Here is a 72,089-nt window from a genome sequence, read left to right as displayed (position 1 = left end):
CAAATAAATTTATCGCATCAAATTAAACTAATTTTTAGCAAAAATTGAATAATATTATTAAAGTGTTTAACAAGACTATATCACCCAAAAAAAAATTCTCATAATACAAAATCAATGATTCAATAGTATATAAATTTGTTTATAATGAAGACAAAAGAAAATGTTAAAATTGGTACCTTATTTCCAACCTTGATAGAGAAAAAAAGAGGCAGAAAGCCTTGTTGGGTAGAATAAAATAAGTTGATGATATGTTTGTTTAAATAGAAGGGTTTTAGGGTATGAAAAATTTACAATTTAACCCTTATCAATGTGGGGCAGGGTGAGTTGGATCTAAAAAGTCTAAACCCATCCCCGCATCGCCCCGTGGTACAGGGCTAAAATCTCACCCTATCCTCGCCCCACCACCTTTGTGAGATGGGAAAAACCCACGTGGGGTGAAACAGGGAGGGGTGGGTCAAGCGAGGCGGGGAAAAATTGTCATTCCTAGTTACACCAACTCCTAGTTGTGCTAGTTGAGCCACTCAACTGCTGCGGTCAGGGTTTGCACCTGTCTCTCCAAGGCATTGGGGGGGGGGGGTTCTCTGTTTCCTGATTGATGGTAGCCATCCATCGCGTCTAGACCATGCAACTCTTTGTCTTAGAAGTGGTGATATGGCTAATCACTTGATTCCCACAGACGGCACCAACTAATGATGCACAAAAATCGTCAGTGAGCTAATTGTTCTCGGATGCTCCAATGGGTACCTGTAGAACAAGAAATTGTGAACAAAATAGAGAGCACCAACGGGGTGCCGGCCCAAGACCCTTCAAAGGTTAAGTTAGTGAATGAGAAATCTCAAAGAACTCTATAGTGAGAGAGTTAGGGATTTTCTGCGTACCTTGGAAAAGAGAAAACTTGCTATTTATATAGTGATGCAGAGTAGACCTAGATCCTGGGAATACATGGGTTTTCCTTATAGGGAAGAGGTAGAGTTAATGTCACCAAGATCTTTGGGACATCTTCACATATTAGGAAGATGAAAATCGCGTAGTATGGTCTTGGTGCATGGCGTGCAAGATATTTTCATATAGGAATATGTGTGGAGATCATGCAAGGACACGTAGGATCCATCGGTACGCCTATCCGTCCTTTGGTGTGACCTATCTGCTTAGCACGAGATATGTATCCGTCGGCTTGGTATGGGCTCGTCTACTTGGTCATCAGGAATGAGCATCGTCCTACTGCTATAACCTGGCCTGTTGCTTCTTTGGGTGTTGGGTACAAGGTTCCAAATGGACCCTTCTAGAGACCGATGGCTACAGGTACCGTTGGCTCATAATTTGTCGTGACATACATTCTCCTAACGGGGTCTAAAGTTAATGATTATTTTCCTATTCCAAAAATATCCTTATCATAGGTGAGAAAAAATAATAATTTTTTTGAGAAAGAATAAACTATCATTTTATTGTAGTGGCGGTGGTAGTTGCGATGGAGTGGTTGTGATTGTTGTTTTTTGGAGTGAATATGTTATTTTATTGTGTTGTTTATATTATTTTATTGTATTGAAAACTAAAATAAAACTATTGATTTTTGGTGTTTTGTAAAGTGGGAAGGTAAAATAGATAAAGTAGTTTTTTACGGTATCAAATTGCTAAATTTATAGCTTTACCCACGTGAATGCTCTAACAAGCAGACATAAGTGGAGCTTAGTACTTCTCTTTTCACATCTAAGGAGACATTAAATAGATCGAACTGAATGTCGTGTAACAGTTACACGTCATGGCCTCATAATAATGCTAGAGACAAATATTTTTACTATTTTTTTTAAGCATTGGTGGTGATGTTGAGTTCATAAAATTATTATTCATTTTTTATTGTTCATTATTATTCTTAATAATTATTGTATTAAACTATTAATAACTTGCCTCCGCAATAATAAATAATTATGGAAATGATCAAATTTAGGTATAGTTGTTTAATTATTGTATCTTAGATGTTTAATTAAATTTAACTATATGATCACATTATTAAATTTAATTTAGTCATATAATTTTACTTTCGTTTTTAGTCTTCGTTATAATTGTGTTGTTACTTACTATAAAACAATCTAGTTATGATTTTTTTTTTTTTTGGGTCTTTTTTAATAAAAAATCTTTTTTTGAAAATAAATTATTTGGGTAAAATTCTATTTTAATCTCTAAATTTTATCAAAACTTTGTTTTTCATCCTTAAATTTCAAGAAGTTCATTTTTCGTTTCTAAACTATTGAAAAGTTCATCTTTTATCCCTAAGCTATTGAAATAATTTTATTTATGTCTTAAACTTTACCAAATGTTTGTTTTTCATCTCTAAACTATTGAAAAAAGTTCTGTGGGTGAAGCTGAAAGACTAGTGTACCATCAGTTATTAAACTTTTTGCAGTCCCACATTGAAAGAATCTCCCCTCACTTTCTGCCTTATAAGCGTGAAACCGAAGGAGTAGTGTACCATCAGTTATTAAATAATTGATGGTACACTACTCCTTCGGCTTCACGCTTATAAGGCAGAAAGTGAGGGGAGATTCTTTCGATGTGGGACTGCAAATAGTTTCTCTGAGAGTACAAAAAATTAGCCCACAAGTTCTTTTTTCATTCTTATTTTTGTCTCTAAACTATTGAAAAAACTTTTTACAAAGTTTAGAGGTGATTTTTTTTTTTTTAAGTTTAGGGACAAAGAGAAAATTTTTGGTAAAGTTCAAGGACCAAAATATTATTTTTCTCAAATTATTTTCTTAAATTTTTGAAAAAAAAATCCAAAACTAGCTTGTCACACTCTCTCAATCAAGCTAGTCTCTCTTTCAGGTCTGGGCCTACTCTATTGGCCATAGGCATAGCATAGGCACAAGAGGAGCTTGTGAAGATTTCGAAAGCCAAGAAGAATTGAGGCTCCGAATTGATGAGGTTGCTCTGTCCACTTACGTGATTTTTTTGTTGAAATGGAACATATTATTGTTCAGTTATGGTATTCTCAGGTCTCAATAACCGAAAAAAATCTTGTACACATCCCGCATATACAACTCATGTGAGACTAATAACTTCTCCTCATCAAATCTGTTAATTTCTAAAAAATGAAAGGATTACTAACAATTTGCGAGACGCTCTCGCTAAAGTGCATATACATGTGGATATCAAAAATATCATGTGGATTTATGTTACAATACGAGTATTCTAAACTAAATAAAATAGAAAGGGTTTGAATGAAATCATAAGAATATGTATGATGTATACTTTATTTGCTTGGGATTGTAGTTCAATTGGTCAAAGCACCGCCCTGTCAAGGTGGAAATTGCGGGTTCAAGCCCCGTCAGTCCCTACGGATCCAAATACAATATAAAAAAAATACATCAATTCATTTCTTCGTTTTCTTTCTTTGAAAGGGAGAACAAATAGCAGAATTTCATTCCCCTTGGGAATGCTCTCTTATTTTATTTATTTATTTATTCCTTTCACATTTCTCATCAAAGAAATATGGGAATTCCCATTTATTCAACTAGTACGGATTGAAAGGCAAAAGGCATATGTAAATGAGTTAAAAAATTGAAACTACGTTGTTTTGAGGCAAAATTTTGATGAAAACTAGCAAGATGACTGAATTAAATAAAACTGAAACTTGGAAAACTGAAGAATTGAACAAACATAAAATTAGAGAACTGAATTGAATTTTAGGCAAACTTAAATGGTGCAATTTGTAATTTAGCCTTAAATTTAATTATCATTGAAAAATTAGCATTGATCAATACAATTATATTGGTTGAATTTAAATTGAAAATTCTAAAAATAAAATCTAAAAAAATGAGTACATAAATTTTGCGCTAACGAAAAAAGTTGTAAAATGAAAAAAAAAAAAAAAAAAAAAAAAAAGGTTGTGACTATTATAGGCTTAATCAAGTGAGGAAGGCTATTGCCAAAACTATTGTTGGCATTATCCGGAACCGTACCTTTTGCTTGGAGACAGTGTGGAACATAGTTGGCATTATTGTGGTTTTTGTATTCCTTATTTAAAAAATGAGATTATTTCTTTGCCATTTGACAAATAGAAAAAATTACCATAGAAAAAATAGTCTTTAAATTTATATTATATTAGTATTAACAATTCTACTTTTGCTTCAAATCTTGTCTTTAAATCTTGCTTCCCTTGAATTGAAATCTAGACTTCACCATTTGACCATAACTCCTAAACCTTACCAAGTACAAACTCCCACCTAAATGCTTTCCATTTGATGAAATTAATGGAAAATAACATTGACCAAAATTGACCGCAGGAACCTTCAGCGTGTATTTAGGGAAGTCAACCAATGTGTTGATGCACTGCCTAAATTGGGCTCTACATATGCAATTCTAATATTATTATTTTGTATGATATGTTGGTGCTGATTCACTAGTTTTTGACAAAGTTGAACTCTTTTATAGTAAAACAACGTATGTTTAATGTTATTCCTCTCGTCACCAAAAACAAAAAACAAAAACATTGATTGAAATGATGAGTCACAATGCAATAAGATATGAGTAATGCTATAGATACAAACTATTTTACAATATTTTTACAAACTATTGATGTGACAAATTCTTACTAGTTTTAATTTGGGTCATCATTATATCACATTTTTATTTACCAATAATTGTTTAGTAAATGTTAAGCCACATTAGTAGTATGTAAAAATATTGTAAAATAGTTTGTGTTGGTAGCATTACTCATAAGATATATAGTAAATGGTAGTAATAGTAAGTGGTAGTAATGTGAGAGATAACATTTAACTGAAATGAGAGGAGTCAATGTGGATAAGATTTTTTTTATTCCAAATAAACATTCATTGATAAAAAAGTTAGTGCAGACAAAGGGCCACTAAGATAAGTTTAGATTAAACCTACAATTAGGGCTGTCCAGATTCATCCGCCAACCCAACCCACCCGAAGATCCGATCGTATTCGACCCGAAACTGGTCGACCTGACTACTCCGGCGGGTCTTCACCAACAAAAACCGATTTCGGCGGGCCGGGTTTCGGTTTTCCTCCCCTAAAACTCGAAAAACCCGAACCGACCAAAATATTTCCAGAATCCGGCCAAAATTTCCAGATTCGGGCCAAAATTTTCCATAATCCAGCGAAAAAAACCCAGAATCCGGTGACTTTTTTCCAGATTCCAGCGTTATTTCCCTTAGATCAGATGAGTTTTTGACCGGATCTGGCAAATCTCATCGAATTCGGTGAGATTTTCACCAGATCCAGTCAAAATCTCGCCGAATCTAAGGGAAATGGCGCCGAAATTTGGAAAACAGTCACCGAATTCTAGGTTTTTATGTCGGATCTATGTTTTTTCCACTGTTTTCTCACCGTCTTAAATCCGACCAACCGCCCTCCACCCATTGATGGTCTCAACTGCTCGACCCGATTACTCAAGCGGGTCGGCGGCAGGTGCCTTTTTTCCCACCCGATTCTGGCAGGTCAGTTTCGGGTTGGGCACAAACTCGACCCGGACCGACCCGTGGACAGCCCTACCTACAATGGTGGACTGGGAAGCAAGTAGTAATATAAGCAAGTTGTAACATGTCTGAAATTACTTCCTTAGGTACAAAAAGATGGTTAATAACTAGCCCCTGCTAATGGAGTTGATTTAAGTCCAAGATGAGAGTTTGTTCAAGCCATATAGGTTTGCCCCTTTGGCAACAAATCTGCACAAGTCTCTTACTGTTGCAAAGAATTAGCATTTTGGTGTAGCTCAATTCCTTGGTCTTGATGATAGCATGTCCCATAGCCTCCTGGATTGATAGATGATGAGATTTCCTTCCATTGCTTTCTCCACCTTTGAATATTACAACTCCTTCCATTGTTTTCACCTCAAAAGCATAGCCACTCCTTCTAGTTGTCCTGTTTTTGTAAGCCAACCTTAAGCATGATTTGCCATCCCTGGTTGGTGAGCAATTGTTGAGGTTGTTGAGTAGCTGTGTGTTGCTGAGTTTGATTTGTTTGGAAAGCTCTCGATACTTGCAAGTGAGAGATTGAGTAGTTAGATTAACTTCAATTGGATTGGGAGATTTCTCTTGATGTAGAACCATATTTCGATGATTCCATATAGACCACAGGATAATGAAAAGGGATTGTAAGAAGAACATTCTATCATTGTCTCTGTTTACATTATGCATAATACAAGATGTCAACCAAAATGCAATTGAGTTATGGACCAAATCCGAGGTTCTAACTTCTAGATTGGAAACATGCCAGATGGCTCTTGCAAAAGGACAATGCAGGATTAAATGATTTATGGATTCTTCCTCCTCATTGCACATAAGGCAGAGGTTAGGGATCCTCATGCCCCTCTTATTAAGAATCTCAAAAACAAGTAAACTCCCATGCAAAATTTTCCAAATAAAGGTCGAAATTTTATAAGGGAGTTTCACTCTCCATATTAATTTCCACACTGGTTGAGGTAACTCATGGTTCCTTCCTTCTTGCAACAGTGAAGGTTGGTGGTTTTGTTAAAGCATTAAGTAAGCTTTGTTAACTCTATTTTCTCCTGAATTTGAGTGTGTCCATAAGAGTTTGTCTTCAATGCTAGTAGATCTGGATAGAGGGATTTGCAGGATTTCCTTGCATGTAAGTGGTTGGTACAATCTCCGAAACAGGTCATGTTTCCAAGTTCTTGAATTTTGATTGATAAGATCTGCCACCATGCCATCAAGGAGGTTATTCCTTATAAGAGCATGGTTTGAGCATTTAAACCAAGTTGGATGAGTAAAATGGATTTGGTGACCATCTCCTATTACCCAACGACCCTCTTTTAAAGAAGCCAGTTGTGGAACAACAACATTTTCCAAACCTAAGAGTGATGTGGTTTATGCTTGTATTCCTTTAGGGTAGTCCTAGAGTAGTATTTGGCTTTGAAAGTTCTAGCTAGTAAGAAGTTAGGGGATTATTGCAACCTCCAATATTGTTTGGCAATCATAGCTTCATTAATCAAACTGAATTTCTTCAAACCAAGTCCCTTCTGTAGACACCGCATTTTGTACCCTTGACAACTCGAGCTCCCGTTTCCCAATAATGCTAAAATTCTAAGACCCAAGGTTAGTTTAAGGCCCAATCAGATTACAAATTGACTTGAGAGATGTTAAAATGGAAACTATAACTTTTTAATGAGCTAAAAATCTATTTTTGAAAAATAAAGGCCAAAAGAAACCCTAAGTCTGCGTACGCAGGCATAAACCTGCGTATGTAGCCTAGAAGCCTGCATACGCAAGCACGATCCTGTGCATGCAGGTTGGGCTTCAAAAACACCAAAAAGGCAAGTTTTTTGCATTAAATACTGAGGTTTGGAACAAATCCCACATTGTCTAGGAGCCGTTCCAAACCCCCATTTTCACAATATAAATAGCCATACATGGTACCTTTTCAAAACACATAGAAACCTCACGGGAAAACACTAAGATTCAATAGAAATAGTGAATCTAAGAGAGGGTTTTTCACAAAACATCCTCAAGTCAATTTTATCTGACTAGGGTATTTTCTGGCCTTGATCCTTGAATTTTAAGATTACTAATCGCATTCTTATTGGTTTGTGATAGATTTGATTGAAGGGAACGGTCAAAAATCAAGCCTAGGAGCTTTTGCTTTGAGGTATCCATTTTTAAACTCTTCTTCCATTTCTGCCTTTTAGTTTATGTTGTAATATGTTTCTTTGCTTTGTTTATGCTTATAATATGTTTGTTTAGACTAGGTTTATGTTTTCCTTATGTTTTAAGCATGTTAGGTTGCTAGAAATCATGTTTTGAACTTTGCTCTGTTTGTTGTGTTTTTAGGGTTTCTGGACAGAAATCCATGTGCGCATAATCAAGGCTGTGTATGCAAGTTTGATTCATGCGCACACAGGGTTGTTCATATGCATGAACTAGCCTAGAAATCCTAATTTTGTTTTCTTATGTTTTTGCTTCTGCTTTCACATGTATACTTCTATTTTAGATCCTTTTTGTGTTTTCATAGTTTTAAGTCTCTATTTCACATGTGGTTTGTGTGTTTGCCTTCACATGCTTAGATTAGGGTTTGTTTTTATTTCTTTGTTAAATGTCATGTCATTCATTCACATGTTCATGTATAATGCCATAGGGGTTGAGTTGCTGCAAGGTAAGTAAAAGTAAGTCATGCATACACATGAACATGCATCTTTGGATATGATTTTGCTTTGATGATTGGTATGAGCATGCTTGGTTGGGTAATATGTTCTTGATGTTTTCAATATGATCCTTTGATGTTACCATGATTATGTTTCTACCTTAACATGTATATATATGCTTGCTACCATAGATGAATGTTAGGATATGCCATGCTTAGGTTTATGCTAGGGTTCATGATGTGATGATATGCCATGCTTAGGGGTGTGCTAGGGTTTATGATGTGATGAGATGCTATGATTAGATGTATGCTAGGGTTTGTGATATGATAATATGCATGATTAGATGAATGTTAGGCTTTGGTTGTTTTGTCATGATAGATGTATGATTAGGGATGATTGATGCCATGTTGTGTGTTTAGATGTATGTTAGCGTGTGTGTGAGTTAGATAACAATGTTGAGTGTGTCTTTAATAGGGTTAAGACATAAGACACAATGATGGGAAACCAACCTTAGGGTTAGGCGGTTTTGGGTGCCTAACACCTTCCCAAGACCATACCTTAACTCCGAACTCATATCTCTAGTGATAAGATCAAAAGGTCCTTACTCAAGAGGACGCTATATATATGGTTCCTAGACCATCGCAAAAACTAGGTGGCAACTCCCATTGTGTCCACACCCCCATACTTCTTGGTTGGCATATGGTTCCCAGTTGATCAAGTGAAGCTTTCTATGTCCAATCTCATGCCCCCACCAAAAGGATCTGGTTATAGTATCCAATTTATTACAGACTGCTTCAGGAATTTTGAAACACGAAAACGTGTGCAAAGGCATTGCTTGAAGCATAGAAGATATTAAAGTGGTTCTGTCAGCTTGAGATAGCAGTTTGGCCTTCCATCCTTGAAGTTTACCCTGAACTTTATCTATTGTGTCCTAGAAATCAGCTACCCTTCTTCCTCTTAGTTTGAAATTTATACCTAGATACTTACTAGGGTTTCACACAAGGTTTACTTGAAGAGAAAGGGCAAGGGACTCCTTCACTTCCTGAGGTATGTCTGGTGAGCAAAAAATGTCAGATTTATCAAAATTGATACATTAACCTGAAATTGAACAATCCCATAGGATGGTGTTCCTAAGGTTAGTTGGGGATATCCTATCAGTTTGGAAGAAGAAAAGGGAGTCATCAGCAAAGAGAAGGTGTGTAAAAGAGACCCCATTTCTCCCTACTGTGATGCCTGTGATCTTCTTCTTATTCTCCTCCTTTGTGAGAGCAATGGATAAAATGTTAGTATAGAAACGGAAAAGGTAGGGCAAGATAGGGTCTCCCTGTCTTAGTCCTCTAGAGGGATTAAAAGATTTGGTTGGACTGCCATTGATCAGTAAGGAGTATTGGACATAAGTAACACACTCCATTATCCAGTTTACCCATGTGTTATTGAAGTTCATGGATAGAAGGATAGCCTTTAGGAAATTCCAGTTAACTCTATCATAAGCCTTGGACATATCAATTTTCAAAGCACCATAGCTTTTCTTTTTATTCTTCTTTTTCCTGAGAATATCAAAAATCTCATAAGCCAAGAGGATGTTGTCTATAATATTCCTACCTTGAATAAAAGCATTCTAGTAAGGTGTAATGAGCATATCCATGTAAGGTTTAAGCCTAGAGACCAGAATTTTAGAAATAATCTTGTAGGTGACATTACAAAGACTAATGGGCCTAAAATGAGATACCTCTTCAAGGCATTTGACCTTAGGTATGAGAGTAATGTAAGTTTGGTTGAGGGATTTCAGAAGAGAACCTGAATGAAAGAAAGCATGAACATAGTTAAATATGTCTTGCCTTACTATGCTCCATAGCTCTTGATAGAAGAATGATGGAATCCCATCGGGACCAAGAGATTTATAAGGCCCAAGTTGGAAGACTGCCCATTCAATTTCAACATCAGTCACTGGTCTGTCAAGGTTATTTTTCTAGCAAAGATCAAGTTTAGGAATTTCAAGGTTTTCTAGATCTCTCATTATTTCCTGCATTGATTTAGGGCCTGTCTCATTATACTGGTTGTGGATACAACAGGGAGTGTCGAGGAGTTGCCACCTAGTTTTTGTAATGGTCTAGGAACCATATATATAGCATCCTTTCAAGGAAGGACCTTTTGATCTTACTACTAGAGATATGGGTTTGGAGTTAAGGTACAGTCTTGGGAAGGTGTTAGGCACCCAAAACTGCCCAACCCTAAGGTTGGCTTTCTCTCATTATGTCTTATGTCCTAACTCTATTAAAGACGCACTCAATATTGTTATCTAACTCACATAGACACTAACATTCATCTAACAGTCAACATGGCATCAATTATCCCTAACTATACCTCTATCATGGCAATCAACCAAAGCTTAGTATTCATCTAGTATGGCATCTCATAAACCTTAGCATGTTACTATCATCATATCCATCATCCAAGGCAGCAACATGTGAATCATCAAATTAAGGTAGAAACAAGACAAATCATGTTATCAACCAAAGCATTAAGAACACAATCATAACATCAAACCTAAGCAACATTATATCACAAATGCATGTACATTATGAATGCATAACTTACCTCGCTTATCTTGCAGCAACTCAGCACCTATGGCATTATGCATGAGCATGTGAATGCATCTTTATAGCATCAAAGCAAAGAAAACGCAAGATAAACCCTAATTCTAAAATATGAAACAGATACTGAAAAATGATCTAAACAAAAGTATACATGTGAAAGCAGAAGCACAAAACAAGACAAAATTAGGGTTTTCTAGGCTAGTTCATGCTCACGCATGAACAACCCTGCATACGCAGGCAAAATTATGCACACGTGGGTTTTTGCCTAGAAAACCCTAGAAACATAGCAAATTTTTAAAACACTAAATCTAAAATCCTAACATACTTTCTAGACATACAAAAATGTAAACCGAGACTACATAAACATGTTATAACACATTAAAATAAGAACATAAAGCAAACAGAAAGATTAAAGTGAAAAAAGGAAAAGAAAGAGAAAAGAAAAAGTTTAGACTAGATACCTCAAACAAAAGCTCTTCAAGCTTGATTTTTTACCATTCCCTTCAGTCAAATATATTCACAATTCAATAAAAGAGTGATTAGTAATCTTAAACTCAAAGATCAAGGCTAGAAAAGGCCCTAATCAAAAGAAAATTAACTTGAGGATGTTTGTGAAAAACTCCCTCTTTGATTCACTATTTCTAGTGAATCTTAGTATTTTCTCGTGGGATTTTTGTGTGTTTTGAAAATATTTCATGTAAGACTACTTATAGTGTGAAAATAGGGATTTTGAACGACTCCCAGATGATGTGGGATTTGTCCCAAACCTTAGTATAAATGCAGAAAACTAGCCTTATTTAGTTTCTAAAATTTGTTATGTGTGCGCAAAATCGGGCCTACGTGCACATTCAGAAAGCTGTGTGTGCAAGCCAATTCTTACGTGCGCATAGCGAGGGTTTCCTTGGCCTCACTTTTCCAAAAAGGAAATTTATTTTCTCATTAAGAGTTATATTTTTCATTTTAATATTTCTCAAGTCTATTTAACATCTGATTGGGCCTTAAACCAACTTCAGGTCTTAGAATTCAGTATTATTGGGGAAGGGGGGCCCGAGTCGTAAGGGGTACAAAATGCGGTGTCTACACTCGTTTTTGAAGTGGTCCACCATATAATTCTCAATATCACCTAACTCCTCCAATTGCTTCCCTTCAGCTGTCCTAATTTGCAAAATCCTATTCCTAGCTCTTCTTTGCTTGACCACTGTTTGAAAAAATCATGTATTTCTATCTCCCTGAATAATCCAAGTACTCCTAGCCTTTTGAGCCCACATAATTTCTTCTTTGCTCATCAGATTTTCAATGTCATCCCTGAGTTATTTTTCCACTCTAATGTCCTGTATTGTTTTGATGGAGTCCTATAATTCCTGTAGTGTCTTTTGTTTGTCCCTCAGTTCCTTGTCCACCTTTCCAAAGACATTTTTATTCCATTTTAGAAAATTCTTTCCTAACATTCTTAAGCTTCTATTGCAGTTTAAAAGCTTTGGAACCTTGAGGGTAAATTCTCCAAGCATTTTGGGCCAGGGCATTCCAATCATCATGTGTTAACCACATTCTTTCAAATCTGAAAGGCCTTTTCCTAAAGGGCTGTTGAAACTCAAAATCAAGGATAATGGGGCCATGAGTAAGTGGTATGGCTAGTGGTAGTAAATTAGTAATGCCCTATAGTCAATTAATCAATATCATATTTTGACTCTCTTTTTTAAAAAATTTGGAATTCGGAGCATCAATTGTCCAATTGCAATGTCTTGTTTCTTTCTTTTTTTAATTAAAAAATAAGCAAGATTTGAAATATCGAATACATTATCTCCATTGCTTTTTTATTTTTATGTTTTTTTTTTTCAATTAAGATACAAAAGGATTTAAAGCCTATAACCCACATTTCTTGATTATTACTCTTTATCATCATATCAAGATACTAATGGGTTTCTTTTAAGTATAAATGATGTTAGGTAATTTAGACCCTATTGTGCCAATTAACTAGATCATTAAGCCTAGTTTATTTAGTCTAATTATCAATATGACTATGGTAAATGCAGTCAAACACAATATTGCATAATTAAATAACAGCATAAATAAAATCATATGCAATATGGTAGCATTGGGAAAAACCAATTGGAAAAAACTATTCCAAATAAAAACCATTATGAAGGCTTTACCACCAACCGTAAGGAAAACATATCCACTCTATAGAATTGAAGTTTACAAATAGAAGAACTCTATTCTAATTTGCTACTTCATGTAAAACTTATCGACAATATCTAATGGTAAGATTTTGATTTGGATTTTAAATTGGTAATTGATTTAAAATGTCTTGATTTTAAACCAATTGATTTAAAATTCCTTGATTTTAAATCCATTGATTTTAAAATTCCTTGTTTGGGTCATTAATACATAGCCAGTTGACCAGATGATGACTAAATACCATTATAGCCAACTAAAAAAATGTCTTGCCAACTAAAATGAGAGAGAGAGAGAGAGAGAAAGCCCCCAAACACAAGAGTTTTTTTTCACAATATTCAAAATCTCAAACTAAAAAAATTGGTTTGAAGTTCTTAATAGGTAAAAAGTTCTATATCAAGATAAACAGATAAAGTATCCAAAATATGTGTCTTTTACATAACATCTAAAAGAACAATCTAACACTCAAAATTAGAACTAATGGGGAGACTAAGTAGAAGTCTTATCTAGTCCTTCTTATCCACTTGCAAGTGAGTCTAAGCACTTTTGAAACCACTACATATATCTCTTCACCAGAAGATTGTAATTGCTCTTGATTTTTCTTTGTTGTAAAGTAATTTTTTAGAGAGGAAAAATACTCTTTTAGAGAGGAACCAATATCTGCAATAACTTCAATTAGTAGATATTTCCTACTCTTTTTTCTTTGGAGAGGCTTAACTGCAGAACTTGTTGATTTCAAATGTTGACGTGGTTGTTGTGCAATAGGAGAATTCGTCTCATTTTTGTCTCTGTTTATTTTTTAAAATACAAACAATAAAAATCTATAGCTAATTAAAAAAAAAATCATGCAACATAATTACTACAAGAAAAAAGGTCTGTTACAATAGGAAAAATTGTTGCAATAGCTACAAAGTCATTGCAATAAGGTGTTATTGCAACGACGAAAAAGTTGTTGCAAGCCGTTGTAATAAACATAAAATAAGTAGTTACTTATTGCAACAACATATTTCAACATAAAATAAGGTTTAGCTATTACAACAACACATTTAGATGTAACAAGGTAATTCTTGCAACAATCTTAAAATGATGTAATATATTTAAGTTACTATTACAACAACAAAAAAACCCACAGACACAATAGTATATATATTACCCCAATTTTTTTTTTTTTTGTTACAATAATACTTGTTGTAACAGGTCTTTTTTTCACCTATTACAACAATTTATTTTGATGTGAAATAAGTGGTTACTTATTGCAACAACATATTTCAACATAAAATAAGGTTTAACTATTACAACAATACATTTAGATATAACAAAGTGATTCTTGCAACAATTTTAAATTGACGTAATAAATTTAAGTTACTATTACAACAAAAAAAACAATCCACAAATGCAATAGTGTGTGTGTGTGTGTGTGTGTGTGTATATATTACCCCGATTATTTTTGCTGTTGCAATAGTACTTGCTGTAACAGGTCTTTTTTTTTACGGTGAATATTACTCTAACAAACTCAAAAACTAATATCAATTCAACCCAATAATATGGACAACTAACTAAGAAGCAATTAATCCTGATTAGCAATTTCTCCAAAAAAAAAATCCTGATTAGCACATATTAATTTGTACATAAAAATACCCGACTTTATCAACTAAAACAACGTAATATTGGTAAATGCATGGCAATGTGCTTCGTAAATCTACAATGTGTTATCAATAAAGTAGTACCTGCACCATCTCAATGTTCCACGCAATTTTAAATGCCAAGGAGTGACTAATCAATCGTTGGACTTTATGACCAGGATAACTAACAGTTTGAAAATTGTTTCCAAAATGACTTTTAGGCACAAAGTTAATTCTCAAAAAAAAAAAAAAAAAAAAAAAAAAGGAACCCCAATTGAGCTTTTGCAATGAAAAAGGAGAATTGACCACAAAAACGATAAAGATGTATCATTAAAAGATATGCCCAAAATGGTTCCTGAGACTATCTCTTGCTAAAAAGAAAGCCAAATTTTACTTTCTATAGAACTTTGAATTACAGAATTTCCACTATTAGAACAGAATTTCCACTATTAGAAAATCCAAAAAAACACTGACTTCCACTCAAGCCACTCTACAATAAAGATGGTATTCTATTTTTCTCCGAATATCTTAGAAAGAGTGACAATAATTTAATCCACTAATAATAGGGATAACTAAGCTCAGAGATTACGCAATCTTTTTATCCAAAAATTAGAAGAAGGGTCATTCATTAGCTAAAAGGCACATTTCTATTCAGCAAATGTCAAATGCCGTAGACAAAAGGCATGTGTGTCTTAGCATGTTATCTTGTGTGAGCGATCATATAATTGTTACTTCGGTACTTGCTTAAGTAAATTATTAAAGCTTAGTTTTTTTTTTTTTTCATTCTTTTAATTTTAAAATGGGAAAACTATATAGATGCGCTCGCGCGCACATATATATATGTTGAACAAATTCACTGCGTGAACGAGCCAAAAAGTACTTTGATAAGTTTGATTTACTCTTAGAGGCTGAAAAAAAATCCTAATCTTTAGATTTTAATTGTTCAAAAAACCTATTATTCTATGGAAAAAAATAGTGGTCTAATAATGTCATACATCAAATTTATACTAACCAAATTTCACCGAAGGCCTGGGGCTACATGTAATTATCAAATTTCAAGGATGAGTAGATTAGAATGCACTTTTGTGAAGACTGCATCTAGTTATGATTGATCGAATGGGTTTAAAATTTCAAACCTGCCCAAGCTACTACCTGTACTGGCATCTATAGAACTTTGAATTACAGAATTTCCACTATTAGAACAGAATTTCCACTCTTAGAACATCCAAAAAAACACTAACTTCCACTCAAGCCACTCTACAATAAAGATGGCATTCTATTTTCCTCCGAATATCTTAGAAAGAGTGACAATAATTTAACCCACTAATAATAGGGACAACTAAGCTCAGAGATTACGCTATCTTTTTATCCAAAAACTAGAATAAAAGGTCATTCATTAGCTAAAAGGCACACTTCTATTCAGCAAATGTCAAATGCCGTAGACAAAAGGCACGTGTGTCTTACCATGTTATCTCATGTGAGCAATTATATAATTGTTACTTCGGTACTCGCTTGAGTAAATTATTAAAGTTCAGATTTTTTTTTTCATTCTTTTACTTCTAAAATGGAAAAATTATAAAAATGCGCCCACGCACACGCATTTATATGTTGAACAAGTTCATTGTGTGAACGAGCCAAAAAGTGTAGGGAATTAACAAGAAATTCTCAAACCTGTGGAAAATAAAAAATAGAGAAAAACACAGGCCAAAGAAAAATTAATCACACGTACAAGACAGTGTTTACATGGTTCGGCAATTTGCCTATATCCACGGAGTTGCAGGAATTTCACTATTATCAGGGAAAAATACAAAATGCGGCTACAGTTTTTCACTCACTCAAAAAACAACCAAAAAACACGATTTCTATATCCTACGTACAGGATTCACAATGGACTACAAAATGGGCTAAAAATACGGTTTCGGCCCAAGTCTCCACTCCATGGACTAAGCCTCAGAAAATCTCCCATAAAAAACCACACAACATTATTCAAATCGGGTCAGGTCGTCTACCGGATCAAACACAACTAGGCTCCACAAAGCCCAACAAATATTGGGTTACACGTGTGAGTGAAGTCCCACATTGAATAAAAATGAGAAGAATGAGTGGTTAATATAACATAATTGAACACATACCCGTTGGGCTTAAGCATTTTGGGTTAAAGTGCGTCTCTATATATTATATTAATTACTCAAGGAACCTTCCCAAGATGTTTGTCCCCCCGATAAGTGGTATCAGAGCCCATGGTGGTGTGCAGCGAAGGTGGTGAGATGTTCATGGTCCCTACCGAACGGGGACAGAGAAAAGCCTAAACGGCCCACACACAAAGATCCTGGAGAAAAAATAAATAAATAAATAACCAACAAAGGAATATTAATTTCTCATTCTTCTTATTTTTATTCAATGTGTAATTTCACTCACACGTATAACCCAGTACTTTCGTAAGTTTGATTTACTTTTAGAGGCTGAAAAAAAAAATCCTAATCTTTTGATTTTATTTGTTCGAAAAACCTATTATTCTATGTGAAAAATTAGTGGTCTAATAATGTCATACATCAAATTCATACTCACCAAATTTCACCGATGGCCTGGGGCTGCATGTAATCACCAAATTTCAAGAATGATTAGATTAGAATGCTCTTTTGTGAAGGCTGCATCTAGTTAGGATTGATCTAATGGGTTTAAAGTTTCAAACCTGCCCAAGCTAAAACCTGTACTAGCATCTTCTGATGGATGGGGACAGATACTAATTTTCGGGCTTATGGAAATGTCATACTAATTTAATAAAACATTTTGTGTATCAATCACGGTTGAAGAAAAAGACAAACACAAATAATGCATTAATCCAAACAAGTCAAAGAATAATAGACTTAACAAATTTTCTTGTTTCTTATGTTTGGGTATCAGTATCACGTAATTTCATATCATACCATAGTCTTGGCTGCATGCACAATGGACTGTCATGGGCATGTCAGCATGTTCAAAAGAGGTTATTTGGACATGCCACGGACTTGGCAGCACATGTACGCAGGGCTAACAAATGAGGTTATTTGGGCATGCCGGCTTATTTGGTATGTATGATACAAAAATAAAATTTTTAATAGATTTTATGTTAAATATGTGATTAAAATCTAAAAACTAAAAACTAGCTTATTTAAAAAAAATGGAGACAAAAAGCAAAAAGCAAAAATTATCCCCATCTAATTGGGACTTTCCTACTTAAGAATTTTGCAAACCTTAGATTATGATGGCACATATAATAACTAATCATGTCAAATCTTTTGGTAAGCTTTTTCAAACAATGAAGATAAACTCAATTGTATATTAGAGATACATGTATCTTGTTGGAACGCTTGTCGTGTTCCAATTAAGCTTTTGCCCCATTCGATTGTAAAGTTGACTTTGAGCTGTAATTGAATTAGAATTATCTACATTTCTGCCCTTCATAACTCGTGGCTGTGTTCGTTTTTACTGTAATTAATTGAGAGCATTGTTTAGCATGCTGAAGAAATTGTCTATCATATATCATATGTAACAATATATTAAATTTGAAAGCTCAATTTTATAAATTAAATAAATAAATAAATAAAATTAGAAGCTCAATCAAGAATCTAAAATTTGATTATAATCGCGCTCTAATTTTGTGTCAAGTGTCATTTTAATTATTCAATGAGTTTTTATGTCAAAGTGTCATTTTAACTCAGTCAAACAAGATAGGTTTTTGTTTTGTGGTTGATTGTGTAACTGGGTTTGTTTTTGTTGTGGGTTTTAAAATTGGCATGTGGTATACAATTGCGCTCCAATTGTATTGGGTTGCTTGACAATTCCTTGTTGGTATTGGGATTTGGGTTTGTATCAAAATTTTGTGCAACAATATGAATATTTTAAATATGATATTCTAAAGTGAATATGGGAATTTATTAGTTGTTTTCAATTAGGCGAGCTTGGATTGAAAAGATACAATGATTTTTTGAGTAAATGATAGAAGTTTTATTAAAATTTAATCACGAGTATATAGAAGTCTTGGAGACACAAAACCAGCTCAAGTTTGGCATGTCTAGGATAATAACAAAACAGAGAATAAAAACAAATAGAAGGTTACAGGACCAGGAGTGTTGTTGGCTTGCTGCTAACCTTTGATATTCCTCCAATAGTTTGGCAACTTCCTTGAAAATTACCGTTGGGTTTACTATAGAATTAAATTTCCATATTGGACTTGAATGAGAAAGGAAACAAAGTGATAGAGTAGTAGCAACAACGATGGTCTAGTCGAGTCCTTCCTCAGTTTGAGCGAAGAGAGAGAAAGGGTGAGAATAAATGGAGAGAAAACAGGGACGACGAGTTCAAGGCCACTGCCATGATGGCTGTGGAGACAGGTGAGAAGACCAAAGTACGGAAGATTTAGCCATAGAGGTTTGGTTCAGTCAAATTGCGAGAGGGCTTTCAGCTTGGTTTAGCATTTCAAAAAACGTTTCAAAGTGTTTAAGTTATTTTAGTTTTTTTAAATAAAAAAAAAATGACATGGCAGTATAGTTGTCCATTGACATGGATTTTTTTCTTTTTTTTTATATTTAGGCCGTTTGCCATATTAACAATTTTCATGTAAGAGATAACGGCAGGGACTAAATTGACATGACATTGAAAGTTTAAAGACCAAATTAACACAATTAAAATATTATAGATCGAATTGAAATATGGTGTAAAAGATAAAGACTAATTTTGTAATTTACTCTTTATTTTTCTTTTCCTTTTTTGAAGCGAGCAAGCCAAAGACTTCAAAGGATAGAAAATTGTCAATCTATCCAAATGGTACGTACTTTGTAGTTGGTAGGTTGCTTAATGCAATTTGTTAATAACTTATTATAGATATTAATCTTTATCAAAAATAATATTTATATATTATAGATATGAATCAGAAAAAATCTTTTTTTAAAAAACTTATAGGACAAAATAAATAAGAAAATGATTACACTCACCGACTAAGCATTCGGATCATTGAATTGTCATATAAAATATTGAACAAGTACCCTCTATTATTGATTTTTTTTTTTTTTTAGAAAGTATTATTGAATATTTGATAAACCACTACTTTGTTTTTTAATTTCTTTCCTTTGAGAAAATGTGAACTGGTACATTAGTAAATAGGAGACTATATATCCTTTTCGGATGGTACGAGTATGAGTGTGACACATTTATTAATTTGATGAGATTTTAATATTAATAAACCTATATGTACATATTGCGTGTGTTTCATAGCAGTTTCATCAATCAACACAAATACAATATGTACTGGCTCAAAAAATAAATGTAACTGAAGGTAACTGAAGGCATTGAGATGACTCTGAGGCAGTTCAGATCGTGGGAGGCTACTCACATCAGCAGGGGCAGCAACAGGGCAGCCCACTTATTGGCAAAACATGCCAGATGGTTGGATGAATGTATTGTTTGGGTAGAGGATACCCCCTCAGTTATAGGGGACCAAATCCAGCATGATGTAACCAATATGAATATTGTTTCGGATTAATGAAAGTTTATCTTATCCTGTTTATCCATATATATATATATATATATATATATATATATATATATGAAATTGTTCTTCTAACAAGGGAACGAGAAAGTAAATTGCCCTCTCTCACATGCAAAAAATTACATCATTGTAGCGAACAAGGACGGACTCAAGGGGGCGCCTAAGAGAGTCCAGCCCCCCCGCCCCAAAGAAAAAAAGAGAAATTTTTTTTATTAGTTGTGAGGGTCACTTTTTCAACAGTGTCCAGGCCCAAGCTTAAACAAGAACCCCCGGGGTCCTCTTGTTGTAGTTTGAAGGGACTGGGCTTGATTTACCGCAGCTAAATGGGCTGTTTACAAACCAAGTGGTACACAGGCAAGATTCCTACAATACGTATACACTAGCAAGCAAGAATATATGTATTGAACAACAAGAAAACAGCAAAGGAAGGCAATGTAATAAGTAAAACACACAAAATAATTGTTCAGGATTCTCAAATCAATAAGAAATACTCCATTAGTTTTCTTAATTATAGATTACAACGTGCTCACTAAATCGTGCTACAAGGTCCAAATAAGCTCAAAAATTGCAAACTTAGGTGGCTATCTCCACCTCTAAGACTTGCAAAGTTTGAATCCTTTTGAATCCAAGTATTGTACTGTAGCAACTGTTTCTGGGATACCGGGGGATATTTTCTCATTTTCTTAAAGTTTTTGACAGAATTTTATGATTCTATATCTAATTTCACTATTTCTGAATTCCCCCTTCACTGTTACTGCTTCCTCCTTTTATAGCGTTGCCTCAAGGCTCCGGGGTACCGCTAGTTTCCTTTCTTTGCCTTCATCAATAACGGAGTCCGTAGCGTGCTAGCAACTTTGGTGGCCGACCCATTCCCTATTCCTCATAGTTCTCTTCTTTTGGTGCTTTTTCTTCTGAAAGCCCTCTACTGACCTTCAATTCTAAGATGTCTTCGGGGGAGCTGACCTACAACTTTGCTTCTTCCAAGTTTTCTCTATCTTCCTTTTTTCCAGACTTAGCCTTTTAGCCGCCCCCCCTTTTTTGTCATTTTTTTTCCAGTGAGCCAAGTTCTTTTCTGCCAAGTCGAAGGTTTTTCCAGCTATTTCCCCTTATGGTTCTTCTTTCTGGGTTCCCCAAGGTATCGGCCCTTTGCTCATGAGTTGTTGCTTTCCCCACCCTCTGGTTCTGTATCGTGTCACTAAGTGCTTGAGAAGGACATATCAGTCCTTCGTTCCTTGTGCCTTTGGTGGTTCCCTTTTTGAGTTGTCTTAATCTTGCTTTGGCTGTGCTACACGCCCCAGGGATCCTGGACCCTTGGCAATCTCTGGTATCCCAGCCCAATTCTTTTTACTAGACTCTTCTTGATCCTCTAATCTTAGCAGGCTGAGCCCTTTTCTTTCTTCCCTTTATTTCATGGATTCTAAGACTTACCCCCTTCATGGATCTTGGGCTTCAAATCTATTGGGTTCACCATCCTTCTCTTTTTTGTGAACCCAACTCCCTTTTTCTCAATTTTACTTTCCATAGGCTGGTCCAATGTGCTATTCCTTTGGGCCTTGTGTCATGATTTTTAGACCTCAACAGTTATATATATATATATATATATATTTTTTTTTTTTTTTTTTTCTAGAGCTGCACTTTCCTCTTCCAAAAACTTAGACTCCCTCCCTTTTAATTAGTCTAACCCAACTAGCAATTATAAAACTCAAAAACTTAACAAAAACAAAACTTTAAAATAAAAAAGAAAAAATCCTAGTTAGCCCAATATTAGAGTACTAGCATCATGTGTTCTAAATGATAAATATTTAGTATTTAGAACACTAAATACCAAAAGCACTGTACAAGACATTTCAAATGCTATATTAAAATAGCAAAAGTAAGTTTTGGTTTATGAAAAAAAATAATTTGCAACAGTTGATACTTTTAAGAAACAATATTATTTTGTATTATTTTGATTTTGTTGGTAGATAATTACATCTTAATGTATTAAAAAATAATGATTTTGTGTATTTATATTGGTTGATATTTTGTTAGTACTATATGACTACCTATTTGGATTTTTTTTTTTCTTACGCTTTGGCCCCCCTAGCTTGAAATCCTAGGTCTGCCCCTAATAGCGAAGGCATTAAAACATGAATCCTAATAACTTTTTATTGATTTGATATTTTGAAAATCTCATAGTTGGATTATATGTTCTACATATTATAAACATGCATGCATGCTGAATTTCACGTTATTGAATGTTGTTTATTATTCAATCCATAAACCCCATTTTTCATGCATATCTTCAAAATACAAAAACTTAAAATATACACATTTGTAGAAGATATGTTTAACAATATTTGATGGGAACAAAATTTGGTATGCGTATTAAAAACATAAAGAACATGTAATCTGATAGTGAAATCTCAAAATATCAATTCAATAAAAAGTTATTAAATAATGTAAGATTGTTGAAAGTTAGTGTACATTTTATTTACTTTCTCTAGCTATATTCAAGCAACTGCTACAAGCAATTCTTATGATTCAATGGACAATATTTTCTTTACAAACCAATTTTGAATAACCTCTTCCAACCTATTATCTGGCAACTCATAAAACCTTCAACATGCGTTGTTTGAATAAGTAACATAATTCATTAAATATGTTATGTGATTAACAATATATGTACAAAGTTTTATCAATTGCCATATAGTGGGTTGGAAAAACCGAATTATATAAATACAAGTAAACTTTTGCTAAAAATGAGCAAAGCCCAATTCATACTTTTATAGCACAGCTCAACTGTATAAATAAGAGTAAAACCTTGACTGAAAAAAAAAATACAAAAAAAACAAACGAAGAAGGAGAGAGAGAAGAGGCTATGAATATGTGATTTTTGAAGGTGATTCCTCCAGTATTATTTCAGCCACTGAAGCAGACCCCATGAAGTTCCAAATTATTTCAGCCACCGCCTGTGGTGGATAATGCGCTAGCTTTTGATAAAATTGAGCTCTTTTGTAATAGACTTGTTGTTTAATGTTATTCTCTTCTCGTCGTGTACCCCCCCCCCCCCCCTCCCCCCAAAAAAAAAAAGACCCCAAGAAGTTCATTGTAGTGGTCCATCCAACCCACCATGGTCACAGTTCAGCCCGCTGGGCGGCCCATTATGAGCTGTAGGGCCTACCTCCGAGTTGTCTTTTTAGCCTAGTAGAGAGATGGGTTGGGCCTTCTACTCCTTTTGGTTAAATTCTCTTTGATTAAAATTATTTTTATTCAATGAATAAATAAATTATATCATATATTATATAATAAAACTTGTATCCTAAATTTGGTTGCATCAAGTGAATTACGGTGTGGGTTCTAATAAACTGAACTGGTAAAGTTTTTAATAGTTGAATAAGAGATCTAGAGTTCAATTTCCGCCTACACTAAAAACTGATTGGTGTTTTGATCTAATAATAAAAAGTTATTATCAAAAGCAGACGTCATACATTGAAACTCTCTCAAAACAAAAAACAAAACAATACAAAACAAAAAGGATTAGAGTGTCATTTCATCTTTAGACATATGAGCTTGATGACTAGTTTTTTTTTTTTTTTTTTTTTTCCTTCAAACAATAATATCTAAACCTCTTTGAATAACTAATTATTCCCTCAAGAATATGTAGTCCCCTGTCAATTTGATAATTAGTTAAGGAGCCCAACCTCAAGACCTTTTAATCTCTTTATGCATGAACTCAAGGAACAACACACGTATGACAAAGAACATAGGCTCGAACCAAATAAGTCAAGTTGAAGGGAATGAGCTCAAAGGACCAAGGGTTAGTTACTCTAATATGAAGAATTATTACCCTTGTTGTGAGATTCAAGGGTTACATGCCCATAATCTTAGTCATAATGGAGGCAGGTATGCCCCCTCATTATAGGTCCATTATGTCTTGACAACAAAATGTCTAAAAGCCAAGAACTCCAGTAGAGCGTGCCTTTAAAGGAGAAATCCTAATCAAGAATAGTTGTTAACAAAAAAAAAATTTTAGGCCAATGCCACGTGGACAGTCATTTTATCCATTTATTTACACACTTAAAATTTATTATCCTGAATAGCAAAAAATTCCTCACCGCACATAAGTATATTTAAAGTATTTATTTAGTTAATTTTACTCTAGTTTTGAAACTCTATTACCAAAGTTACATAAATACAGAATGTTTAAATTACTATTTGGATTAAAATTTTATTACTAATTTTTTTTTAAAAAAAAATTAACAGAATGTTTAAACTTTTAGTAATAGTATTTTGAAACTTTTTAATTGCATTCATACTTATTAAGGTGATTTTTTATTTGACTATTTATTATTCATTTTGATGATATTTGCAAAAAATTTCTTTATTTTACATAAAGATTTTTTTTTTTGCACAAGGAAGGATTCAGGCCATATTGAGGGTCACTCCATTAAGAGTTTTTACTAACGCATATAGACATTAATAGTAAATAAATAAAATGTAGTAGCACACACAATTTGCATCCTCTTGAGATATTCTTAATTTCTTTGTTTGTTATATGATCTTGTTTAAGAAGAAGAGCCCGATTTCAAGATCTACTCGGCTACTCCTACATGCTCCCCCCTCAGAGTTGAGGTATCCGCCACTCTTTGGGCTATCCAACTTGCTAAAGTTGAAAAATGGCCATGCATAGTCATTGAGGGAAACGCGAAAGATTGCTTTGATCCTTTGTCCTCCTCCCCAACCATTCCAAGGTCAGGAGAGATTGTAATTTAATTGCTCATGCTGCTGCAAAGTTCTCCATTTCATCTTTTAAGTCCTTTTGTTTCAATAAACTTAGTCTTCTAGATATCTTAAGTACAGTTTGTGAAGTTGATTGTAGTGCCCCGTATCCATTTGAAGTTTATCAAAAAAAAATGAATAAAAAAAAGAGCCCAATTTTGTTGGGTCACAGCCTGTGTTCTTCAATTGTGATTGTAATTTTGTTACAGAAAAGTAGGTAGGGCAGTATGGCAGGGACGTGAAGTTTGGCGGTTACCTAACAAAACATTTATATTGCTTATCCTTAGCCATAGCCAGTATTAAAAGCGCTGGCATCAACTATGAACCATGAATGGCAAATATAATGATATGTTACCCTACATTTGCACCAATGAACTCTATGCCCTACATATTTAAGGCACTTTGACACAATATATCCGTGAAACCAACCTTCTATCCCTACCAAGATTGCAGTTTCAGCTTCAGGTACAGGGGGTGAAACATGTAATAATGTAACCAAAAAATTTAATGCCTTATTATGAAAAGAGTACTAAACTAACATCATTCATAGGAAAGGCTCTTGATTTTATTTCTCTTTTAAAGTTTTTAACATCATATGGCATCATTTATATAAGATTCGAAAAAATTAATGAAAAATTACCTTACAATATTGAATAATTAAAGATTTATTAATTCTATAGAAAAGATTTATTGAATGTGAGTTGAACATATGTATTGTCATTTTAATATAAATTTATTCAATTTTTTTTTTTTTTTGAAATTGTATCTTCAAGATACCTAAACTTTTCTTGGAGGGGTGGGGGAGCTCTTTTTTTTTTTTTTTTTTTTTGTGTGGAAGCCCAGATAAAAAAAATTTAAAAAGAAAATTAAAAAAAAAAGGTTAAAAATTTACTTGCATTAAACTGCTAACATTTTATATGAGTTCCGTTAATAAGTGCCTGAAAGTAGTTATTAAGATTAAGTTTTCTATTATAATTGATTAGTTTTTCGGTACTTCAATCAATTAAAGAAATATTTATTTATATTGCTTCCATGCATTAAGACCCATTAAATTCTTTCTTAAAGCAGACGGATTTTTCAAAGTAATGGGCCCAACGTTGAACCTAGTTCCATCCATGTACATTGTACACTAGGGGTAGTGGTACTTCAAGAGGAACATAGAACAGCGCTGGTACAGGTCTTGTAGGACAAGGTGTGCGGCTGTTGGCGTGTGATGCCAGCCCTTTTTAAGTCCAGTGTATGGCTATGTTCGCAAAATTGTGCTTATTAAAAGCATAAAAGCTGCAGGAGCGAATTCAGAGCTTTTTGCTGAATAGGCTTATTATATAGATATAGCTCGTCTCGACCAGATTCTTGCACGCTCTGAACAAGTAGTTACAGCCTCAACAACAACAATCCTGGGTAGTTGCATTGCATACTGTGAAGACATAACTTTAAAGCAGGGCCAACAAATATATCAGGGCTCCTGTCCTTTTGTCTGTAGGACATTAGAGACAATTCACAACCCCACAATACAACGAGGATGGTCTTCTTCACAGCCCATTTTGCTTGTAGCACATTGGCACTATGCAACAATCTAATGGCAGATGGATAGCCAAGAGATGCTAATTTAGATTGATAAATACAGGACATAGATAGAAGATATAATAATGAAATCAGAACTGTCCTAATAATCAGATACATCACAACTGCTCCTGGACATGAGCATAAACTTTTAGCTCGTCGAGAGTAGATGCCCCTGAATCACTTTGTAATTGGTTCTGGCGGGTGGGATCAAATGCCCGAAGGTTATTGGTAGGTGAGCCCAAAGGGCTTTTCTAAAGATAGGTTCCCTAGTTATTAAAAAAAAAGTGTGGAAGAATTATATTTCTTATTATTACAGATGACAAGAAAAAATAATCCACAACATAATACCTATATGTGAATGCTCTTTCTTGTATACATGAGGTAACAAAACACTAAAAAGAATGATCTATCAGTACCCATACTAATAATCCCAGCAAACTATTTCCTCTCTGCATTGTCTCTTGAGTCACAAGGGAATTGAAAACACAATTCTCACCTCTGCTAACAAATCGTCTATCAATCATTTTCTCCCTGGCATGCCAAACTATGTTTTCGACTCACTGTTACCATCGGATTTACATCCAGATGAATTAGTGATTTGAGCATCATAGAACTATCCCAAAGTTGTAGAGGTTAAGCCTTGCTGCATCAATTGAATGTCAGCTGACCCCTGATTGCAGCATTAGGAAGAAAGCCCCGTTGCTGCCAGGCCTAGCTTCCTTCCCTGATACCTTTTCATTTGCCCACCACGCAGAGCCAATGGTGGGCTTATCAGACACTTCTCCTTTTGTGTTGTCAAAATTGAACTCTTTGATTGATCCAAGAGAAACAGAACGATGCTTCCGATAGCTCTGCTCCTCCCCTTCCTCTGAAGCTTTTTCAGGTGTTTCACTGGATGTTTCACTAACAGGCAACTCACAACAATTGTTGGTGTCTGTTTTTATCCCTTCTCTATCAGTTGGGGCTTCTGCAACTATATCCTGTGAAGATTCTGATGCGTTTCTAATAGATGCCGCTGATTTATTTGCAAGACAGCGAGCAACATCTTCCCCTGTCAACTCAAATGATACTCTGTGATCAATTATAGTTCCATTATTTTGACATCCATTCCCTAAGTTGGCGAGGGATACACTTTCAGAAATCTGGTTCTCCAAAAGGTAACTGCCTCGAGAGGCAGGACCCATAACATCAGGCGTCAAAGATCCAGAACCCAACCTCGAGCCCAACCCCACACCATCTGGTGTCATAGATCCAGAGTTTAACCTTGAACCCAGCCCCATACCATCCGGAGTCAAAGATCCAGAGCCTAGCCTTGAACCGAGCCCCACACCATCTGGGGTCAAAGATCCAGAACCTAGCCTTGAACCCCATTTACGAGCTGAAAAATGATCAAAGCCCAAGAGTTTGGGAGACTCCCCCATGCGGAACTCTAGGATAGGGCGTCTATCAGGGAAAGGAGTTGATGTTCCAGAATTCGAGATTGCTGACCCAGGTGATATTAAGTAGCCACCTGGGCTTCCTGGGTACTGTTGATAAGGCTGGAATTCATAATAGGATAATGCAAACTTCTGATTAGTCCCACTGTTTCTACGACTGCGGTCAAGTGAAGACGTTAGCAGTTGAGCAAATGGCACTTCAGGAGATGAAGGTGTTGTCTGATGCACAGATTCAGGAGGGGGAGTGAAAGGAGCAGTAGATGGTTCGGTTGTTAATGTAGATAATATTGGGGGCGAGACTAATTGTGTCTCGTATGCATAAGGGCCTATGGTATAATTGGATGCAGTTCCACCTGGTGAATAGGCATTGACAGAAAGAGAAGTGAGGGACAGGAATTTGGCAGGTGATTGGGAAGCAGATGGAGGATCTGATTGTAGGAAGGACGCAGGAGAAGAGGGAGGGGCAATGAAGGGTAGTACAATGGCAGTTGGGGGGGTTGGGTTTTCATTAGCAGGCACAGCAGCTCCAGGTACCACCGGCTCAGGACCAAGGACAGCATGGCTAATTCGCTTGCTGTTCTTCTGAGATCCAAAGCACCAATATAGGCTCCAGCAGCTTCCCCATCTTCTTTTCTGTAAAATAAAAAAAAAAATTAAAAAATTAATTACTATGAGTTTAAATGGAACATAAATATTGTTTCTCCTATGGTTTGTAAGACCCACAATCATTCAGTACACAACAGTAGAGACCAAAAGAGGGAAACCCAGCTAGACTCACCTAGTGAACTTCAATTCAAAGATGTCACACATACAAACTTTTACACACTTGGGTGTGTGTGTGCATATACACAACAAGAGTAGTTTGATGCACCGGTGGCACAGATACAACCCTCAGTCCCTCACTACAATTTTAAGCACAGATCCAACCCTCTTCATCATTGTGTTGGACATTCAATACCAACTTTAAATAATTTCAGCATTTGGCCCATTCAATCAAGCCAAAATTATCATCAAATGCAAATTAAGCAGCCATATATCATTGCAATTTGAATGAAAATTTAATTCCACTTAACATATAGGAATGTTTGACAATTTCTGCCGATACTATACCTTGAGTATGATATGTGAATTTCACACACACAACTGTACAGGTTTCAATCGAAGTCCTGGATCATCAAAACATCATAACTTTTCTATAGCCAATGTGTCACATACAAATTATAGTCATATCACCTTTTAAAAACAAAAAATGCAATCTAATCAATAGAATGAAAAGAACAGGAATTGCACAACGACAACTCGAACAAATTTCTTGAACCATAAGGAATATTACCGTACAAAGATAGATTTTAATTTCTTAAAAAAAAAAAAAAAGGAAGAGAATTTCAGAATTTATACTTATCATTTCCTGAGCAAACCAAGAAACCCACCTAACTGAATCAAATTTTTGTTTTCAAAATATATTCTTCATTTTCCTTTCCCTTGGTTTCTCAGCATCCAAGCAAATTGAATGATTAACATAAAATAAACCATATATATATCGAAAAGTATTTTTTTTTTTTAAAAGCATTAAAATTTATAATCCTGTGCACTATATAAGAACTGGGATTTTACTAAAACCTTTGATTAATTGGATCTTACTTAACTAATCAACTTAATTTTGAGATAGAAACAACTTAAAAACAAGCATAAGATCCAACTTCCCGTACAATTTTTCATCTCACCCGCCAAATAAAACTATAATAAAACATGAAATGAACTAATCCTAACAACCTTTTTTCCCTAGAAAAAGAGAAAAGAAAAGAAAAATAAATTCCCTACCTTTCTTGCATTTTCCCACCGGCCAAACAGAACAAACAATTGAAGATACCAAACCAACACGAAAACAAACAAAAAAAAAAAGTATAAATCTCTTTCGTTTTCCTCCATTTTCTCAGCTCCCAAACACAGGAAAAGGACACCCCAAAAGCAAAAAAGCAATAAAAAAATTTAACTTACTGAAGAAGTGGTGGGCTGGACACGAGTCTCGGCGGAGACGATAGCAGTGGCAGCGGCGTTTATAGTCTCGACGCTGTTATTCGCGCTTCTCATCCTCGATTCACGATCCGAAACCAGCTTTTCCTATTTACCAAAACAAGGAAGCTCTGCTTTTTGTAACAACAACAACAACTTCTACGGCGACTGGATTTTCCGGCGAGTGAAAAAACGGTTGGATTTCCGGCGAGATTTGAGAACATAGAGCTTAGTTTTTGATCTGGCAAAAGAAAACTAAACAAAAAAGAGAGAGAGCACGAAACGATCACTACTCTCACTGCTATTATATAAAAACCAAAAAAATCAAAACTCAGAGTCTCTCTCTCTTTCTTCTGTGTGTGTGTGTGTGGAGTATGTATGTATGTATGTGTGTGTGGACTATTGGTTTGGTTTTATTCTCCGGTTTCCTCCATTTTTGCGCTAAATCGTGACCACGTCATCATGAAAGGATAATTGGGTCCCATCAAAATTATTGTTTATTTATGTTCCCTTTTTTTTTTTTTTTTTAACATTTTATTACTACATCATTCTATGATTCTATCTACCCTTCTTCTTCTTCTTCTTCTTTTTTTTTTTTAATCATTCCATGAGTTTTTGTTTTTATTTTGTTACTATTTGTAACATACAAGTTAAGAAAATGGATTTTTATTTGGTGGTTTTTGTAATTGTTCTATTTTGGGATGTCTTGAATTGAAGCCGTTTTGCTAAAATTAAAAAAATAAAATTTTTATCTTATTATTTATTTTATTTAAAAAGTCAATGTCATTTTAAACTTTTCAAGTTATTTTTGTTCTTCTATGATTTATTTTAGTTTTTGTATTTTTATTTATAAATTTGAATTTTTTTTTTAAAATTCATCATTAATTTTTATATGTTTATTAGCAAAGTAGAAATTAGTAGGACTAAATTGACTGAATATTTTAAATATAAAAATGACAAAAAAAAATTATCTTGGATAAATGTGATATAATTCACTCAAATTTAATGGATATAATCTATATTTTAACCCCAAAAAAAATCCATATTAAATCTCCTAAAATTAGAATGAAAAAAAAGATTTGAGTTATTTTCAGTACTATTATATGTTAAAAAAAAAAAAAGAGACGAGTAGATTTATTTCTATTTCTAGTGCTTTTGCAAGAAATAAAAACGCAGCATATATCTTAAAATGATATTACCTGATCTAATGCATAAAATTACTGAATTAGTTCATAAAAAAAAAAAAAAATTACTGGATTAACGCGTCATTCCTCAGACAATGAGACACGTTAGATGGGAATACGCTCAACCTAACATTTTCCTTTTGAGAAAGGGGAGCTGTCTGCTCTCTCTCTCTGCACTAATTTGTTTTTTCTTTAACTGCAATTATTTAAATCTTTTTTAAAGTCAAACATCCAATAACAAAGATTTGTTGCATAAGTAGTATCGTCGTGGGTTTCATTAGAGATAATCATGCTTTTTAGCCTTATAGTAATCAGTAGATGTATTGACTGAATTGCCCATAAGTTGGTCTCAAATTTGCCCATGATGCCACTAAATAAAAGTTTGACGGTGGGGCTTTTTAAAGTTTTAAACGTTAGAAAAAAAAAAGAAGAAGACTTTAATGGCAAAAACCAAACAAGATGTGGGTGTGTGGGTGCATGTGAGATTCCCGTGACTTAATTGTTGTTATTTACTCTATGTTCCTGTTTTTTTCTGAACGTTGTAGCTCAAAACACACGACTCTCGTGACAACATATTAATGGTGTGGCATCCCATTTATTAGTACTTTGTATATCAATGTATGCTGCTGAGTAACGTTGATATTAACAACAATATTTTCAACATAATTATTCTTGAATCAAATTTCACAATTTATTGACTTGTATGATTGCGGGCGGTTAATAAAAAATAGTGAGTTATATATTTTTTTGAAATGAATAGTGGGCTATATTGATACAAGTCAATAATGAGTAAAAAATGTTAACCACTCATTGGCGCACTATTTAGCAAATTGTAAAATTAAGTATGCTTTTGCTTGCAATTTTTTTTGAGACTATAAATTTAGAGATAGTCAATGAAATGTTTTGTTTATTCTCACAAGTCACAATCTAAAAATATTTTTATATATTTTAGAATTTTAAGAAAACTTCCATATATTTTAGAGCAATCTACATTTATGATATTGATAAATAGATTTCAGTTCTCGATTTGGAAAATGTGAGTATACCACAGTTAGAAAAGGTCACTAATGCCTAGAAATCGCTCGACCAAACTGACAAAAGAGTTTTAACTTTTAAGTAGGAAAAACCCTTTCTCAAAAAAAAAAAAAAAAAAAAAAAGTAGGAAAAACCAAACCATGGACAATATGAGCTCAGTGAGTTCGAAATATATTGAGGCCCAAACAGAGAATGAGATGAACTCAAAAAAACTCAAGCATTCTGACAAGTATGATAACCGGTATTAAGGGCTAAGTACCAAGTTTGGAGAGCAACAATTACATACACCAAGAATCGGCTGAACCACATACATTATGGTGGGTGTTATGGCCATCATCTAATGCCCATCAAAGCCATAATGAAACAATGACTAAAGACAAGAAATCGTACAAATGGATGAACTCTCATCAGGATAAGTACGAGACTACTTTCATTTCACCAAATTATTTCTTTCTTAATCATAATTTTTCTGACTTAGGCATCAAAGCTATTAGGCTAACAATAAACTGGAGTCCTCGAGTTTATTTCATTTTAGATAAGCTTTTATCTGATAAGTCAACCATTTAATTAACTGTTTAATTTAAAAGAAAAATGTTATGTTTACACCACTTTCATAACAAATATCATCTAGGAATCAAGGTTAGACCTTTATTTGAATTAAGGGTTTATTTTCCAATATTATCATTGTCATATAAAAAAATGATGAGGAATAAGTAATTCGAAAGCCAAACAACCTAGCAAAAAAACAAAGGGAGTGCCAAACATGCGGAGAAAATAAGACCATGAATTATTTGTAGTTTTGTACACATATTTTTTGGTAGTTCAGCTTTCAATTTGTACCCAAAAAGTCACTTGAGTGAGTAAGGCATTGATAATTTTTTTTTTTAATGGTAAAAGAAAAATTTAGGTGAGGGGAGGCTACCACATACTAGAGAGGACAAGTCATAGGCTTTAAATTAAACTTACATTGGACTAATACATCGCTCTCACCAAAGGAGGAGTACTAGTAGCAGAACTCAAACCAAGTTTTTTAGACAAAACGTTCGAGCCGTACCAACTGAATCAATCCCGTTGGCAGCATTGATAAATCAAATACCTAATTGGTACTCAAAAGTCCCATGGCATATAAATTAGTGTGAAGAATGAGGGGTGTTTCAGTCCAAAAGTCCTGTTTCTTTTTAATTGTTGTTGCTTTTTTACAACACAAAGAGCAAAGCAACCTTTTTATTTTTTATTTTTTGTCAAAGTAGTGCACGTGTGCAGTTCCACTTTGTGTTGTTTTTGATGGATTTTTGTGCGCACCCCTCGTGCGTAAGATGGTGACAGTCCTTTTTAGCTCTTAAACTGAAAAATAATAAAAACTTTCTTTCTTTTCTTCTTTTACACGAGTGGTTCCCTCTCTACTACCCATTATCCTTTTGCTTTCTGATAATGATATCCTAACACATTCAGACTCTTATCTCTTTTGGACTATGCATTTTACTCTCTCTCAGAGTCTCTCCCTTTTCTTTTCTTTCTCAAAAGGAACTTTGTTGCTGAACTTCTACCTCCTTTTTAACCTTTCCATGAGTGTTTGATTATTCTTAGCTTTTTAACCTTTTATGCATCTTTTAGTAGATTTTGGACTAGCTCAGAAATCAGAATTATCATCATGATTCACTTTTCTAGACCCGGTCTTGGTAACAAAAGTTGGTTTTAAAAAGGCTCTTTAAAGTAAAGTTATCAGTTATCCTGTACACCCCCCAATTTTTTTAATAAATAATTTATTTACCCCATTAAAAAGAAGAAGAAGTTATCTACCACGTTAAAAAGCTTTATTAGAAATTTCTACCTCTGGGACATGTTAATATGTTATGATAACTTGAATGAAATTGTCTAATTGGAAAAATCTTGCATGCGCCAGTCTCATGAAATTCATGTTTTACTAAAATGTTTGAGATCCACGTATCAGTGAGACATAAGTTTCATGAGACTGGTACATGAGAAATTTTTTTTGTACCAACTCTCTCTCTCTCTCTCTCTCTCTCTCACACACACACATTTTCAAATTTTCTTTTTTCTTGAAAGAACAATTCATAAGCATGAAAAAAAGGGATAATTAAGAAATTATTAGCTTATTATTGATAATTAATTTCGGATATTGATGGGATTCTAATATATTAATATTGACCTCCTCGTGTGTAATTACTTAATTAGTAGATTCACTTTATTTAACATGATGCATTTGTTCCTTGAATTGCTATGTAAAAAAAAAAAAATTTGATTCATGATGATTCACCTTTTTAGTTTTATCTAAAATAACACATAGAAAATTAGGTTAGTAGCCATTTTGGCCTAGGGACATTCCATTTTCATCTTTGTGATCATGAAACTCCCTCAACTTTCACTTTAAAAAAAAAAAAAAAACCAAAAAAAAAGATTAAAAGAAAAAAAAACACCTAACTGCCTTTATTGTTGGGTCCACTGGAAATACAACTACTAGATACTTCACAAGATGAACCTGTCATGGGGTGGCTTAGTGTGATTATGGTCCTACAATGCAAAAGCTAAACCAGCACACCACATGTTCAAGTTTATCAAGTAGGTGGGGGTTGATTTCAGATTTATAGTCTATGTATGAACCAGAAAATATTCGGCTACTAAGAATATTGCTTCAAGATCCCTCATATATACTGCTTGGAGTCCTGTGATGATAAAATGCTAGGTTCACACTTGTATAGTTGTATAAGCAAAGTTCAAGCATCACAGGCATATTGTAGACAACCCATCTTTATCAAGGCCCTAATGGCATGTTTGGATGTTTAAAAAAGGAGGGGGAGTAGAGTAGAGGGAAGGGGAGTAATTCAATTACCTTGTTTGGGAGTTTTTTAAGGAAGGAGGGGGAGGGGTTTGGAGGGGTTTCAACTACCTCCAACCCCCTCATTTTTAATTCCCCCAAATTGGAGAGATTTGGAAGGAGAGTAGAGCACATAAAATTATTTATAAAGTAAATTACCTAATTTACCCTTATTATATTTATAAAATTACAATGTTAAAAACAAGGGGAATGGCTAATTACTCCCTTCCCCCTTACTAATTATAAAAACATCCAAACAAGGTGGAAGGTAATCATTCTCCTCTACTCTCCTCCCCACTACTCCCCTTCCCTCTACTCCCCTCTACTCTCCTCCCTCTCTAAACTCCCAAACAGGCCATAAGGATAAAAAGTTCACGATTTGTGGGGTTGATCAACCACTCCTTATTCAATTGGCCCCCCTATTGTTTTGTTCGCAAGAAATTGGGGAAAAAAATTACATATTATAAATATATATATATATATATATATATATATTTGAACTTATATTGACAGCAAAAGCATTCCAATGATAAAACCTTTTGCAAAACTTTTTTGTTATTTAGCGTTTTACAGTTTCTATAGGCACTAATATATTACCTATCCGCAAAACAATTTGTGATACGTCATAGGAGTATAGGACCATGTTCAATATTTTCTTAAATTTGTATATATAGAATGATAAAGATAGTTAAAGATAATAATGAGATTTAAACTATGTATTTGCAACAGTCTACATACCATAGTTATTAAATACCTATGAGAATTAACACATGATTTCTTGCTTCTCCTTTTCTCGCTATCTATTTATCTTTAAACAAAATAAATTTTTTTTTTTAAAATATTGGAATAGAAGATCACTTAGAGATTTTTGTAGTTTTTTGAAATACGTGTAGATGAAAAAGTGTGTAATGTTGTTTAAAATGTAAAAATGTAAATTTAAAATGTTAAACCAAACATGCCCTTAACTTTGTAGAATTATTTACCATTGCTGAGGTGATTGGACCATTGAGCTTGCCCATGCTCAGTCCAAAACCAGGATAGTATCTCTTAACATAACTACCTTATAGGACTTCACCAGGCCAGATCATAACCAGCCCAATATCGATTAACCCATTTCAAAATGATTCTGGGATAGAATAGCCCACCCTAGCCATTTAACGCATTTGGGGCCCAAGTTTAAGCCATTTTAGACCACTTACCACCATGCTATGGTATCCCCACAAGCTTTTCTTGATAAAAAATTCTTTAACTTTTCAGTGGGCTTTTCTTCTCTCTCATCCACTTTCATTTTTTTAATATAGAGATTACCTTTTAAAATGTATACATCAACGTATGGTGTAAAATAAGTGTAAGAGAATGTTTTCTTATTTTTACTTGTTGTTTAAAACTTTAAATCTTAATTTATAACTCAATTGATACCTTATGGTATTTTTCAAAAGAGATATTCAAGAATGAAAATTTCTCTTCCAAACTATTGAATTATTGAAAAAAGAAAAGAAAAGAAAAGAAAAAATCTTAGTCAGCTGGGCTAGGCAGGTAGATTTCACAGCCTAATGAGCTAGGACTTCTGGATCACATGGTCAAAGCCCAATTCGCAGCCCCACTCCAATAAACAGAACACACAGTGGAAAGACTCCAAACAGCTTCTGTTCTTTCTTTCCAAGATGTCTATTGAAGATAATATTGGACTGCTTTCAAAGGCCATGACTCAAAGCCACCTCAAAAATCAGACACAATTAGTGTAAGCAGCAAATCATTTTTCAAGTGACCACCACACTCATGGTCATGGCCTCAGCAATTTGTACTCCCACATTCTCATCTTCATGTTTTACTGCAAAATCAGCAATCTATACCTCATCTTCTTCTCTATCTTCACACCCCAAAACCCCAAAATTTCATCTTTCCGCATGGTTTCCTCCACTGGGTCTCGGTGTTTTCTCCCCATGGAGTGGTTTAAAGCACCTGGGTATCTCAATCACACCAAAGCCTCTCAAGTCAGGTACTTTTTTCTCATCTGGGTTTGTGCTCTGTTTTCTCAAGTCAGTTGAACCCATTTGGAATGTGTGCTTTGCTTTCTTTTGAAATTGAAATGATGGTGGTGCAGATAGGAAAGGGAGATGTAAGGGTAAGGTGGTTTATGCATCTCTGTTTGGAGTAGGAGCACCTGAGGCTCTGGTCATTGGGGTGGTGGCTTTGTTGGTTTTTGGTCCTAAAGGTCTTGCTGAGGTGAGTTGTCTTTATAAAATTTAAAATTTCAGGTCTTACATTTGAGGGGTTACTAAACTGTTAATAGTCTACATATTTGTATGTGATCTTTATTTGAATCAACCCAATATTTATGATTTATGATTTCCCCCCCTTTTTTTTTGGCGCTGTGCAATTCTGCAAAAAAGAAAAAAAAAGACCAATTTGGTAGGTAATATGGTTATGGCCTTGTTCCCAATTACCATTTATATTCGTATAGTTACATCCCAGATTCTGTACAACAAAACAAGCCTTATAGGAAACACACCAAAGCTAGAATTCTATGCAACATTGTGCTTTGATCCTTCGCCACTAAATCACTGATAAAAGAAAATATGGCATTAAGGAGAGGCATATTTAATTAGCTTCACTGCTTCTTCCTTTATGCATTAGTACAGAATTTATGTGGACTACTGTACTCTTTTGTCTACTTCTTTTTGGGTGCTTTGTAGGTAAGGCACTAGTGATACCTTTCTTTTTCCTTTTTGATAAGTAAGGTGTTAGTGATACCTTTCATACACATGATCTATATATGATGTCGAGAAATGTATTTGTATTCTTTATTCATTGAAAAGACACACAAGGATTGAAGTTCACATCATTACATGTACATTAGTAAGGAATTGGGGGAAACTAGCTCTATTATACCAAAAAGTTGGGGAACTTGAGTTGCAGTTAGTGATAGCTGGGCTAATTGTGATTTTGGTGGTGCTCTTGACTCTTTGGATAAAATTTAAGTTGCATATTAGTTGAAGGAAATTTAGAATATTCATTAACTGTCATGGAATGCTGACTCATATTACCATGCTTGTCATGTTGTGCGATCTCTATATTTATTTTTCTGAGCACGTTAGAACCTGGAGTGAGACTGGAGGAGTGGCAAATTAAAATAATGCAGGTTCTGATTGCATAGACATGCTTACATTAGTACTTATATGAATGATTGGTATATAGTCTTAAAGGATTAGGCTTAATATGTGGATAATATGAGGGTGCGTTCAATCTTCTTGTGTGTGTGTGTGTTAGTGCTTCTTTTAGATGATCTATTTGGTATCTCAATTTAAGTTAGCTAAATGCAGGTTGCTCGGAATTTGGGCAAAACTCTACGTGCATTCCAACCTACAATCAAAGAACTTCAGGTTGAAGCATTACACATTTGGTTGAATTTGTCTTGATTACCTCATCATGAGAAGCCTTGACTTTATTAGTGGTGCCCTCTTTATTCATATGTAGGAAGTTTCAAGGGAATTTAAGAGCACCCTTGAACGGGAGATTGGTCTTGATGACATTTCAACACAAAACACTTACAGTTCCAGCAAACCCAATGATACATCAACCCCATCCTCCACCACCATCACTGAGGATTCTCAGACTGTAGTTGATCTAAGTGAGTAATTAAGTCATTTCATCATCTACATTACATTAAATTAATATTGTTTTATTGTTAAATGAGCCCTTGTTTAATTTTCATTTTTCATAGTAGTACCATTTCATATGAACCTGAAGTATACAAAAATACTTGTTAGAAAAGATGCCAGCATTGGCCGGTTTCATATCTATGCAGAAATGGTAAACACGAGTGCTGACTGTGAAGCACTTTGTTGTCATTTTGGAAATGTAATTCTATAGAATCAATCAACTGGAGTTCAGAATTATGTAAATTGGGAACATTTCACACTTTCCAAAGAAAGTGAAGTATTATGTTAATTTTTGAGAGGTCCTTATATTTTGAAATTTAATATCTTTATAAGCCTATGTTCTGATGCCATAAGTTTTCATGTCAATTGCTTGTGAGCCCTTTGACACAGGACTTGCCATTATAGTTTGTGCCTACAGTATGTTTACTTGAGTATTAGGTTGCATGATTTATGGGTTTTAGGCAGAACATTTGCATTTGTCACCAAAAAAAAAAAGCAATTTAGTGATTTTAAATGAAACATTAAATTGCTAAAGGTGAGTAAGAGTTTTAACAAGTTTACTAGACCTCTAATGTGGAGCGGAGCATAAGTAAGATCTAAGTGACTTATCAAAAAAAAGAAGTAAGATCTAAGTGATTAATTTAACTAAAATACCAATTAGGAGAATGGGCATATTCAAGGGCCATTCTAATTTATATGTAGGTTAATAGTTATCAAGGTAAACCCTGTTCCTGTCTAGAAAAATTCCTGAGTATGCGACTTCCATTCAAACCACAGAATATTACACGATAGGGAGCCAAATTTGTTTTTTTGATTTGCAGGGGTGGGTGTCTGATAAGCAGATATGTTCAAAACCTAAGAATTTTATAAACTTAACAGATGCTTCTAAAAATCAGTAGAGGTCCCACTGCCTTCCAAAATGAAACCTCTGACTGCAATGCCTAAATTTTCAGATTCTCTCTTTTCCATCTTCTTCTTAACACATCTACTTATCTGAATGACAAAAAACCTAAATGTCTTCCAGGTAGCATGTCAAGAACTGTCTCTCCAATAAGATTTTTATTTTTAAGTAGGGGAAAAAAGAAGAGAAAAGGCTCAAGGTCACCCGACACCCATTCTTATGGAGGGTGAAGGTACCATTTGAGCTAGAGCTCACTGACAGCTTTGATAAAAAAATTGAAGCTACTGCTTTGTGAAAGGCCACAAGAGAGGAAAGGGCAAAACTTTTGGTTTGTATTCTTTACTTCTAGTTGATGAGCCCCAACTTAGCCCAGCTGGGTGAAATATCTGATACTAAAAACTCTCTTATAGACCTATTTTGGTTAAACACAAAATACTGACTGTCTGATTATTTGGTGGTTTTCATTTGGGGTCTTGCTGATTTAGGCAGTTGAAACAGTATTTCACACTGCAGAATAATTCGTGTGTATATAATATTTGCTTGACAGTTGTTAGGATAGAAAACTGAAAGTTTGGGATATCTGCATGATCATGATAATCAAGTCTTAGAAAGATTTAAAAAAATTCTACCCATTTGAAATTTCATCAAATAATCTTACAGCCAAAAAAAGAAGCTAAGAGCCCAGAGCAATATCAATAAAACATTGAATTTAGCCATGCTATTGTATTATTTTGGCTAAATTACAAATCACACCCTCTAACTTTGCCTAGAATTCAACTCAGTCCTCTTGTTAGTGTCCGTTAGAGGATTAAATTGAATGAAATTGAAGTTATAGGACTGGAATTTTAGGCAAAGTTAGAGAGTGCAATTTGTAATTTAGCCTCTCCTTTTTTTAATGGTTGCACATTATGTCATGTAACTTTTCTGCTTGTGTGACAAGTGTTCCACTGATCATTTAACTCATTGCGTTAGTTAATAATGATAATTCTAGTTTCATTTGGGATGCTTTTTGCTACTTCATATCCTCAAAACCATTCAGAACCTCCAACCTCCTTCCCTTACCCTTCTTTCATTTTAAACAAATCTGACAGAACCATGTTATTCTCTAAAATGGCAGATGGCGCTTCATCCCCAAAAAGAGCATACACCACTGAAGAGTACTTAAAGATCACAGAAGAGCAGTTAAAGGCATCTGTTGCCCAACAGCAGGGCCAGATACCTTCAGTAGAAGGCAATTTGGAAACTCAAAGCCAGCCCCAAGGTTAGTCATTCTCGTGCGCACGCACACACACACCCTTTCTCTCTCTCTCTCTCTCTCTCTCTCTCTCTCTCTCTCTCTCTCTGTATACACATGCATTTCGATCTCTAATTTTGTGTATAATTTGTTATCAGCTAACATTCGAGAAGCTGCCACCACAATGCCTCCACCTCAAAAGCCTGGAAGTGAGACATGAAACCTCAAAAAGGAAAGCCTTTTTTTCAGGCTTTTCACAGTGAGACATGTAACTCCATGTATATGATGATAGGTGCAAAAAATTGGGAAAAAGTATATTTATTTAATTTTTGTTAACTGCAAGAGTTTTAGAATTTCTATATTGGTTCAAGAGGACAGTCATGCACGAGTTCTAGGTGTTACTGAACTTGTAGTTTATGATTTTGTATTAAGTAGCTAAGAAATGCTAAATTTTGGAAATGAGTTTAGATTCCCTTTTTTCTTTTTTCTTTTTCCTCACAAAGCATAGTTGTGATCATTTAGAAATTTTAAAAAATTAAAAAGAGCCAAGGGGTAAACAGTAAAGGAACTTGAGCATGCTATGTGCACCATATAGTGTGTGCATTATTCAGCTGGGCATTTTGGCCCATTAGGGGTCTGCCTGGTGAGGCCTCCGTGGCTAGGAGAACCAATCTTAGAAACACAGAGATACACAACACATTTACTATATATCCATCCATTCCTACCCTGCATCTTGTAGAAGGATTGTTGCGTGCGCCTTGAGAAGAGTACTAATAGTCTAATATCAACTCAGTTTCATGTAAATATATACACAGTTATCATGAATTTTGTTGAAAAAGGTTTCCAAAGGCACGAATTTGCTTTGTTCTTGGGTGATAACCATTCCGTTTGTGTTAAAGCATTTGACTTCTCTGGTTGCCAACCAAATGCGATTCACCTCACACGAGTGTCTTTAAGAAATTAAATAAAAATAAAAAACTGAAAACCTTAACATGGCACACTGAGAAATTGACATCTGTCCTAAAAAAAGAAACATCAGCACACTGAACCATTTAAATTAAAAAGACGAAATTGACCCTGAAAAATTCAAGGACCCGCCCTCGTTTGTTTTTCCTCTATTTGCAAAAGAGAGATTATATTTTTTCTCTACGTCTACAACATTTTTACAACATTTTCACAACAAATCACATGTGGTTAGTTGTTATTGGTTCAAATTTGAATCTAACACTGAAATTATATTTTTACCCCAACAATAACAACCAGTAACAATCTGACACTTTGAATTTGTTATAAAAATGTTGTAGACATATTATTTCTTATTTGGAAAATCAAAATGTTCATCTATCTCTCTCTCTCTCTCTCTCTCTCTCTCCGTTTTTCTCTCCACCACCACAGCACACCAGCACCTCCATGACTCCATCTTTTCTCTCTCAACTCCAAACCAAAAACCACTTTAATTTTCCTCTTTTCAAAATCAAATCTCAATGTCTCTCTCAATGCCTAACGGTAGCGTCTCCGCCGGCACAACACCACCGACATCACAAGTTCTGAAGAAACCAGCCTTTGTCTCATCATAAAATCCCCAAAATCTTCTCTTTCTAGTAGAACCACCCTACACCGGAAACTTCACGCTACTTCGAACACCTGACATTCACAAGAAGGGGTTTTTTTTCTCTGTTTCTTTTCTGCATTTTTCACTTTTTTTTTTGTATGCTTTTTTCTTCCCAAAACTACAAATGTTTAAAAGAAACAAAAGAAAACCAAATGAATTTTTGTGTAGAAAGGAAATTTGTACCTGTTTGATAAAATGTCTCAATGAAGATGGATGCACTCCTTTGTTCTTAAACTATTATCAATCAACAGAATATACAATATACAGTAAATGGTTAATCTTTTTTTTTTTTTTTAATATCTTCTTTTAGAAAATTAACCATTTACTATATATTGTATATTCTGTTGATTGATAATAGTTTAAGAACAAAGGAGTGCATTCATCTTCATTGAGACATTTTATCAAACAAGTACAAATTTCCTTTCTACACAAAAATTCATTTGGTTTTCTTTTGTTTCTTTTAAACATATGTAGTTTCGGGAAGAAAAAAGCATACAAAAAAAATGTGAAAATTGCAAAAAAGAAACAGAGAAAAAAAAAACCCTTCTTGTGAATGTCGGGTGTTGGAAGTAGTGTGAAGTTTCCAGTGTAGGGTGGTTCTGCTAGAAAGAGAAGATTTTGGGGATTTTATGACGAGACAAAGGCCGGTTTCTTCAGAACTTGTAATGTCAGCGGTGTTGTGCCGGCGGAGATGCTACCGCTGGGCATTGGCTGTTGGGATTTGGGGTTGAGAGAGAATAAAGGCTATGGTGGCGTGTGGACTGGGGAGAGAGACATTGAGATTTGATTTTGAAAAGAGGAAAAGTAAAGTGGTTTTTGGTTTGGAGTTGAGAGAGAAAAGATGGAGTCATGAAGGTGCTGGTGTGCTGTGGTGGTGGAGAGAAAAACGAAGAGTGAGAGAGAGAGATAGAGATGAACATTTTGATTTTGCAAATAGAGGAAAAACAAACGAGGGCGGGTCTTTGAATTTCTCAAGGTCAATTTCGTCTTTTTTATTTAAATGATTTAGTGTGCTGGTGTTTCTTTTTTAGGACAAATGTCAATTTCTTATTGGTTTTAGAAACACTAACTAGATGCTGAGGTGGAGTTCCTGAAACATCATATACTTTCTCCTTATTTTCACTCCTTATTTTTCCGTCATTCCTACAATCTACCCAACAAAATGGACCCTTAGATAGCATGCTGTGCAGCTACCTCCCCAACCATCTTAGGCCAATATGCATTGTCATTTGGTTTCTAAATTTAATACATTTCCTTATTTATGTTTTAAATTTTATTATCTTTTTGTCCCAATGTTCTGATGCCATATGCTTTCATGTGAAATGTTTGAGAGTCCTGAACAGAGGACTTGCCATAATAGTTTGTGCCTACAATATGTATACTCAGTGTTAGGTTGCATTGTTTCTTGGTTTTTAGGCAGAACAGGCGCATCATCAATGACACCTGATGCCCAGGATTCTTCCATTCCCAAACTATTGAATTTAATTCAAACAAAAAAATATATGAAAAAGAAAGAAAAGAAAAGGTAAGCAGTGTTCGCACCAGGCCATTCAAACCACAGCTGTTATGAGACCTAAAGCCAATGAGAATTCACGCACAAAACATATGGAATTTTCTTTCCACTTAAATTGGAGGCCAAAAGAATATTACAAGCTACAAAACAGCAGATTATTATACCGAGTATTTTGTTACAACAAATTCATTCTATGAGACTCAAAATCTAGATAGTCTTGATTTCCCTGCCCACTAAACCCGCCATACATATCAAAAACCTTATCATCTGAAGTCATAATGCTCCCTTCTCGTCTAAAACCCTCCATCGGTGAGGCCCAAGTAGCTGGAGTTGAGGGGTTAGAGCTGGAAGCTTCTTGGTTTAGACCAAGAGCACCCGGATTTTGAGGTGAGTTTCCAGCAGTCCTTCTATTGGAGGAATTGGCCGTAGTCAAAGAAATGGATGCTGACTGCTGCTGTTGAAGTTGCTGCTGGTTCTTCATCGGTGACTTGGGCCGGAGAGACTCTATTTCAGGGGTTGTCACAACAAGATGAGGTGCCTCTGGGGGTGGATTTCGTCCTCCCCCTCCCAACCAAACTTTCCCATCCTTGTCAGAAAAGTTCCTGACATATGCCTGAATGCCAACCAAATCCAAATCAGAGTTGTAGTTAGGAAAACAAACCAATAGAACCCGAGAACAAGTATGAACAAAGGATTAAGGTCCTAAACTTTATTTGTTTTCATAGATAGTACTGATCCAATCAGTGATTCAAATTGTAGGATGGTGATGATAGGTTTTCCATTATATATAGAAATAAAGCATAGTGACAATAATCCTGATTTTGGGACATGAAGGTCTGCAAGATTTGCCTATTTTTCAGCATAGGGTTTTCTAATGGAAGTAGATTTTCTGCTCGGGTCATTTTTTGGTTGGTTACTTTGCACAAGACAATAATAAGACTATAAGACATGGCAGATCAAATATGTGTAGGAAATGTATCCCATTCTATGTCAAATTCTGAAATCTGAACCGAGTGCCAAATGCTCAAGTATGTTAATGTTGTAAGATGATTCCATTAAGACCAAATATTGATTAACATACCTCACTATTAAAATTTGATGAGGATAGTTCTTTGCCAACAGTCAGCCATCCAGACCGAATATTGTGGTCTTCACCGAAGAGCTCAAGTCTTCTGCGGCCAAGGGCAAAATGCTCAATAATTCTATACATGTCATCAGGCTTTTGGGTTGAACCTGCAATTCCATTGGCATACACCTTATGTCAAAAGAGATCATTTCATCACTATACATATAAACCATTAAAAATATAAAAACAATGTTTGTAAACAACATGATATGTCATACAAGTCATTATTGCTGCAATTTTAAACAACAAATAGTATGCTGCAGTTTCAAACGACAATCACATGCCAAAACTGTTTACCGTGCTAATTAAGAAAAATAAGGAAACCCACGTAAACCTCTAAACCATTTGCGAGGTTTCCTTTTTGCCATCATTTTCTTCAAATATAGTGGAATTACTATATGTCAATTCTAGACATTCACAATATTTTTTCTGTGATTCTTTTCCATCATTCTATTCTATCTGAAGTCACACTCCATTACTCTACACACACACACTAAAATTGCTTTAGAAACCCCTTTCCAGGGTAATTTTTTCCTTTTTTTTAACCCTAAAAACGCACCTGTTTTTTAGAATGAGACTAAACATTATTGCCAGTTCATGTTGCTTAACTGTTCTTCAAAATTATTTTTAGGATCTACCAGTCCTAAGCAGCAACTAGACCGTAGCAGGGTTAGTATGTTCACCTTTACTAACATTACAAATACAATAAAATCATATGCTTTCCTTAGAAAATTTGAAGTCTTGTTTTTTTTTTTTTTTTTTGACAAGTAAAAACTAAAGTATAGTTATGGTAGAGTTTCTGCAACATAGGTCAATAGTGTCACAGACATTATTAGGGATACTGACCATAAGGAGGCTCCTCGGCAATTATTACATCAGTATCAATGTTGGCATGGATTATGTGACCATCAGTACTGCGACGAACAGTTCCCTTTATGCCCATCAAGCAGTGTTCCTTTTCCATAATGACAATACAACAAACAATTTAGGAAAATAATACATGCATCACTAAAGCATTTAATGAAATAAGAAATGATGCAAGGCAGCAATTTTTTTTCTTTCCTTTTTGATAAGTATAGGCGAGGCAGCAACATGAAGCTGCAGACACTCAAAACATTTTTTTTATTTATAAGTACCACAGACACTCAAAACATACAAGGAAAACATTGAACCAACCTTTGAGTGCTGAAATAAAGTATGAGAATCATGACGCAACCCTGGTGTTGCAGTAGTTTTGTTTGTTTTCACCCAACAAATATCCTCACACCTACGGAATCCCCACTACAGCACCCAAAAAAGAATTATTAATTTAAAGGAACACATAATCAATCTCATAATATAAATTACAGCCAAAAAGAAAAGGCTAGTTCTATATGTAATTATAAATTTTTTTTTTTTAGAAAAAATAAAAATGATCTAAAGGCTTGACTATACACCTTCTTTAGACAATGACGGCCCTGCTCAAGGCCCACACCATCACCAACCCAAAGGAAGATAAAAGAAGGCGTGTCTGCTATTGCCTGTGAACACAGGAAAAAAAAAATTAGACATGTGAGTCAAAAGTGAAAGAAATTTATTTCAATACATGCAACTTGTCTATACGGTCATTTCATTGTCCCAGAGGTTAATGCAAGTTACATAATAAAATTCCAATTCAGGTTTGTTGGTATGGATATTATCATATCATACACCTGATAATATAATTTCTTAGCATGCATTTATCAGTCTACAAGATGAAGTGATTAGAATTACTTGTAGCAAGTTCTACCATTACTTCTAAAAGGAACACACAGAACAAGTACAAAGAATATGTTTATTTCTATTTATAAGACAATTGGGGAGAAAAAGTTAGGTGCAAAAAGATTACCTCGATCTTAAGATTCATTATTTCTTCGAATGTCCAGTACTCCATATGGTCAGCCACACCGGGAGCGCGATGAACATATTCCTCCCATGGGGGGTCCACAAGAATGACATCAAACTTGGTTCCAAAGAACTCTGGGGACAGTTCAAACTCTTTCAGGTCACATTTGTGATACATGGGAGAAGAAGCAGATTTAGAAACAATCTCATCTTTTTTCTGTATAAGCTCCCTAAGCTTAGGGTAATCCTCAACAACATTTGTAAGCTCCAGCTCTCTAATGAAATTCTGGGGACGCATACCAGTGTCAACAAAATTTTGTGAGTAATCATTCTGCTCTCCTCTAGAAGGAGCTTTACCAGGAGGCCCACTACTTTTAGGTGGAACCCAACCCCCTGGAGTTTTATCGAGTGGAGTTCCTCGTCCCATTGCCCCAGCAGCATTAAAACCAGGGCCAGAAATGCTAGGAGTTACTCCTCTGCCGGGGCCAGGGCCAGGGCCAGGTTGATTGAAATAGATAGCAGAGGGTGAATTCCCCAAATTAGGAGGAAACCTTGGACCTGATGGTCCAGAAGGAACAGGAGAGAGGCCAGGTGCAACAGCTAACATATTCATATCAACACCTCGAGCCCCAGGCCAAACAGGCGGACTAAATGGCGGAATGAAGACGCCAGGTGACATTGGTGGACCTGGAGCAGGTTGCATACTAGGGTTAAGTTGCTGCATTGGTCCGGGTGGAGGAATTCCAAGAGGTACAAAAGGCGATCCCATTATTGGCAATGGGATTGCCACCTGTTGGTTGTCTCTCCCAGTTGGCCTACCTCTTCCACCTCTCCCAACTCTACTCCCTTTTACTCCTTGTGAGGCAGCTCTATTGAAGGACACTAGATCCTGGTTTCCATAAGGAGGTTGTGAACCACTACTGGAACTTTGGCCACCAGCATTGCGACCAGACATAGCACCTTTCTGGCCCCTACCTTTTCCTCCATGGAAATCAAAGTCATCCCTCCATGAATTTTGATCTCGCATGGAGGTACCATCATCTGTATATCTTTCCTTTGAATCTTCACCAGGTGGCCCAGAGCTATATATATCAGTCCTTCTTGCCCTGTCATCCGGCATATATGCCCACTCTTCATCATTTAGTGTTGACTTCACATCAGATTGCTGAGCAACTTCATTTCTCCTGGCGAAGTTGGATCCAGAATCAGGTCTTCCATAATCAAGAGGCTTGGTTTGAATCTCTATCACATCATAATTCTCATTTGAAATTCCAAAGTTTGATGAGGTTTTCACAGCTTCACCCCTGCTTCCATCTTTCCTATTACCAGACCGGCCATGAGGCCTTTCATTGTCGGTCCTCTCACGACCATGTCTTGGCATCTCCCACTCTCTGCCATGATCATAAACAATATCACCATTTTTTGAGTCTTTATCGCTATTGATGGGTGGCCTTCTTTTCCAATTCTCTTTGGAAACTTCATGGTCCCTATTTCTGTCACTCCAGCTATCATCTCTGCCTTTCAATCTATCATCCCTATAACCATCCTTTTCCAGTTCCTTTCGCTTGAGGTTGAAACCTCTTTCACTATCCATCTCAGAGTGATCTGTCTCTTGATGGCGCCTACCACTCCTCTCAGGGGTCCTTGACCTCCTGGAGTGCCCCACTTCTCTTGCATTTTTATCCCTCATCCGCATATTTCTATCTTCATCAGCACTTAACGTTCTGTCCCGGCTTTCAGCAACATCTTGAGTCGGAGTTCTCTGCTGTTTATGCTTCTCAGTTTTTTCCCTGCCTGATCGGTCTTCATGAGTAACAGGACTAGCCCTATTATCTTCTTCAAGTACCTCTGACCTCACCTTGCTCTTACTCCTCTCAGCATCAGCTCTTCTCTCTTCTCTATTGCTAGATTTCATACCCTTCTCACTGTTTGAATCTACACCCCGGGTTTTACTCTCACTGGGTTCATTCCTAGCAGACACGCTTCTCTCTCTAGCACTCTCATACTTAGGATCAGACAACTTACGGTCTCTGAGCTCAGTTCTTTCAGAAAAAGTTTCTTCGGCTTTCTTGCCAGCATCAGATTCATCCCATTTTCTCCTCGAATTTCTCAGCTCCTCAGAAGATCCATGACCCTTCTCTCGACCAGTTTCCCTCCTCTCTGAATACCTGGAATCTCTATCAACCACTTTTTCAATCTCTACATCATGGGATCTTTCTTCTTTGCTTTTAATCCTGCTTTGAGAACCCTCATGCTCTGAAAACTTGGATGCTGTTTTTCTTTTCTCACTTTCATCAGCTCGACCATGCACTCTACTCCCCGACTTATCTACACCATCTTTCTCATCTTGGTACCAGTTGCTCAACTTTTCCAATGTATTCTCTTCTTGCCTTTTCTTGATCTGCTTAGAGCGCGACTCTTTCCTTGAGTCGTGATCCTCCTCATCACTACCCGCTCTACTAGATCCACCTGACCGTTTCCGACCCTCATTTCTATCCCCAGAGCTTCTTCTTCTTCCATCTAACCCTTCAGCATCTTCTCCATTGCTCAGTTTTCTTGACCTACTTGACCTATGCTTTCTCTTATCACTGCCCTCCAACTCTTCATCATCAACAGCCCTATCGCTCTTCACATCCAAACCATCCTCTACATCCCGTTTCACATAACGACCTCGTTCAGGTGAATCCATTGTAAGCAAAACCGTCAAATCACCGTAACCGCTTTAGATAATGAGCTTACTTCTACAGCAGGTCAATATGTATGAATAACCTACCAACAAATAATCCTGAAACAAAATCAAAATGAAATAAAAAAATTTGAAAGAAGCCAAGGATATAAAGTAAAATACCAAATCAAACCAAACCATTCACATAAAAGGTCTCGAACTCTAACGTCCAATGACTTCAGATTCGAAACCAATAAAACACAAATTTGGCTAATCCCATTGTAGTAGTATTTGGCAGCACATGAACATTCAACCACAATTAAAGTAAAAAATTGCAAGCTCAGACTAAAATTAACGAAACAACCCAAATCCCAATGAACTTCAAAAAAAAAAAACCCTAAAAAACTTGAATCCCAACATCTGAACCCATCATTGCACCAAATAAAACAACCAAAACCAAACCCTCCGTTTGGTTGCCAAGAAACCCAAGAAAGAAAGAGAAGCAAGATACAATATTGAACATAAAATTTAGTATCGAATTTGAAGAATTTGCCAGATGCCCAGCTAAGCTACATGAAAACCCAGTTTCAATACTTGGTTGATACTCATATTTCGTCAGTTATCTTTCCCTAACATTTTTCTCAGCCACCAAACACAACATAGAAAAACTCAAAATTTTTTTAGTTCTCGGATACAAAACGGAACAACATACAAGACCCAGATACAAGCAGACAGAATCCTTAAACAAAAAACAAAAAAAGAAAAAGCCACGTGAAACAAAAACAAAAAACAATGAATTTACTAAAACAATTAATTCAAGAGTGAGAGTGAGAGAGTACCTGAGTTTTGGGAATGAAGAAATGAAGAAGAAGAAGAAAAAAAGTGAAAAACCTCTGATTAGGGGTTTTTTTTTTTTTTTTTCGCTGTTGTTTTTTTCAAAGACACAACAAAAATAAACAATCTTAAATAAATGTTTTAGTACTCTAATAATTAGATTTGACCCAGACTCAACCCATGTCAGCCTTCTCGTTTACCCAAACCCAACACACACGTGGGCCTGACCCAAACAAACAAAACCCAAAGCCCATGACCAATCTTACTTAGCCCACCCTTACACTAAAGTCCAAAGCCTGCTCTATAACTTTTGTGTGGCTCGGCCAGTACCAGAATATGATTTTTTTTTTTTTTTTTTTTTTTTTAAAAACCTACCTCCTTGTTCCTTGTTTTTCTTCTTCTTCTTATTCTTCTGGGTTTGGGTATCTTCTTCTTCTGGTTTCGTCGTTTCAGTCCACTACCTCTTCTTTTTTATTTGTGTCATTGTGTTGTACTGCTGTCCTCCAATATTTTCTTTGTTTCGATTTTGTGAGCCCACGTAATACTCCTTCCTTTCTTTTGTTTTGTCCACTTGAGTGTTAAAATTTATTTATTTTTATTTCTTTTCTTTGTTTTTGTGAGCCCCACGTGACTTACAATAAAGAAAAAAAACAAAACAAAACAAAAGAAAACAGTCAGACTTGTTTGGTAAGAGATTTTTAGTAATGGTATTTAAGTGTTGTGAAAATATGTGTAAATAAAAAATGTGTTATGAAAATACATATTGTGGTGTTTAAATAAGAAAAATTATTGTTTAAACAACAGTACCAAACGAGCCCCGGTCTTTTAAACATCTTTCCTTTTTTTGAGAAGATTTTAAACAACTTTTAATGTACTGGTCACTAAAATGAGTTATGCTGGTGCCACATAAAATGGCAAAATTTATGCCACAACTCACCCATATGGCCAGTTGTGAGTAGTAGAGGGGTGTTCTCATATGGACCCACCATCATCTCTCTACCACTCACAACTCAACATGTGGGCAAGTTGTGGTACAAGCACAACTCCACTAAAATTAACATTTAGGTTTGTCATTTTTTTTTTATAGCAAAACTATACTATTAATCTCTCAAGTTTACTCTGTGAGTATAATTAATCTCTCGAGGTTCAAGTGAGCGCAATTAGTCCATCAAGTATTCATAATGAGCGATAAAAGTCCTTTTTGTTAACTTCTGTCAATGGTATTACTTACGTGACTAATGGAATAATGACTTGACATTTTTTTTTATTAAAAAAATTACAAAAGGGAATTTACACATAACAAACTAACTCATTCCAAATTCAAATTCTAATCCTAACCCGGTTTTAAATCAAAACTCCATTTACAAACCCATGAGAGAGAGAAGAGGAAGTGATTGAACAGACTTAGAATTAGAATCACGCAATAACTGTCGTGTGAGATTAAATTACTTTCTGTCTTTCTTTATAGAAAAATAATTTTTGCATTTGAATTGAAACCCTCTATCGTACCTCCAAGATTGGTAGCACCAATAAATTAAATACTTGCCTCTAATTGCATTTTACTTTTTCTACTAATAGGAGTAGGATGATGATGAACACGACTTGAAAAAGGAAAAACCATCCATCTCTAATAATACTAAATTCATCTCCTCTCTCTCAGACTCCACTCAACTTAATTGAAAAACTTAATAAAATACTAGTCTCATCACACGCGCTTCGCATGTGCAATGAGGTTTTTTTTTAGTGGTCGTAGCCAAAACAAAAAAAAAAATGTTTTTTTTATTTATTTTATATATATCATTTTTATTTTGAGAATCTAATTTATAAGTGGATAAATAAATTTGAAAATCAATAGAAGAGTGACCCTATTTTTAAGGCAATGTTTTAATGAAAGTTAAGATTGTATTTTTACCAGATTGGTCTTTAGTTTTGTCTCTACTTAAACATAGGGATGTAGGGGTATTTTAGAATTTTAAAAAAAAAATCCAGTCCAAACAGGGGAATCTTCTTAAATAATAATATAAATATATAAAAAATTACAGCATCATATCTCAACTAAACTTCTCGATGATAATTAAAATAACAATATATAAACCGAAATTGTTTTTTGGTTATATAATCGGGTGCATGTGGATCTAATTACACCCAAAAAAAAAAAACAAAGAAAAGAAAATACAGAACTACCCCTACAACAAACAAACAAACAAACATTTAGGAAAACTCCTTCTCTTATAATCACTTCCTTCCCCCTCTCCTAGTTGTAGCCTTATTTGCTGGCGATTTCATGCTCTTTGTCTTTACACTCTTAGCAACTGAAGCCTCCTTAGTTGGTGTTGCCTAATTTCCTCTGAAGACTAGAGAAATTTAGGTTGAAACATAAACGGGGCATTGTATTTTGTTTTGTGTAAGAGGAGGAGGGAGGCCATCGTGGCAATGGCTGTCGCTTAAGGTAAAAGGCCACCATCTACAGAAGAGTGAGGTAGCATCGCGGCAGCTAGGGCATCAATCAATCATTCCCTCCCATGGATTTGTAAATGGAGTTTCGATTTATAATTGGGTTAGGATTAGGATTTGAATTTAAAACAAGTTAGTTTGTTACTTATGTGTAAATTCCCTTTTGTAATTTTTTTAATAGAAATACAATATGTCATTATTCCGTTAACCACGTAAAAAAATACCACTAATGGAAGTTAAGAGAAGGACTTATATCATTCATTATGAAAACTTGAAGGACCAATTGCACTCATTTGAAACTTGATGGACTAATTGTGCTCACAAGATAAACTTGAGGGGCCAACAGTGTAGTTTCATTTTTTTTTTTTCCATATTATTACTCTTATTATATTCTATATATAATTGAACTAATACTTGTCTTGTTGTTGTTGTTGTTATTATTATTATTGAACTGATATTTGAGGTTAAAGATTACATATTAGTTGAAATATTTACTTATAACTTTAAAACCATTAATAATTTATTATATGGGTTTTTTTTATCGCACAAGCGCACACACACACATATATATAGTGGTAACCCCAAAACTGAAATAGCATGCAATAGTATGCCAGAATAGATTGGTATCAAAACATTTCATTCCAATAGACAAACCAAAATGGGATTTGAAACGGTATTCATAAAATTAACTTGGTAGAAACCAATTGGGTCATGGATAAATTATATAATTTTTTTTTGATACATACATCGAATTTTTTCAACTTATGTTCCTATGGCGTTATAATTAACTCAAACTGAGAAGTTATTTATTATTTATTTTTTTAATTATTATATAGGATAAAGTAAGCTTGTAGCTTAAAGTTACACCTCCAACTAAAAAAATTAACATAACTATATATTTTGAAAATATAATCATTGGATTGCAAGTTCTTTATATTTTTAAAACACATATCAAATTTTGTATCCATTGGATGTTATTTATTATTTGATTCATAAATTTATTTTTTAAATTTGTATAACTTTAAACTATAAAAACTTGAAATTTAAATATTTGATTGATGACATAGTTATTGATCTTTGATCTTCTGAAAGTTTTGCAAGCATAAAAGATACAAGAAGAAAATACAATCTAATGATGAATTTGTTAAAATCACATGTAATTAAAAAATATTGAGTAGAGTTATAGCTTTAGGCTACAACAAAGTTTATAGCCAAACGTTTTCCAATTACATGTGATAGATTTCAACTATGGCTCTATGATTGTACTTTATCATAAAGTTAAAACACTCTTATAATAAAAAAAGAAGTTAAAACACTATTTAGCTTTTTAGTGTAAGCAAGATTGAAACTTAAAATATATATATATATATATATATATATATATATATATATATATATATATATATATATTATGGAGAAGATAAATTTGATCTTATGGCCACTATGATTGTTCATTATCATAAAGACAATATTCTAATTGGTTTTTTGGTATAGGCAAGATTTGAATTCACATCTTTTATTCAATAATAAGATATTTTATTAATTGAGTTCATTGGAATCCATGGATTAGGTTCAAATTCCACCTGCACCATCATCAAATAAGGATGAGTTTGAATTCCACGAGAACCAAAAATTAATATTGTCATGGCATAATAGCAAAGAGAAATTAAATTTTTCAAACAATCAAATACTATATAGTTTTAAAAATGGATTATCATATGAATTTCATAAAGTTTAAAAAATGGATCATCTTACTATGCATAAGATCTTTCTCTCTGCAAGCTTATGACGAAAGCTCCCACAGATCAAGTTCCTAGCTCAACTAACTTAGATGCATTCACATAGATTAAATATTGCCAAGTTGAAGTTGATTCGTAAAACGAGCTCTCTTGACAACTTTCCACAATATCTCATAGTCATTGAAGGCTATATGGCCTTTCTTAATGCGCCTATAGATAGTGCCGGCCCTAGACATTTTGGAGCTTTAAACGAGAACTAAAATGAGACATATTTATATATATATATATATATATATATATATATATATATATATATAATTAATATTTATTTAATATTTTTATATTATAATATATTTTATTTAAAATATATTTTTCTTGTCTTTTGAAATGCAAATTGACTAATTAAATTTTTGTATTGAAGTTCTATTAACATCTCATTTTCAATCAATAGTATAACTAATTCACTTAATTTTTCTTGAGACATTGTCGATCATAAATATGATTTTATTAATTTTAATTTTGAAAATTTTCTTTTTGCAGAAGCAATTGTAATATGTATTGTTAGTAAAATTTGTAAAATTTTTATATACGTTAATTGGAGTATATTTTTTTATTTGTAAAATTTCTTTTAAAACTTTTAACTCTAAAAATAAATTTACACCATTAATATCATAATAAACATCATATTTGAGAAAAGATTCAAGTTTATGACAGTATTTTTGCAAGCCATCATCATCTAGCTGGGAGAGACACATGGAGAGCAAGAGTTGAGAGAGAGAGAGAGAGGCGGAGGGCAAGAGTGAGAGAAAGAAAAGGTGTGAGTAAAATTTTAGGGATTTGAGATTTTTTATTTGTTTTGATTTGAGATAATTTTGTTGGTAATTTTTTAGATTGAATCTGCATTTTATTTGAATCTGCATTTATCCGGTTGATTTTCTATTTTTCTAGAGGTTAAGGATAATATTTTTGGGATAATTGATTTTGTTTAGACCAAAGAATTTTTTGGGATACCAATATTTACAAAAATGTTCCAAATTTTTTGTTCTTTGGTCACAAGAATATATTAGATTTTTTGGAATTTTATCTGAAACTATTTTGGGGCCCCCTTCCACTTGGGGGCCTTAAGCAATGGCGTAATTAGCCTAGTGGAAGGACGGGCCCTACCTTCAAATGCCTCATAGTGCATGGTTGAATGTCTCATAGCGTTAACAGAAATTATTCAACAAGATTCGTGCTCATTGTTAGTGTATAGCTTAGACTAGATTAGCCCATTGGGCTTAGTCCAGTATATTGTACTTATAATTTACTCATATTACTTGTAGTTCACTCATATTACTTGTACTGCACACATACCTAGCCTATATAAAGCTCTCTATTGTACATTATTATTTACACAGAATATACAGACTATTCAATCTTTCTCTCTCACTTTATATTCTTAACATGGTATCAGAGCCAATGCTCTAACTTTCTGGCTCCTGTGGTCTTCTCTAGTGTCTTTTTGCTACCCTTGCCTTTGTCCAGTGCCCACTGTCAGAAGCAAGTTACCGCCGTTAGACCCATGACACCAAAAACTCTCGGATCTAGTCTTATCCATCACCCTGCCAAACAGAGAGCACATATTGATAGATCGCACAATTTCGAGAAAAACCCAACCCGAATCAACTCCATTCGGAACTACTCGTGCTCCCACGTGCCACCAAAAGGTTCGATCTCGCAGTAACACGTGCCCACACGCCTACATGTGACACCGCCCAATCTCACACACCTTTCACTACCGCTTTGCCACGTTAGCCCTAGTGACGTCAGCATCCGTTGACCGTTGTCGCCACCGTTGACCGAGGTCAAAATTTTTCGAAGGGGCCTATCTTGCTCAGTTTTCACGTAGATTCTATTTCTAGGTTTAGTTTCTTCGTTTGAGGTTCCTAAATCCCTCTTTTTGGTCATTTTCTTCATTATGGCTCAACAAAACGAACAAGATATCATACGCCCTATCACCATTATGTTGGATGGTCCTACTAGCTATCATGCATGGTCTCAGAATATGACCGTCTTTCTCAAGGGTTGTAAACTGTAGAGATATGTGACTAGTTCAATTCCTAAGCCAGTACCAAAACCTACGTCCAAAGCCACAGCTGCTAAAGATGCCTCAAAGACTGCAACTATAGTGGATGATTATGAAGAACGCTTAGAGGAATGGGAGAGTATTCAAAGTAAGATCTTGTCTTGGTTTATCAATACCTCTATTCCCTCCATTCATAATCTTTTTTCTCGTCTTGAGATTGCTGAGGCTGCTTGGAATTTTCTGGCTGATCGCTATAATTGCACTAATGATTCAAGCCTGGAGTTCCACATTGAATCAAAATTTTATCAAATGCGCCAAGAGATAGGTCAGTCTATTTCTGATTTTTTTTCTCAGACTTATACTATGTGGGAACAACTCTCTGCTGCAAATCCTTTACTAGTGTGTTCTAAGGACATTGAGCTCTTTGTCAAATATCAGGATCACCGTAAATTTATGCATTTCATGATGGGTTTATGTAAGGATTTTGAGCCTACTAGGGCTTCTTTGCTTAGCCAGTCTCTTACTCCTTCTCTTAATGCTACAGTCAAAGAGCTCATTTCTGAGGAGAACTGTCGGCCTACTCATCACGTGTCATCATCTAATCATGTATTGGCTACACTATCTCCACAGCCTCCCATTGCTACATTCACTGCTCCTCCACGAATAAACTCTGAGCGTCCCACCTCTCAGTCTTCCAAAGGTACTTGCTGCGAGTTTTGCTGTGCCAAAGACCATGACATCTCAGTTTGTCGCAAACTGTAGAAATTTGTGCAAGAGCAGAATAAAGCTTCTCTTCCTCGGCCAGTTGTTGTATGTCCTTCAAATCCATCGGTTCCTATAGGTCCATTTTTGGCTTCCTCACTTACTATGACTGATATTGAGGCAGTAGTTCAACAGGTTTTATCTCAAACTTTCATTGCCCTTTCTGTCACCTCAGGTAAACAACCTTGGTTTTTTCATACTGCATGTTGTAACCATATGACTCCTGATGAATTCCAATTTTCTGATAAGACACCCTTAGAACACCCCATCACCATTTACACTGTTAATGGAACTCCTATGCCTATTAGTCATAAAGGAACAATCTCTTTTCCTTGTTTATCCCTTAATAACACTTTTCATATCCCAAAGTTATCCTTCAATTTGCTTTCTGTTGGTCAATTTTGTGAATTAGGCATAGATCTTCTATTTACTAATCATGGTGTGGATGTGCAAGATCTCCGAACGAGTCAAGTGCTTGGGATAGGCCGTAAGATTGGTCACATGTTTGAGGTTTATGACTTGAAGATTCCTTCACAAATTGTTTCTACAGCTGCTACCACTGCCACCCCCTCACTTGATCTATGGCACGCTCGTCTTGGTCATCCATCATTATCTCGTCTTCAATTGTTAGCTTCTCAAGGTCATTTAGGTTGGTCATAAGGTTAGTCACATGTTTGAGGTTTATGACTTGAAGATTCCTTCACAAATTGTTTCTGCAGCTGCTACCACTGCCACCCCCTCACTTGATCTATGGCATGCTAGTCTTGGTCATCCATCTTTATCTTGTCTTCAATTGTTAGCTTCTCAAGGTCATTTAGGTTCAGTTCAATTTCAAAAATTTGATTGTACTTCCTGTCATTTTGGAAATCAAACAAAATTGCCCTTTAATAATAGTGACTCCTTTTCTTCTGCACCTTTTGATCTTATACATTCTGATATTTAGGGTCTTGCACTGGTTTCCATTGAGGGGGTATCTAGAGATTTTGTCATATTTGTGGATGATTTTTCTCGATATAGTTGGATTTATCTGCTTCACCATAGGTCTGAACTTGTGTTTATTTACCAAACATTTCATAAAATGATTAAAACACAGTTTACTCGCACCGTGAAAGTCTTTTGATTAGATAATGCTCAAGAATATAATGATAAATCTTTCCTATCCTTTCTAAACAGTCGTGGTACTTTTCCTCAGCAGTCTTGTCTTTACACCTCTCAACAAAATGGTTGTGCATGACAAAAACATCATCACATTCTTGATGTTGTTCGTACCCTTCTCATTTCTGCCTCTCTTCTTGAGCGCTTTTAGAGTGAGGCAGAACTCACTGCTGTGTACACCAGTTATCGTATTCATTCACCAATTACACACAACAAATCACCATTCGAGCTTCTCTATGGTCTAACCCCTAACTACTCCTCTCTTCGGGTTTTTGGTTGTGCTTGCTTTGTCTCTCTTCCCCCTCATAAACGAACAAAGCTCCAACCTCGTGGTCGTCTCTGTTGTTTCCTTGGTTATGGTATATCTCAAAAAGGGTTTCCCTGCTATGATCCCATTTCTCATCGCCTTCGTGTCTCCCGTCATGTTGAGTTTGGGAACATCGTCCTTTTACGAGTCTTTAGCTGTTTCTTGCATCCTTTTCCTCAAAGTCTCCCATTTTCACCAATCTCTCCTCCCTCTCTATCCTGAACTTGTGGAGGATTCTTCAACATCGGCTACCTCTCCAGACGACTCATCTCCAGTTCTATCCCCGGCATATGACCCACCTGTCTTGGATCCCGTGGCACCACCCTCTCCTGAGTCTCCTATTGGTCCTAAATTTCGTCGTTCCACCCAAGTAACCATTCCTCCCCCTTATCTCACTGATTAACTACTCTTTTACTCTTTCGACCCTCTATGAACCTCATACCTATCGTGAGGCCCATACTGACCCTTTTTGGCAGTAAGCTATGGACGAAAAACTAGATGCCTTTCATAAGAATCATACTTAGGATATGGTTAATTTGCCTCTTGGTCAGTCTATAGTAGTTTGTAAGTGGGTTTACAAGATCAAAACCAAGGCTAATGGATCTGTTCAACGATACAAGACTCGCCTTATTGCTAAGGGCTTTACTCAGGAGTATAGCATTGACTATGAGGAAACATTTGCTCCTATTGCTCGTCTTACATCTATCAGATATCTCATTGCTGTGGCTGCTGTTCGCCGTTGACCTCTTTATCAAATGGATGTGAAGAATGCTTTCCTCAATGGAGACCTCCAAGAAGAAATATACATGCAACCACCCCTGACTATCCACACTCAGACAGTCAAGTTTGTCGCCTTTGTCGTGCTCTTTATAGCCTAAAGTAGGCTTCTTGAGCTAGGTTTGAAAAGTTTAACTCAGTTGTTGCTCAGCGGGGTTTCACTTCGAGTCCTCATGACACTGCTCTCTTTGTCCGAAGATCCTCTGCTGGTATCACTCTTATTCTTCTTTATGTTGATGATATGATTATTACTAGAGATGATTTTGCAGGTATCCGCTCTCTTCAACATTTCCTTAGTCAGCATTTTAAGATGAAAAATCTGGGCACTCTTAGCTATTTTCTCGGGCTTGAGGTTACCTCATCCTCTAATAGATACTATCTTTCCCAAGCTAAATATGCTTCTGATCTTCTCTCCAAAGCTAGTATCACCGACAACAAGACTGTTTCCACTCCCTTAGAATACAATGCAAAACTCACACCCTTGGATGGTGAACCTATATCTGATGCTACTCGCTATCGTTAGTTGGTTGGTAGTCTGATCTATCTCATTGTTATTCGTCCGGATATTTCATATGCCATGGGTATGGTTAGTAAGTTCATGGATGCCCCTCGTTCTGTCCACTATGCTTCCGTTCTTCGGATTCTTCGATATGTCAAGGGCATACTTTATCATGGTCTCCACTACTCCTCTCGGTCTTCTCACGAGTTTTATGCTTATTATGATGCAGACTGGGCAGGTGATCCGACTGATCGATCCTCCATTACAGGTTTTTTGTTTCCTGTTGGGTACTTCACTTGTCTCGTGGCGTAGCAAGAAGCAGGATGTGGTTTCCCATTCCAATACTGAGGTTGAGTATCGTGCCCTTGCCGACATTACTTGCAAGCTTATCTGGCTTTGCTAGCTCTTGGCTGACATGGATGCTCCATAACCCACCGCCACTCCTCTTTATTGTGACAATCGTAGTACTATTTACATTACTCATAATGATGTCTTCCATGAACACACCAAGCACATTGAGATCGACTGCCACATCACTCGCCAGTATCTCAAGAAAGGCAATCTCAAGTTGTTCTCCCTCTTTCTTGCTGACCAGCCTGTTGATATCTTCACCAAGACTCACCAGCCTAGTCGTCTTTGAGATCTTATATCCAAACTCCAGTTAGCTTCCTCCTTACCACCTCGAGTTTGAGGGGGGATGTTAGTGTATAGCTTAGACTAGATTAGCCGATTGGACTTAGCCTAGTATACTGTACTTGTAATTTACTCATATTACTTGTACTGCACACATACCTAGCCTATATAAGGCTCTCTATTATACATTATTATTTACACAGAATATACAAACTATTCAGTCCTTCTCTCTCACTTTATACTCTTAACACTCATTTGATTAGGGGCATTCATTTATGGGACAAAAATTATAGCTTAGAAAATAGGACTATGATTCACCAAATGTTATATCACAAGCAATAGGCAAATAAAGTATACATATAGGGATGGGCCAGCTCAATTCAGCCCAAATCCATGCAAATCCATGTAAACCCTCAGTTCAAAACATAACAAATTTTATTTTAAAAAAAATCAACGGTGTTTTGTGTTTTTTTGTCTTTATTATTAGATAATTGCATCTTAATGTATTAATGGATTAAATAATGATTTTGTGTATTTTTTTATTGCTAGTTTGTTAATATTATATGAATGTTTTTTTTGGAGTTTTTTTTTTCTTATACTCTGCCCCTAGCTAGAAATTTCAAGTCTATCCACTTAATTACTAGGTTTTAACTACCCTTAAAGTCTAATAAAGAGAGAAAATATCATTTGATTAGCCAACACTCCTTGGCATCAAAGGCTGAAGGATTTGTTATATTTGTATTTGGCAATGACTTCTCTCTCTGTTTGTCTATCTTGGTTGATTTCTTAAACAAGCATCACATTTCTAAAAAGGTGACCATTTTGTGTCCGCAAGAGGAGATTTTTAAAAAGTTAATTATCATAGCAATATTGCAAATCTTCACCAATCAGAAATCATGATATATATTCAATCATACTCTCATTCTCATATCTAGATCCAAGATTTGTGTGATTCTCCATCATTGATATATTTTGATGATGAGTGAAAATCAGTAAGCTAAAATACTTTGGGTTACGATAATGATTATAAGTCCTAAAAAGAAAAAAAGAACTGTCAAAGGTGATTGGTGTGACCCAGTCAAAGACCTTCTAACAATTAAGTCAGTTTTCTCTCTAACACACAGGAGTAGGGAAAATAGTGAATAATAAAAACTTACCCTGAATGAATGGAGTTTGCTCCTTTTATAGAGAGTTAGAAGTTGATCTACTTGTTTAGATCCACTATCATTATGAATGATGTGGGTGGTTAATAGAGAAAATGGGGTGTGTAGAGCAAAGTCTGAGGAGTCACTGCCACGTATTAAGAGTAATACGTCATGGTCTAATTATGTGGAACTTTTGGAGAATTCTTCGTAGGATTTATTAAGTATAATCCAATCGTCTATGCATGAGTATAATCCAATCGTCTATGCATGCACTCATCCATGTATCTAGTCATCCATGGATGAATTCCTTCAAACAGAATCTTCTTGTTGTTAATGGACGAGCACTGTTCACTCATTCTGTCATTCTTAGATTGCTTTCTTTGGACGCGGTCAGGTCATGGACGACAGCTAAGAACGGGTTAACCTTAATTGATCCCCATCATATTTAATCGCACAAGACAGCCACAATTTGTAAGTGATCATACTCGTTAAATTGACAGAGCTTTGAGTCTTTGAATCTTCATCATTAATTCCATTATAAAGTGATAATATTTCAGCTCACATTAATAACAATTAATACATGTGATAATAACTCATTCAATTAAATAAACTTAATTACCCACCACAACTTCAAAATCCCCAAACCAAACACAAAAGCCCAAAGACAAGAAGAACAATCACATGCATACATACACTCCCTTAACAATCCCAAATCCCAATATACTAGCTTATACCAACACATCACTCCTATTCTGATTTCAGTGTTTCAAAACTAAAACCATCAACCCCTAGCTAGTTGGCTAGCTAGTTAAACCTCCATAAGAAATTCCTTATCTTTCTCCAACCTCTCCATAGTCTGAGCTTCTAAGCTAATCTCCACATCAATCCCACCACTTTTTCCCGGGTACAAATACACCATCCCATCAAACCTATTATTGGATCCACTCCTCACACTCTCAGGCTCTCCCCACCCAAAATCCACATCATAAACCTTAAACCTCGGCGAGCTCCCGACCGCCACGCAGTTCACTCCGGCATCCTTAAACTGGAAAATCTTAGGCTCACTCTCCCACTGCTTGTTACGTTCATCAATGGCTTTAGCATTGTGGTTTTCTATTGCTTTTTGAATCACTGAAGCTCCGAACTCCGGTGGGTTCGCCGATAACAACCCGGCAGCCGTGACCGTGAACACCGCTTGGATTAGGTTCCCGAAGTAGCTTTCGGGCATCGGTGGGTGGACCCTTTTCCGGCAATCGGCGAAGACAGTGAAGACAGTGTAGTCTTCGGGTTTCAGTTCACGTGCATGGGTTACATGGCGCCAGATATGGACAGAGAGTGATTGGAATGTTGAGAATGGTTTTGAGCCGTCCGATGGGGGGTTGGAGTTGACTTTGGACTTAATCTTGTCGATGTCTGATTCCGAGAATTTGAACACTTTTTCTCTGAGTTGTGGTGGGCTCGGCTTTGCTTCACCGTTGGATTTTGATGCTAGTGGGTCCGGTGGGGCCGTGAGATCGAGCTTCACGCGCGTGTTGCGCGATTTGGTGCGGTCGAGGAAGGGTGGGACCGAGATGGAGACAGCTCCTCCGCATAGCTCGGCCCATGAGCTCATGAAATGCCACGTGGAAGTCCCGTCAAGGATCGCGTGGTTGAACGCGCAGCCCATTGCGAGTCCATCTTTCAGCTTGGTTAACTGTGGCCATGATGGAAAAAAATACAATCAATAATTATCAATAATTTTAGTAATTTTTTTTTTATTTGGTTCATCAACACCGTTGATGACCTTTAAGATGCAAAAATCAATGGTGATGGCATATGAGATGAATCAATGAAAGTGACAATTTTCTTCATAATATTTTTTATCAAGTTGTTATTATTAAAATAAATATTACTTTGACATGAGTTAATTCTTGATAATTTTTACCATGCATAAATTATAATATATCATTTTAATAATTATGAAAAAATTATTTAAAAAAATTGTATTGAAGATGAAAATGTAAAGCAAAGATAGATCTGACCATGAATGACTACAAACGAAAGTGGGAAGATGTTGCCTGCTCAATTTCATATTGTTTGCGGAGTATTTAATTTTTGACATCTTTGGGAAAAAAATCTTTATTTTAAAAATAATTTTAATGTAAACAATCTTGAAAACTTATGAAAGCAATACAGTAAAAAAAAATCCCTTAAAATTTTTGATTGGTTTTATATATGTATACACACACAAACACGATAGAATTAGGCCCATCTTATTTCAACTTCAAATATTTTATTATATATATAAATAACACTAGGTGCTTGCATACTTGTTATTTATGGATTGGGCCCCTTATGTTCTTCACTCACCAACAGACAAACCCGCCTAACCATGTGTCTAGTTATAAAAGATACTCCCATCTTGTCATTCCAACCTAGGATATCTCAATTCTCATCTGCATATTCATCTTTACTGTTGGTTTGGTACGATTAATTTTGTCAATTCTCATCTACATGTTCATCCTTATTGTCGGTTTGGTAGATTAATTTTGTCAATTTATTTTATTATTTAGTTTTATTTTATGTACTATTTATGAGTCATATTATACTTTTTGATACTATTTATAAATCTCATTATACTATTTCAACTAATTTTTATTTTTATTTTTAGTACTTTCAGTAAAAAATTTTCAATTTCAACAAAATAATCGATCTCAAACAAACCCTTAATATATCCCATTTCTTTAATTTTTACTATTATTTTACTTTTCTCAATATGGACAAACAAGAGTCCTATTAAAAAGTTGTCCCTTACAATAGTCATCTCTTCTTTCATGTAAAATAAAACATTTTACTCAGTATCTCTAATTATCTATAATCAAACACATTAATTGGAGATATTGATTAAAGTTTTTAACTTTCTATCAGCTTATATTGGTATAATATAGAAAGTTTTATTTTAGAAATGTTATAAATTTATATAAATGAATTACAACTAAAAATAAACATGGAAATAGAAATGAGACTAATTATAATTGTGAATTATATGTGTTTATTATTTCTATGATATTATTTATTATCAATATTGTATTATACAATTATTAATTTTGAGTTTTACTCCACATGCAAAACCAAACAAATAAATATAAATAATTAAGTTATTCTAGTAATAATACTTATTCTCAACAGTACGTATTGTACACTTGGACCTATAATAGGCTAACACTATTTTGGCTCAACCACAGTATCAAATTTCACCTAATTAAGTTTGATTTTGCAAACCCCTTTCCCTTTCCTTCTCTTTTATGTGTGTTTGTTTCTTAAAAAAAAGTTTGATTTTGCAATGCAATCCTTTAATTTCCTAATTTCCTTGTATGCATTGGAAACTTTTTTAATTTTTACTATAATTTATAATTGTTACAACAAGTGAGAAAGAAAAATTTAATCTTGATTCTCCATTTCTCCTTATAAGAAAGGTTAAAAAAAAAATCACTAAAGTATAAGGCTCTTTTATAAAGGAAGATGACATTTAACTCCCAACCAAAAAACAAAAAATTAACTGGCCCCACGAGATATAAATATAATTGATCTGTGTGACTCGTGACAGGTAGGTAGCTGAAATAGAAGTTGTGTTTACATACCAATCCTTAGATCACTTTTTGGTTGTCTCATTACTCAACAGTGCTTTGGTACATTTCTTTTTACTTAAATCTGAAATTCTTTGCACATTTTCAATTTCATCCATTAATGAAAATTATGCTTACTTCATTCTTCTGAGAACGTTGTAAAACATACATTCATATCATCATATGTTTGTGAGACTTATGAATAAGGAAAATCATGCTCTCCCCTAAGAATAAGAGCAAATCTTTACCATAAAATAGTGCCCAAGAAAAAAAGAAAGGAAAAAAAATAACTCAGAGCAGCAGAACTACTAATAATAATTTCAAAATGTGAATGATTATCAAGAAGGGGGCAGTCCATCATTGATCCCACACGGGTGAAAATTTTGTGAACGAGCCCTAGGAAGATATCACTACGGATAGCACTAATCATTATATCATGGTTCAGAAATATGTAGTGTGAGTAAAAGAATGCATTTATCTGATATATGATCTACGTTCTTCTATGTCATATGGGTTGCATTTAGTATATGGTAAAAAACTAGGTACATATATGATAAAAATTTTCAGCGATGGATGGAGATCAAACTGACAACATATTTATGACAAGCAATCCCCATAAATGGGGTCCAAGAAAACCCTAATTGAGTGACAATTTCCTAGCAATTCTGTTTGGATTGCCGGAAATATTAATGTTTTTGTACTTTAAATTTGTATGGGACATGCATGACAGGATCAAAATAATTTTTTTTTCTTCATTAGAGGCAGAATCAGAACTTGGAGGGGCTTCTTTTTTTTTTTTTTGGGGGGGGGGGGGGGGGTGGTTTTATAAATTTTCCAAAGTTACACTAAGGTTGTATTTGAGTGGAGGAATTGATAGGCAGTAGGCGAAAATGTAAATGTAATAATAGTTTATTTATGAATTTAGCAATAGAAAATAGAAAGGTTATTAATTTATAGTTTTTTTTTAGCCAAAAAAAAAAGAGAGAAAGAAAGATAGAAAAGAAAACCCATTACAAAGAAGTGAAACAAGGATATCATGTGAAAAAATAGTAGCTTGTTTTAGATTCCTTTATCTTTTCATCAGCGAACAGAGTTTCAAAATATTGACTGCAGTCTCAGGCTCTCTGCAGTAAAGTCTAAAAAAATTTGGCTTTGGTTCTATCGGTTTTTTAGTAAATAACCAGGGAGGAACAGCATGCACCAATTAAGTCATGGAATTTCGTGGAAATATTAGCAGAGTTTCTCTTCTTTTATTTTGTTTAGAAAACAAAAATCTCATAGTTAAAAAGAAAAAAACAAACCTCCAAATCATAGTTGAAAATGTACGATATTTCATGGTCCTATGCTCTAGACTCTAGTAACCATTTTAAGCAAAGTGAAGATTAAAACGGTTGTGTAAGTAGCCCTGTTTTCTTCCTTTTAGAGGGGCATAATTAATGGCCATAAATCGGTTGTCATATCCACTGACAAGCTATGGCTAAATTCATAAATATGTACATGCGTGTAACATCTCTATCATTATTTATTTGTGGGGAAAAAAAGAGAGAAGCGATTTCTTTTCAATGCACTTGGTGGCCCTAAACAATTGTGTTGATCTCACAATCAAGACCATAAACCACCATCTACTTCACTAATTGGAATGCAAAATATTGTCGGTGTACCACTTTATACATATGCATACAACTCTTATTCCTATTATGTACATAATTGTTAATATGTTATGTGTAAAATTGTAAATCACTCATAGATGATTTTGATTTGTATTCCATTAGTTAGAAAACAATGATCAATTTATTTTCAGATTGCTTAAAAAGATGTTATGCATGAAATCCAAAGTATTACCTGCACAGACAAAAGAGGCCTATGGAGCCCCTCCAAGTTCAAGATTTCATTGTAGGGTGTCAATTCCTTCAAAGTGCTAGCACCCTCCTCGACCATCAGATCAGCAATTTCGATCCCCTCAGCTATTGCTTCCACAACTTCCACACCGTCCATTTCATCATCAAACTCAACCTTGAAAACTCCCTCCTCATCTTTGCCTAGCCTCCCAGCCAGTTGATAGAACTCTTCCAAAACCAGACCTAACCCATCTTTCAATTTCCCAACCATGTCCCCAAAGTCATTTCCTTTGTAAAACAACAGCTTTTGGTTGTAGTAAAAAGCTAGGTATGGAAGATCAAATGTCACCAATTGACATTCTCTTCTTCCTAGTTTCTTGTTGGGCATGACATGGGATTTGGTGGTGATTTTCACATTCTTTGTTTCACACTTTTTCCCAACCACAGCTGCCATGGTTGATTGAAGAAAAAAAAAAAAAGATAATAAAAGAACAATGAGAGAAATTTAGATAAAGAAGACAATTGTGACTTGTGGGATGTGTAAGCTCAGACACAGTATAGCTATACTTATACTAGAAGATTAAATTTGATGTAGTTGGGGTGCATTTATGTTTTTCAATTGAGCGGTTGTTAAACATTAATGTCTTCCATTTACTGTGCTGGTGCGTGGTGCGGTGTGACTGGTATTGAGTAAATAGTTACTTCTATTCTATCTACTTTTGTTGCGATGGCTGAAAAAAAAATTAAGTAACCTCAAAATTGGTGATCTGCCTTGCTGTGAAGTGCTTGTATCTTTGTGCTATAAGCACTTGTACCTGCTTTGCATGAAGCATGGTTGTGGTCATTTATAATTAATAAAAGGTAAAATAAATTGATGTTGCACCGCCTATGGTCATATATGATCACAGTTTCACACCATAAATTGAGTTCTAGCAAGATCCAAAATATAGTCCAATCTCCACTCGAATGGCACATTTTACAATTGTGTTAAATAACATTGGTCAGTCCAGTGGCAGCTCTAGAAATTTTTTCTAGGGCGTTCTTTAAGAAGAATAAATTACACAATTTAATAAAAAGAAAAATTTATATATTGGCAACAACAACAACAACAATAAAAAAAATACACAAATACATAAAATTTTACTTAATTAACTAAAAATTGATGTTATATAAAAATTAAGCAACTTTTTAAGTTTAGTCACTTAATTATCTAAAACTACTATTTTTTTCTAATTAAAATTATTGGAAAAAGAAAAAAGAAAAGTAGTTGTACAATGAAAAAAGTTAAATTTACGTGACTTTGACCAATTAGTTGTATAATATATATTATAATGTTTTTGAGGAAAAGTAGTTGTACAATAACAGTGTGTCAAGTAAAGCAAAAATTAAAAGTAAAATCGTAGTATAAGCTTAAAAGAATATAAAAGTATGTGATTTTTTTTTTTGCTTAAAAGACCCGTACATATATATATATATATATATATATATATATATATATATATATATATATATATATATATTTTTTTTTAAGATAAACGGTAGAAAAATTTATTGATAGAAAAGGAAAAAAAAAAAAAAAAAGACATCATGACAACTTGGACCAAGGCCACCACCAACAAATGTAGTGGTCCCAGGAAGACATTCATAAAGACATTTAACTCCGACCAAATTTTGAACTATCATGAACTGTTGTTAAAATTTTTAAATTATGAATCAAAATTTAATTTTATTGATATAAAAAAAAAATTTAGAGTGTTTCTAAATTTTTTTAAAAATAAATAAATATAAAATTTTAAATTATTATGTATAATTTTTTTTTCAAGTCAAGGCGTTCTGGCCATGAGATGGCGCCGCCCCTGCTCGTCACTCAATCTCAAGTCAAATTTGAGTTTGAAATCACAAATTAACCACGGAAAAGGAAGAAAAAAAAAACCCTAATCCCTATGTTGTATAGAGTCAAACAAATAATGACCCACCTGTTGACCTATCAGAGTCCAATTCATTTTATGTTGACTAATTTCACATTCTCCGCTAAAGTTCAATTGGATCAAGTGCTCAGAATGGCACTGAGAACTACATGTCGTATAATTTAGGATGCAGTTAGCATCATTATAAATTAATGTTGAAAAAGGACACCTTCAAATTAAATTATATTTCTATGCTTTTAATAAAACCCTATATATATATATATATATTTTTTTTTTTCATTAATATACCAATACTAATACCAATTAAAACTCACATCCATATTTGCCAAGCGGTTTGTAAAAGTTGTAGTTCAACTGATATTTTTATAGTCTTTTTAATAAAGACATTTACAGTTCAACCCCCATATATATAAAATGTTTTTTGGTTATTTTGGAAACTTTAGTGACATTTTAATATATACATCTTTATCATTTGAGAGGTTTATGTTGTATTTGAAACTGATTTTTGGTCCTTTATAGGTGTATAACATTTTAAAACCCAAACAATGTGTTTTACTTTTATCTTGTGAACAAAAAAAATTATTTCTGTTTGATCAAGTTCTTCCACAGTCTTAAACACAAGAAATTAAGGAAAACATTATCCGGACTAATTAACAAACAGAAATGGAGTAAGACAATTAGAAGAGTTTAATGAAAGTGTGAGACATAAGCTAACATCGTTAAAAGCATAAGGTCTAATTAACTAATTATCACAGGTCAAACTACTTATTATTAGATTGTTTTGGATTTTTTTTTCCATTAATGTTTGCATAGAAATTGGTCAGTGCAGACTGCAGAAGTGCAGAGTGTTCGGCATATTCGCTAATTCATCAATCAAAACGCTCTGTCATGGCAATCCTGTGTGCTTCAGTCTACGTGGCAAGAGTAAGCTTTGCAAGTTATGCCAGTAATTATTAATAAATCATATTAATTAAGAAAGTTATGACATCATTTTAACGAGATTAAAACTAAAAAAAAACTGTCAGTAAAATTAATTATTTTTTTATAAAATATTTTTAAAAATAATTTTTAAATCAATGTTCTTAAGGTATTTCTTAACATTTCTTTTTTTAAATAAGAGTATATGTTGTTGTTGTTGTTAAAAACAAAAACAAATGCAAGGAGAAGGAGGAAAAAAAAAATTAGTTTATACATTTGCATAATCTCAAGATGACATAATATAATAACTATTTCATATATAAAATTATAATTTTAAATATGTTTTGAAATTCAAAATTATAGGTAAAAAGATTAGCCTAGGAATTTGAGGGTAAAGTTACATAATATATAACTTGATATTACTTAAACATATGGTCCTACAGTATGCTAAATGTTAAAATATCATGTGATTTAAAATAAGCACTACACGTGGAATGATATACTTTCGCGTTATGGTTCACTATAAGTAAATTAACATTATTAAGATAACTTATTCTATTTGAAACTTTATTACCAAAGTTTGAAAAGTTTAAAATATTATTTCGATTAAAATTCTACTACTAATTACTAAAACTTTTCTCTCTTAAAAAAAATTACTAAAACTTTTAGTAAATTAGATCCAGGTCGACTCAACAACTTTGAGGGTCTTAGGCAAAAATTTTAAGCAGGACATTTTTTATATTTAAATATTAATTAAATAATATTTATTGAATTTTTTTATGTTTATTTAAAATCTATTAGACATTTATAATGAGAAAATATTTCTAGATAAATAAAACACAATTTATAATTAAAAATGAATATTTAACTAAAAATAAAATTTAAGGTATAGAATAATAAAACCTTATTATTGCTATTTTTCTAAAGGCGTGGCCACTTTATACTTTAAAGGCTAAACATGCACAAATAAAATTATATTATTACATAGTTCAATAAATTAGCAAATGAGTTTTTTTTTTTTTTTTTACAAAGTAATACAAATGAGTTGATATGATATACATCAAATTATTAATTGGTGTGATAACTTATAATAATTGATAAAATAAACGTTTGCATTAAAAAAAAAAAAAAGATAAAAGATATAGTGGGTACATGCCTATACATTGAGTGTGAGTGTGGGTGTGCGGGGTCTAGCAATGAAATGCGAATAGTGCATTATGGGCTGCATTATGGGCGTATGGCTAATGGCTGGTCAGAAGCAGCATGTGCTCAGAGTGCAGTGCTGTGGGCAATGAACTGTGCAAGAGAGCAAGCCTAGTGTGTTACGTATCAGGTTATCAATCAAGCAGATTAAAACAATATAATTTAAAATATTTAAATTGAATACTCTTCAATCTTGAATAAAAAGCAGAGGGGTTACCTATGCTATGTCGTCCACACCGTCCCTCTTCAATCTTGAATCTACTACGAAGGGCAGTCAACAAAGAATGATTTCAAGCTTTTACAAAAAATGACTGAGCTTACATAAAAAGACCAAGAATCAAGATAAAGAAAAGAAAGATAAGAATATAGATAAAGAGGCAAAGAAATAGAGAGATGAGAGGTTTTTTCTTTCGTTGTAGGAATTTATAATCTTTGTTTTAGTATATTTCAAGACAATTACGTTGTATTATTATTAATTTTGATTTTAGCATATTTTAAAAATGAGTTAATGAATTTGTCTCCTAAAATTTAATTTTGTTAGTTGAAGTTTGACTATTTTTTTTTTCATTTTTTAATCTTATGCATTTTACCACTGCGCACTCTTCGTGTTGTGGTCACTCCACAAGTATAAATATTTGTGGGGTGTGGGGGGTAAGGATTGGGATTCAAGTCTCCAGGAGAAAACTTCACACACATATACACTTAGATTAAGCTAGTCTAGAAATTCTATATTGTATAAAAAAATAAAAAATAAAAATCTTCTGCATACTAGGATACAAC

At 34.6% G+C, this 72,089-nt stretch overlaps 4 protein-coding genes across 6 annotated transcripts; 1 reads left to right on the top strand and 3 right to left on the bottom strand.

Annotated features, from left to right (window-relative positions):
* Nucleotides 1–26,654: 26,654 nt before the first annotated feature.
* Nucleotides 26,655–30,206, bottom strand: LOC142619675 (uncharacterized). The gene is made up of 2 exons (XM_075792882.1): nt 29,802–30,206; nt 26,655–28,436 (listed from the first exon to the last, which is right to left on the bottom strand). The coding sequence occupies exons 1-2, from the start codon at nt 29,892–29,894 to the stop codon at nt 27,027–27,029; spliced, it is 1,503 nt and encodes a 500-aa protein (XP_075648997.1). The 5' UTR covers nt 29,895–30,206; the 3' UTR covers nt 26,655–27,026.
* Nucleotides 30,207–36,522: 6,316 nt separating this feature from the next.
* On the top strand, nt 36,523–41,146 carry LOC142618680 (sec-independent protein translocase protein TATB, chloroplastic). Its single transcript, XM_075791665.1, has 6 exons — nt 36,523–36,870; nt 36,976–37,097; nt 38,195–38,254; nt 38,349–38,502; nt 40,552–40,695; nt 40,827–41,146. Exons 1-6 carry the CDS (start codon nt 36,651–36,653, stop codon nt 40,886–40,888), a joined length of 762 nt encoding a protein of 253 aa, XP_075647780.1. The 5' UTR covers nt 36,523–36,650; the 3' UTR covers nt 40,889–41,146.
* A 2,738-nt stretch (nt 41,147–43,884) lies between these two features.
* Nucleotides 43,885–50,719, bottom strand: LOC142619004 (N6-adenosine-methyltransferase non-catalytic subunit MTB). Of its 3 annotated transcripts, none has more exons than XM_075792077.1 (7): nt 50,657–50,719; nt 46,787–49,567; nt 46,356–46,439; nt 46,096–46,200; nt 45,766–45,874; nt 44,875–45,026; nt 43,885–44,406 (listed from the first exon to the last, which is right to left on the bottom strand). In XM_075792077.1, exons 2-7 carry the CDS (start codon nt 49,469–49,471, stop codon nt 43,969–43,971), a joined length of 3,573 nt encoding a protein of 1,190 aa, XP_075648192.1. In that variant the 5' UTR covers nt 49,472–49,567; nt 50,657–50,719; the 3' UTR covers nt 43,885–43,968. The 3 variants fall into 3 exon arrangements, with proteins under 3 accessions (XP_075648192.1, XP_075648191.1, XP_075648194.1); XM_075792076.1 differs by lacking the exon at nt 50,657–50,719 and adding an exon at nt 50,287–50,415; XM_075792079.1 differs by lacking the exon at nt 50,657–50,719 and adding an exon at nt 50,287–50,415 and having other exon boundaries at nt 46,787–49,551.
* An 11,601-nt stretch (nt 50,720–62,320) lies between these two features.
* Nucleotides 62,321–67,801, bottom strand: LOC142619785 (BAHD acyltransferase DCR). Its single transcript, XM_075793070.1, has 2 exons — nt 67,265–67,801; nt 62,321–63,510 (listed from the first exon to the last, which is right to left on the bottom strand). Exons 1-2 carry the CDS (start codon nt 67,712–67,714, stop codon nt 62,626–62,628), a joined length of 1,335 nt encoding a protein of 444 aa, XP_075649185.1. The 5' UTR covers nt 67,715–67,801; the 3' UTR covers nt 62,321–62,625.
* Nucleotides 67,802–72,089: the final 4,288 nt, after the last annotated feature.

This window comes from Castanea sativa, chromosome 12, assembly GCF_040712315.1.
Source record: "Castanea sativa cultivar Marrone di Chiusa Pesio chromosome 12, ASM4071231v1".
NCBI lineage: Eukaryota > Viridiplantae > Streptophyta > Magnoliopsida > Fagales > Fagaceae > Castanea > Castanea sativa.
This window is presented reverse-complemented; position numbering and strand designations above follow the sequence as displayed.

Coding starts and splice junctions, on each gene's coding strand:
- LOC142619004 (XM_075792077.1), bottom strand. CDS start 49,471: ATGGATTCACCTGAACGAGGTCGTTATGTGAAACGGGATGTAGAGGAT. Junction 46,440..46,786: donor TAATGAATCTTAAGATCGAG/GTAATCTTTTTG, acceptor CTGTGTTCACAG/GCAATAGCAGACACGCCTTC. Junction 46,201..46,355: donor GCCGTCATTGTCTAAAGAAG/GTGTATAGTCAA, acceptor TGGGTGCTGTAG/TGGGGATTCCGTAGGTGTGA.
- LOC142619785 (XM_075793070.1), bottom strand. CDS start 67,714: ATGGCAGCTGTGGTTGGGAAAAAGTGTGAAACAAAGAATGTGAAAATC. Junction 63,511..67,264: donor GGCCTCTTTTGTCTGTGCAG/GTAATACTTTGG, acceptor TCATGGCCACAG/TTAACCAAGCTGAAAGATGG.
- LOC142618680 (XM_075791665.1), top strand. CDS start 36,651: ATGGTCATGGCCTCAGCAATTTGTACTCCCACATTCTCATCTTCATGT. Junction 36,871..36,975: donor ACCAAAGCCTCTCAAGTCAG/GTACTTTTTTCT, acceptor ATGGTGGTGCAG/ATAGGAAAGGGAGATGTAAG. Junction 37,098..38,194: donor GTCCTAAAGGTCTTGCTGAG/GTGAGTTGTCTT, acceptor AGCTAAATGCAG/GTTGCTCGGAATTTGGGCAA.
- LOC142619675 (XM_075792882.1), bottom strand. CDS start 29,894: ATGAGAAGCGCGAATAACAGCGTCGAGACTATAAACGCCGCTGCCACT. Junction 28,437..29,801: donor TCCAGCCCACCACTTCTTCA/GTAAGTTAAATT, acceptor TTTATTTTACAG/AAAAGAAGATGGGGAAGCTG.